This window comes from Enhydra lutris, unplaced genomic scaffold (genome assembly GCF_002288905.1).
Source record: "Enhydra lutris kenyoni isolate GAN:26980312 unplaced genomic scaffold, ASM228890v2 scaffoldscaffold17, whole genome shotgun sequence".
Lineage (NCBI taxonomy): Eukaryota > Metazoa > Chordata > Mammalia > Carnivora > Mustelidae > Enhydra > Enhydra lutris.
In genome coordinates, this window is record NW_019154101.1 from 46,298,045 (window position 1) to 46,370,133 (window position 72,089).

Here is a 72,089-nt window from a genome sequence, read left to right on the forward strand (position 1 = left end):
GACGCCTGGGTGGCTCAGTTGGTTGAGCCGCTGCCTTCGGCTAGGGTCGTGATCCCAGAGTCCTGGGATTTAGTCCAGCATTGGGCTCCTTGCTCGGTGGGGAGCCTGCTTCTCTCTCTTGCCTCTGCCTGCCGCTCTACCTGCTTGTGTTCTCCCGTGCTCTCTCTCTCTGACGAATAAATAAATAAAATCTTAAAAAAAAAAAAAAAAAAAGCAAGTGCTCCAAGATGGTTAGTATCTGTGCAAGAAATTAACCAAAGAGCTAGAGGCTTCATTATCTAATTTCTTTCTTTCTAGAACTATTAATTAACATTGTTCCCAGAACTCTGCTAAACTCCCCTGCTGAAACGCAGAAAGTAAATACAGTAACTGCAGAGAAAACTGGTTCATTTCCACCAAACTGTGAGAGGCTTGGGCTTTTGTGAAACAGAAAACTCTTGCTAAATAACTATTCCTAAACTATTAGCAACTACATAAAAGCTTTTTATTTAACAGCATCCTCCTGGGAGATTGCGCTTGGAATGTGCATCGGTTCTGAAAAAAGCCCAGATCTGGCTCCGTTGTAAATATAAGGGGCACAGAGGCGAAGCCATTGTGTAGGGCAGCGGGTGGGGCGGGTGGGGTCCTGATGCCCAACGTTGATAGGAGGATTCTAATTTCGCTTGGTATTTATTTTTTCTACTACAATTACAGTTTTGCAAAGAAAAATAAAATATTGGTTGTGCTCTCAGCTGGCTTCTAATTTGAAGTGTTTACAGAAGAAGGAGACGTCTCATTTAACTAGAAGAATCACCTTTCTGCAATCTCGAGAGCCGCTGGGAGCAGACAGGAGCGCCCAGCCCCACAGCACCTACCACCGCCCCTTGCTGAGAGCCCCACCCCGCCCCACCCTCCCGCCGCAGGTTCGGGCTTGCCCCGCACGCTAGCGGCCTCAAGACCGCAGGTCTCGGAGGGTCGATCCCTCCTGTCGGCGTTTCTGGGTGGGGATGCTCCAAATCAGTAAACCACAACATACAACCCAAGGTTGGACTCTGAACCAAACCCTCTTGCCTAGTTTTCTTTTTCTCGGTCTCGCCGGGATCCTCGCTACCCCTTGTCACAGCGTCTGCCTAGCCTCTCCCCTCCAACCACCTGCGCGGGTAAGCGATTATCACGCAGTAAGGTGGGGCTGGAAAGACCTCAGTCCACTAGGCACTCCAGACAGAGAACGAAACTACAACTCCCATCACGCCCCGCAGCCTGTTCCCTCCTCCTTCTCCCCTCCCCCTCCTCCCTCGGCCAGCGGCCGCGAAGCTCTGGGCTTTTATCTGCTGACCCGCGGGAGGGAGTTAGGTCCCTGCGATCTTCCCCCACCCGAGCGCTCTGCCGGGCGGCGGCGGCGGCGGCGGCGGCGGCGGCTCTTAGCTGAGTTTTGCCTCCGCGTCCCCGCCAGCCCTGAGCCCGCGGGGGCAGACTGCCCGTCCCGGCGTGCGAGAGGATGGTGATCCGCGTGTTCATCGCCTCCTCCTCGGGTTTCGTGGCGGTGAGCACTGCGGGGGCTGGCAGCGGGCCGGGATCGGGTCTCCGGGGGTCGCGGGCACCAGGCGCGGGTCCTGCGGGAGGCGCGCCCCGCTCGCCCCTGCGCGTCTCGGTGCGCAGCGCGTCCGGACGCGGGAACCCGCACCGGGCAGGTGATCCATCACACTTGCACAACAATGAAAAGGGCGGGGAGCAAAGGTGGGTGGGGGACCCCAGCTCATCCACAGACTCTGAGAGGGAGACAGCGCTGCGGGAAAATGGAGTCCGCGGGCAGCCCCCAGCTCCAGTAGTGTGGCTCGGGAATTTGGGGAAGGGGGAGTCTGAGAGCCCCGGGGGTCCCGTTTCCCTTAGTGTTAGTTCTTCCCGATTTGGGACGTTCAGCCTGGTTATATTTTGTATAAACAGCTTTTATCTAGGCTGCTTAGCTACCTAGCTCCTGAATGAAACAAGTTTAAGTAGTAATTGCTCTCCCCCATCCCTTCCTCGCCACCCAGTACATTTCTTTAGTTTTATACCTGCGCAAATAGAACTGTGGACGGGGTTTGTCCTGTCGTGCTAGGATTTTGTTTTGTCCTTTTTTTTTTTTTTTCCTGCCTTGGATGCTATGAATATTTTTACATCTTTATGTAAATGTGTGTGTTTGGTTTCTTTACCCTTGTAGTGCCATGGTCAGTTTCATCTTGAGGATGTATAAATTGTGGTCTCTCTAATTATTTTAAGCTGTTTTGCTTAGTCGATATTGTTGATTTTTTTTTTTTCTTTGAAGGAGTGAAGTTAAATAGCGAGGTGTCCGACTGTAAGGAAAAAATCAGTAATATACTTGATAGCCCACAGAGGAAGACATGTTTTACATGATTATTAAGACTTGGTTTCCTTAGTAAGAGTTAAACTATAGATTTAAGGGGTTCCTTGGTGAGATACATAATCAAATACATCAAAAGTGCCATATTGATTGTTTAAATTTGATCTGGTTAGTTGTCTGCCCAGCAACAACCAGATTGTCCCCAAATTTGTTTCTGAAGCAAGTGGGATGGAGGATGGAATAAAATATTATTTGTAAATCCTTAAAAACCACTTTTTATTTAAAAAGAAGAGACTTTTTATTTAAAAAGAAGTCAACACTGTAGTACAAAAAAGACCTCTTTTTCATTAGGAACAATAGATGGGAAACTCCACCTTATCTTTATATGCAGGCATGTGGTGTCCCCATACTCCTGATAGTTTTGGTATTTCTGGTTATTTGTGGTTGCTTAGTCATACCTTCCTTTACAGATTTCTCCATTGAACTACACTTCATGTGTCAGGAAACCCATATTACTTTGTGGATTTTTTTCAAATGCACTTCTTCATAGGAATGCTCCAAAGCTTTTGGTTTCACCACCAACTTGTACGCTTCAATAATTGTTGTAATAGCATTTTATTGATTATGGAAGGGCTGATCTGTAGTATTAAGAAGCCTAGGTTATGATGGACAAGTCAAAGTCAAAACTTTAGGTAATTACTTGGCTTATCCTGTGAGCAGGTAATATACCAAGATAGTTCTGGAATTGTGGATCTCTATTTCCTCAAATCCATTAACAAGTGTTTATTGTCTGCCTATGACCTTTTTTAATTTTTAAATTTACCGTTACGTGTTTTGCACATGAATCTGGACTTCAGAGACCTAAGTTTGGAGAAGGGGCTCCATCCCTGCCTGAGTTTCTCTTCTGTAGAATGAAGGGTTATGATGTAAAACTCAGAATTACATTCTAGCTTTAACCTGTTCTGATTTCATCAGTTGCGTAAATGTGGATAAATCCTTGTAACAGCGTTTGTTTTTGTTTTTTTTTTTCCACTTTAAATGTATTCATATTAGCCTCAAAATCAGTTTATTCTTTGGTGTTTTACTGTGATGTCTCAGCTTCCCTCACTGCCCTGCCTGGTAGTGTGTGTTCTGACAGGGTTTGATTTGAGCTGGAAGACATAATTTGTTCTGTCCATAAATAGTAATTGTCTATTTTAATGGACCTCACTTTTTTAGTTCTCAATCCTCTGTCAGTAAGTCCCTCCAATTACAATATTACCTCTTACCTTAATACATAGTTTTTCTGTAATGGTGTAATGTTGATACTTTTGGTGGTGATAAGTATATCTTGTATGCAAAAGTAATGCTTTCTAAGAGATAATGAAGTTGTTTAGGTTAAGTGTTGGCCTGGGGACGTTGATGGGGCTTATAGAATTAAGCTACATTAAGCTTTGATGGCATAGCCATAATGTTTTCCCTCCAGCAGAGTTGTGTTGACCATTGGTGCTGTTTTATTTGGTGAGCAACTGTGACTAGCAAGTGCATGGGAGAACAAATAATTTGATTTCCAAATCAGTTTGGTTCTAGCTGAAGTTTATTAAACCACAAGGAAGGAACATAACTAGAAATTGACTTTGCTAAGTGAGTCGATGGTATTTCCAAAAAGGTGTTCTGCCCCAATCAGCAGGAGATTTAAACAACGTATTTAGAGAAAAATCCTCATGTCTTGTCTGACTTCCCTGAATTTTCCAGCTTCAACATATAACAGTGATATTTGGAATAATTAACACCAAGGGATTATTCCCCCCCGCCACTCCAGGTAAAATCTGCTTTTACTAGGAAATAAAAGACATGCCACATTATTATGCTATGGATACCTAAAAAACAGATTTCTTATACAGCTGATAATGTTGCTCTCGTTCATATTGTAGTGAAGGACATTTATTTCAGTCCTCAGAAAATAGTATATTTCTAAAGTGCCATTTTAAAATTTTATTTATTCTGTAGTTGCGGTTGTATACCCGGAAAGGGGTGTCCTGGTAACTTTATTCAGGAAGTATATTAATAGGACTTTAAATTTGAAAAATTGAAGTCCATCAATGATTTCATTCATTCATTATTTTATTTATGCAACAGGTATTTTCTAGGGATCTGCTGCTTGCGCAGCTCTGTCCTTGTTCTTGTGGGGAACTGGAGCAGAATAGAGGATGTGGCCTCTGCCCTCAAGAAATTTAGGTGAGGACCGAGTGGGGAGATAAGATAGGAAAGCCAAAACCACCAGTAATAAAGTACACCTCAAGGACACTTGCCTCTTTCAGAACACATTATCAGAAATAGAAATAATATAGGGGCAGAGGGATATATTGCAGGATGTTAGATAAGGAGGAAATGTGCCAGAAATCATAAAATATGCATGTGGGAGCCTTAAGCAGATGGCAGAGAAAGGACTTGAGTTAGATTTGGAGCCCGGAAGCGAGTGCAGGGCCCACCTTGTTCAGGCTGGAAAGGGAGGAGTTTTGGGTAGAAGAGGGCTGGCCACCAATGTCCCTGTGGACCTCATTTGAGGACAGGGTAGACCTTCAGTTCCTGCAAGAAGCCCATGATAACAAACTCTGCAGTGCTCAGCATCTCAGAGATGTCTTCAGTATCTGCAGCCTGTATGCTGTCTGGAGCCTTTTTTTTTTTTTTTAATAAAGATTTTTATTTATTTATTTGACAGAGAGAGATCACAAGTAGGCAGAGAGGCAGGCAGAGAGAGAGGAAGGGAAACAGGCTCCCCGCTGAGCAGAGAACCCGATGTGGGGCTCAATCCCAGGACCCCGGGATCATGACCTGAGCCGAAGGCAGAGGCTTAACCCACTGAGCCACCCAGGCGCCCCTGTCTGGAGCCTTTTGTCCCCAGGTAACAAGGGACTCTCTGGCAGGGAGGGATCCCTGGTATGTGATTTTAGAAAAATCTTTACCCCTGTGCTTGCCTTGACTAAAATGTCTCAGAAAAAGAAATAACAATCTTTCACTCTTTGTTAAAGTTTCTGCGCTCAGTTGAGCTGGAAGAAAACCTAAGGTGGTTTTCTTGCGACATCCAACCACCTAAAAATCACAGAGATGGAAATCGGCATAGAGATCAAGTGGCTTACCCTGGAGTCATTTATGTCAGTCGCTGCAGAGCTAAGGAAGGGTTAAATGGACACCAGACCTCCTGACTCCTGAACGTATTCATTCCTCTGTTCGTTCAGCAATGCATTCATTCATCCCCTGATTGACTCTTGTACTCATCAGTCACTGAAAACCTGCTACGTACCAGGCTCTGTGTTAGGTGCTATCAGGTGGTAGGTGTATGTAAGGGCTGGGGAAAGACTTAAACGCCGGCCTTTTGGAACAAATCAGTGCTAACTCGCTACAGATCAAAGACCTGGGACACAAACCATTTAAAAAGGAGAATGAAGGGCTGATATGAGCTTGGGCAGTGTTAACATGGAGCACGGTGAAATGAATGGTATATCCTTGGTTATTAGAGAGGGACCATCACTGGGAGGAAAAGATACAAAGAAATTGGAAGCAAAGTTGGAAAACGTAGAGCTTTGCCCAGGGCTGCTGCTCTATTTTCAAGTGGGGATGAGAGTAGCCGGTGGAACTAATAGAGACTATGCCCAAAGTTGTCTGGATCTTTGCAGCTGTAGAAGGCATACCCTACTGGTTGGCATGACGCAACTATTTTAAACATGTAATAACCAGTGAAGCTGTTGCAGCTTCACAGAATGTACTCAGTGAAGCTTCGCTGTGTGAGGAGGCCCTGGCAAGGAGTTCCACGGCAGCTAAAGTCAGGATATGACCATGTAGAATGGAGTAATAGGCAGTAATTCCCTACGTGATTCTAATGCCAGAAGAAGCTGGTGAGGGTAAGCCTGCATCATCAGCTTGTTTATTTATTTATTAAGATTGTATTTATTTGAGAGAGTGCACAGGCATGTGCATGAGTCAGCAAGCATGAGCCAAGGGGAGGGGCAGAGGGCAAGGGAGCCGGACAAGCAGACTTGCTACTGAGCACAGCCTGGGCTCCATCCCAGGACACCAAGATCATGACCTAAGCCGGCATTTAATGAGCCACCTAGGCGCACCTGCTTAGCCTCTTTAACTCACTGAAGCTTCAGAGTCACAGGGCAAGGTGGTTATTTGTTCCCATTTTACAGATGGAGAAGCTGAAGTTAACTGCCCTGTAGAGATCAGACACAGTAGATGGTGGGAGACTGAGTCAGACTCCAGCTGGCAGATTCCAGAGCAGTTCTCCTCTGTGGGCACCGTGATACCCTGGGGGAATGAGAGTACCAGGGATGCTTGACATCCTGTAGTGTGCTGGACAGTCCCCCATGAGAATGGCGGAGGTACCCTTGATGAGAAACGATGCTGAAGAGCATTGGCGAGTGAGGGTGTGGAGTGAGGTTTAGGGAGGTGAGAGCATATAAGAAATCACCAGGAGAAGCAAGAGTAAGTTGGGGGTGTAAGAACAAGGATATCACATCCTTACATCCATAAGGGAAGGCAAGTGCATTAATTTCCTAAGGCTGCATTAACAAAGTTCCAAAATTGGGGGGTTAACTGGAATTTGTCTCACAGTTCTGGAAGCTAGATCAGGGTGTTGGCAGGGTTGCCTCCTCCTTAGGGCTGGGAGGGAGACTGTTCTATGCCTCCTACCTTCTGATAGTTTGGTGACAAGCTTTGACATTCCTTGCCATGTAGATACATCATTTTTGACATCTACCTTTATGTTCACATGGTGTTCTCCTTGGGTCTGTGTCTATCACAGTGCACAGATTTCTCCTTTTTATAAGGACACAGTCCTGTTGAAAAGAGCCTACCCTAATGACTTCATCTTGATTGATCATCTGCAAAGATCCTATTTCCAAATAAAGTCACATTCATAGGTACTGGGGATTAGGATTTCAACATTTTGGGGGACGCACAATTCAACTCATAACAACACGGAATATGAGGGTTGAAATAGAAACACTAATTAATGGAAATTCCCCCTTTAATTGGAAAGACTGCAGGAACATTTTTTGAATCTCAAAGTTAGCTCCTGGATATGGAATTGTATGGAATTGCTGTTAATGTGTGAGTTCTGTTGTTAGGAAGGGAGATTTAGCAATATCCCAACTGAAGACCTGACCTCAGTTTTTCTAGTTCATTTTATTATTTCCCAAATTTGATATTTTCTCATTCTACCATAATATTTTAAACTTAAAAATATTAATCAAGGGCATGGACTCTTAAAAAACTAGGGGCTTTTTATCCATTTGTATTGGGATACTTTTAGTAAACATTTCTGTTGATTTGAGAAAATGAAATTTTGGTAAGTATTTATAATATGGAATATAATGTGGTTTCCACATTGCGGGAATTTAAGACTATTTGAATCTCGTCTTTTTTTGTGTTTTTCATTTTTTTTTGTCAAAACAAAAGGAAAACAACTATAGTGAAGAAAAAAAAAACCCAGCTTAATACGCAGCAGTATGAGATACCAAATTAAATAATACTTCTTTAGATTTTTTCATGATTTATTTATTTATTTAAGATTTTAATTTATTTGAGAGAGATTGCACAGGAGTGGGGGAGGGAAAAAAGGAGAGGGAGCAGCGGACTCCTTGTTCAGCAGGGAGCCACATGGGGCTCTATTCCAGGACAAGGGCCAGAGGCAGGCAACTAACCCTAACCAACTGAGCCACCTAGGTGCCCTTTTGTGTTTAATTTATAAAAAATTCTAAAATGAATTGTGGTTGGTTGGTTGTTTTCTCAGTGAAGTTAGAAGTAGATGACAGGATAGAAAAAGTCTAGCTTCTTAGTGTTTCACTTTTAAAATGTTTCATTTTTAATGTTTTACTTTAAAATGTTTCACTTATGGGGCGCCTGGGTGGCTCAGTGGGTTAAGCCGCTGCCTTCGACTCAGGTCATCATCTCGGGGTCCTGGGATCGAGTCCCGCATCGGGCTCTCTGCTCAGCGGGGAGACTGCTTCCCTTCCTCTCTGTCTGCCTGCCTCTCTGCCTACTTGTGATCTCTGTCTGTCAAATAAATAAATAAAATCTTCAAAAAAAAAAAAAAGTTTCACTTTTAAAAATAAAAATTAGTGTGAATTATGGTCATTATACATGAAAGTTTAAAATACTTTATTTTGAAATGCAGATTTAGGGGCGCCTGGGTGGCTCAGTGGGTTAAAGCCTCTGCCTTCGGCTCAGGTCATAATCTCAGGGTCCTGAGATCGAGCCCTGCATCGGGCTCTCTGCTCGGCGGAGAGCCTGCTTCCCTCTCTCTCTCTCTCTGCCTGCCTCTCTGCCTACTTGTGATCTCTGTCTGTCAAATAAATAAATAAATAAAATCTTAAAAAAAAAAAAAAAAAGAAATGCAGATTTAAAAAATGGGATTGAGAAGTTATTACTTTAATTGCTAATTCAGTTTTTTTAAAAGTCACCCTCTAAACTCTAACTTCAAAAGGAGACCCTTTCAGGTTTCAGCAAATTTTCAGTAGGAATTGCTTTAATGGGGGCTACGGTAGCTGCATAGTTAGCTAGCAACAGGTTATTCTGATTCAAATTACATTCCTATATACTTTCTTTTTCTGTGATTAGCTTTCTTTACGCTGTCTAATTCAGTATGTGAAAAAGGACCTTAGCTTTCCAAATTAGAAACTTAGTGAAAAGAACTTTTTTCCCTATGAAATAGGGACGTGGCAAATGCTTATTAATATTTCATGGAAAAGATCCACTTCTGATTATATACAATTGTTTTTTGGTGGTCCTTTTTCTAGTTGTTTAAAACCATGTCACCGAGGAGCACCTGAATGGCTCAGCTGGCTAAGTGTGGGACCGATTTCCTCTCAGTGTTCAGCAGGGTCTACTTGAGATTCTCTCACTCTCTGTCAAATAAATAAAATCTAAAAAAAAAAAAAAAAGAAAGAAAGAAAGCATGTCATTGAGCCTTTCTGTTGAGTGATTGTTGAGCCCAGTAGCAATCAATATTGCTTGGAATGGGGGGTGGTTGTGGGGCCGGGAGAAGTAGGTTTGGAGATCAGAAGTCAACAAGCAGCTGCAGCCCAGCAATGTCGTTTGAGGCCCTGCAGCCTCCCTTTTATCTGTCCTCTTTTAAAAATAGGCTTATCTGAGTTTATCTGCCAGCACTGACTAATTACTGAGGAACTGAAATACGGTGACAAAGTGTTGTTATTTGATTTACGTTTGATTATTTTTTTCTGAACTGTAAAGAAAATCAACCTAGGAAAGTGCCTTCTGGTCTCTTGACGCAGCTTTGTGGTAGGACTGATAGCTGAACTAGATGCTGGCAGGTAGGCGGCCCCCTACCAACAAGCCCAGGTCCTTTCAGGCTGGGGCAGCCCCTGGAGACTAGAACAACGTGGTTGGTCCCCTGGGTCTGGTTCCCTCTGTTACCACTGACAGTTTATTTATTCCTGAAGGGATTGAACTCTTCTGGGCTGTTCAGTACCTGGAAAAACCCCAAAGGGTGTTTCCTGGAACTGACCCCTGAAAGTGGAAGGGCAGGGTGTGGTGTGCATCAGGGTGTGTCTGCCTCCTTGCCGGACCTTCGTGGGCTCTCTGCCAACAGGGCTTCAGAGCTCCTGAAGCCGGAAATGAAATGCTGGCTGTGACTGAGGGCAAAGGGTTTTCGGTACTTCAAGATGTGTTTTCTGTTTCCTACCAGCAATGGCTCGGATCTGGAATTGGCATTTTGTCAGCTTGGGCCTAGTGGATTTGGGAGTAGAAGGCTGAGAAGAAGAGAGACCCAATTAAGTGACTTGCTTAACAGGTCAGTGGGTGGTATTTGGTAAATGCAAGTATAGTTAAAGTCAGCAACTATTACTGCATACCAATCCTATGTTGAAAACAAAACCAAACAAAACAGAAAACCCAAAGCAACACAACCAATGTAAGCTCTTGAGTTCTTTTGTTTTCCTTTTGGTGCTACAAAAGGAGTGGGAGTATGGTCTTCTTCATTCATGACATTCCCATGTGATTTGAAGCTTACTAGTTCTCTGCTTTAGTAATTACATTCATTAGGATAGTTCTTTGAATGGGAATTGGCCACTTCCACAAGCCTGGATCCCCTATTGACGGGAGTTTTGGGTTGCACTGACCTTTTATGATAAATAAACTACTTAGAAGCCAAAGTATTTGGGTTGAACATTTGCTGGTTTATTTAATTCTGGAGTTAGCTTATGTTGAAGCCAAGCACATACTTTTGCCCCATCCGCAGATTATTTCTCATTGGAAGGCAGTATAGTCTCACATTTAAGGGAGGGGCTGTCCAGATTTTAGCTTTGCCCCTGCTGAAGGACATGGCCTTAGGCAAGTAACCTGAGACTCTTCATTTGTAAAAATGGGATGGGAACAGTACCTTCTGTATGTGACTGCTTTGAGAACTGAATGAATAGGTCTTCCATAGGAGTGCCAGGTACATAGTAAGAACTCAGTGCATATTACCTGTTGTTTCTGATATATCCTTATCAACAGCAGCAAGTAGTAATAACAGTAAAAAAAAAAAATTATGTATAGTATATAGTACTTCCTAAGCCAAGGAAGCATGCTGACATAATTTTCAAATTTTTAGTAAATTTAAGGATAAAGAATTTTTTTTTTACTGAAGTTTGAAATTTGAATTGAATAAATAATAAGAGCATTACAATTAGAGGTCATTCACCCAAACACATCACTTAGAGCTCTGTAACTCTAATTAATTAATTAATTATAATTAATTTTTGAACCTTTTATAGGTACACAGCATGTCATGCACGAGGCCCTAAGCCATATTTATTCATTACGTACAGAATGCTTACTACTGTGCAGTTAAATTGGTCACTATTCTTTGCTGTACCTAGTACATGAATTTAGAGTCCTGGTTTGATTTCAGGCTTCCTATGCTTAGCAAGTAGATTTCATCCCAAATGACAGTTTTGACTGATGGATGGTGAAGCTGGGAGAGGGGTTTTGGAGCTCTGGCTGGGATGAGCTGGGAAACAAACAGTGTGATTGACTGTTGATGTCTGACCTGGCTCCAGAGCAGGGAGGACCAGGGTTTATGCCATGTATTTGCCAGCCCTGTCGTAGACTCTTTCAGAGTTGCATAACTGAACATAGAGTATTTTGAGTCCGGGAGCAAAAGGGAAAAGAAATGGGAGACACCAAGTTGAATTAATGGGTGGACAGTATCCTCTGCAAACATCTCACCCCAGATCTAGGGGGAGGGCGGTAGAGAAGGGACAGGATCTCTGTGTTTAACAAAGGTGAGTGAAGAAAGTGATTATTGTGACTGTGAAGCTGAACACTGAATTTTGATGCTTGCTAAACATTTGTGGGAAGCTTTCCTAGGTGGCAGCTGGGCAGGCGGATGGTGGCAAAAGAGGTTGGGGCTTTGTGGGAGAAGTTGGTAGAAAGAGAAGGGGAGAAAGACGCTGGGGTAGGTGGACTGTCAGGTATGACTGTCTGCCTTGCTGAGCCTTGAGCCTTGAGCCTGTCTACCTTGAGCCTTGCTCAGCCTTGCTGAGCCTTAGAGCCCTGGAAGGTCAGGTGAACAGTTAGTGTTTTGCTGTGCCCAGAATGTGGTAGGGTTTTTCCTACAAGTTATTAATCATAAGGAAGCCTCTACAAACTGTTTATTATATCCATTTTTCAGATGAGAATATTGAGGTACAGGGTGATTGAGTACCATGCCTAGGATCATTCAATTCAAAGACTCCAGATTTGAACTCCTCCCTGTCTTACTTAAAATTTTGTGTCCAGTACTTTTATCTCATGTTACTCACAAGAAAAGCCCCTGCTCGGAGGCCAGCGAGAAGCTGGGTCTTGCAGACTCAGAAACAGGCTTGGATAACAGGGTGTGAGCTCAAGTGAAGGAGAGAGGAGCAGTTCCAGGGGTCCCCACTCAGCTGTTGAGCAGGTGACTGTAGCTGCAGTGTCCTTGGCATGTGAAAGCAATGACTTTGCTCCTGCAGAGACTGGTAAGAGATATAAGAAATACGGGTTGAAATGGAAAGCTAATATTTCATAAGGATTATGACAGTAATGGAAACGACAACTCTCATTCACACCGTGTGCAGGACATACTCAAGGCTTTATGTTTGTTTTTTGTATTCCTCAAAGGAACTTGGCTTGGTAGCCATTCATATTCATTCCTACCCTCCTTTACTCTCTCTAGCAGAATAGGAAAATGAAACTCAGAAATTTCAAATACCTTGCCTTGTCATAGAATCCAGAAGGTATAGACACTACATCTGTGTCATCCATTTTTCCCAATGGCCATGTCCCAGAAGGATTCAGAGGTTAGAGAGAAATGGAGACGGTCTTTGAAGACACTGTCAAATGTTTTGTTGGGTGTCCTGAAACCAAATGTATGATTTACCTCAAATGCAGTTGTCTTGGTTTGTGTGATAGAGTAGAACTGACTTGATGTGTTGAGCTAGAGGGAGCAGGATGGGATGGGAAATTCATGGGGTAATATGGGAGAAGGAAAGGTTGGCCGGGATGAGGTCCAGGACAGATATTTAATCCCTTGGGATCTTTTGGTCAGCATGAGATCTACTGGGACAAATGGTGGTGGTAGTGGTAGAAGTGTGTTCTCTCATTCTTTCCATCTGGGATCCTCTGTTCTTGGGAGACATTTTCTCCACAGGCTCATCATTCCCTGTTTTCTACCCTGTAAAGAATGTGTCCTTTTGGGTGGGAAGAGTTTATCAGTATATTGCAGCCTACCGTGGGAGTTCAGTGCAAGAGTGGGTAGAAAGTGGGAGACCAGAGGCAGGGCTGTTAGTGGTTGTAGGGGAGGGACGGAGGGCCTGTAGTAGGAGTGCAGACTTCCACTGTGTGTAGAGGGAAAGATGCAGTCAACGTGCACAGGAAGGCAGGAGGGGCCCATAGAAGTAGGAGGACATTCATTCACCTCATCTGCCCTGTTTAATAATTGTAATTTTTGTGCTTTCCATATTGTCAGCCATCTCTCTCTCTAAGATCAGATTCTTTACATGTAATTTACTGAGAGAGCCTTGTAGCTATGCTTTGTAGAAGACATTTATGTGATATGAATAAGATGATAAGTGGAAAGAAGGTGAACTTTAGGAATATAATGACCTGGGTTCAAATTATGGCTCTGGTGTTTTCAGTGGCAAGATGGCATAGCAAGTCTTTGAACTTCTCTGGATCTCAGTATCCCCATTTGTAAAGTTGTTGGAACTTAATGACAAGGCAGCCATTAATAGTATTATGAATTTCATTTATATTTAAGCCTCTACTAATTCTCTGATCTTTGTGAATTTTCAACTCTAAATAAGCTATTCAGATTTAATTAAGGAAAAAAAATTATTGTTCTAGTCAGAGAATGGGTCCCAAGTTAAATGGAACACATTTGTGTTTATTAGGGTCCGTGTAGGCTAGAGGTCATAGTCTAGTTGCAGAGGCTAGAACCCCTTCTTTTTTGAGTTAACACAGTGTTTTAAAATGTTTTGAGCAAAGATTTTAAATCCTGGGGAATGTTTTTCTCACACATATACAATCTAGAATTCCTCCTCTTCTTGAGACATCTGTAAATCTCTTTGACTCCAGTGCCTTACTCCATCATGGCCTGGCTGCATCAGAGTCGATTAGTGGTGGTCCCTTCACCAGGGCATGCGCTCTTGGGGGTCTCCATACCCCCTACCATTCCCGCTGTCTTCCCATCTCTGAGCTTCTTGTTACTGAGCTTGTGCGTTCTTTTTCCTATAGTACGAAGTATTTCTTCGCATGTATGTTTATCAAAAGTGGGAAACTACAAGATTATATTGAGAGGATTCTATGTGTTTCATGAAGAATGGAAGCCAGTGAAAGTTTCTTTGTGGAAAGGTGGAAATAATAGTCCTAAATAGTTATTTGGTGATTTTTTGCTTCATTACTTTTTGTTAACTATCTGACTCCTACGGGCATTTGAATGATTCTGTGGAAACTAATTATTATGGGAAGTAAAAAGTGTCTATTTCCTTTCTGTGCTTGGTTCTGGCCTCTCAGTCACTCTGATATCTGACCGCAGCTTGGAGTCATTATACTCCAGGACAGAACTTCCTGGAAAACCTTAAAAATGAACTTGATCTTACCCTAAGCGAGGTTGCATCAGCAGCATCACTAGTCAATTTGGTGTGGATAAATCTTTATTGTGGGGTTGTCCTGTGCATTGCAGACGCTGAGCACTATGCCTGGTCTCTACTCACTGGGTGTTTGTAGTACGCCCTGCCCGCAGCTGTGGCAATGAAAAATGTCTCCAGATATTCCCAGATGTCTCTTAGGGGCCAAAATCGCACCTGGTTGGGAACCCCTGGTTGGGAATCTATAGTAGCAGAGAGGAAATGCTCACAAAGATTGCCTTAAAACCGGAAGGAACTAAAGAGATCATTTGATTCATCTTTCCCTTCTGATGAGGTGTGAGCTGTTAAATTACTAGTTCAAGTCTGCACTGACTGCCCTTGTATTTCTAGAACAGTGCATTGTGGACCTAGAATATTGCACTGGGAGTTGGGAGACTGAGTCTGGTTCTGGTGATGACATTTTTTTTCTTTTTTGTTAATTCTGTGCCTGACATGGGGTTTGAACTCATAACCCAGAGATGAAGGGTCATATGCTCTACCGACTGAGCCAGCCAGGTGCTCTCCCCCCACCCTTTTTGCTGCCATTTAATCAGCTTTCTGTTTTTAGACAAGAAACTAAGCTTTTCTGGGCTCCAGGTTTCTCCTCAGGCTATTATTGTTGTTTTTAATTGAGATATAATTCACGTACCATAAAATTCATCCCTTCCGGTTGTACCTTTCATTGGGTTCTAATATACTTCCTCTGTTATCACCATATCTAATTCCAGAACCTTACCTCACTTCAAAAAGCTTATGTCCATTAGCAGTCACCCTCCATTCCCTCCTTCCCTCAGCCCCTGGCAACCACTGATCTCCTTTCTCTATGGATTTGCCTGTTCTGGACTTCTCACGTAAATGGAATCCCACAATATATAGCTTTTTGTGTCTGGCTTCTTTTATTTAGCATAATGTTTTCAGAGTCCGTGTGTTATTGTATGTATCAGTACTTCATTTCTTTTTATGGTTGAATAATATTCCATTGCATCAATATACCACATTTTGTTCACTCATTCATCAGTTGATGGACTTTTAGATTGTGCCGACTTTGGGTCTATTATGAATAATGCTACTGTGAACATTAGTGTGATCATGTTTTCAATTCCCTGGGATATAGACCAGGAGAAGAATTGGTGGTTCATATGGTAACTCTGTGTCTAACTTTGTAAAGAATTGCCAAGCTGTCTTCCTGAATGGTTGTTCCATTTCTATAACAAAATGGTTCTTCCATTTTGTTAGCAGACCCATTTTGTTAGCAAGGTTTGAGGGTTCCAGTTCCTCCACATCCCCACCAACACTTGTGATTGTCTGTCTTCTCGTTTCTAGGCATTTTAGTAGGTGTGAGGTGGTATTTCCGTGTAGCTTTGCTTTGCATCTCCCTAATGACTGATGTTGATGCTTTTTAAGAACCAGTTGAGAGCCATCCTTTGAAGAGCTCTTCTAGCTTTGAGTTTTTAAGTTTTTTCTTCTAATCTACATATGAACCAATATGATTAACACAGAATTGGGTCTTTAGGGATATCTATTTTGGAAATTGATCGGGTTAATCTGTTTTCCCATGTTTATGAGTACTTTTTATTTCACAGTGTTTAGCCATATTCAGGATGCAGAATGGGTACATGGCATGATCCTTTCCCCTCCCACACAACTCCTATTCTGAGGAGAAACGGTAAACATGGAAAACAGAGGATAATACAGAGTCCCATGGAATGTAATGCTAAAATGATCTATCTCGTAGGTAAGTCTCAGGGGCAGATGTGTTTATTTGAATGAGGACAAAGTCATACCAGAGCTAGATGGAAAAATAGCATCCTCTTGGGAAGGTGGCTGTTCTAGAAAATTTCACTAAAATACAAGTGGCCAGTGGAAGAGAGTTTATTTTTTTCCCCAAAATATTTTATATGAGCTTGTGGCCTGGAATAGATGTCACCCGTCCTGTTATTTTTCATCAAAAGAATGAATTTGCTTTGTATGTCTGTGCTGCCCTTTGTTTTAGACTAGATGACTCCTTTTCTACAGATACGTAGTTCCCATAGTGTGAGAGCTAGACAAATGGAGGCTCTCTAGTTAGTTCCATGGGGCCGTTTTAATAGCGAGCTTGGTTTTTAAGAGATAATTAACAGGGAGGAGATGATTAATAATTGACTTTTTGAATTCCTTTTCTATTAAAGGGGAGAAAAAGGCTTCATCCTTTTAACAAGATTAAGTCTGTGTGTTCGGTTCGGGGAGCTTAGAAGAACTTCCTTGGCTCCTAACGCTTACAGCTTCAAGGCCTAACTTTTTGGCCTGGCATTTGGGGCCCTCTGTGATCTGAATCTGACCTACCTTTGCAGTTTTCTCTCTTTCTGTTCCTTTGACTACTATATAAATACACCAGGCTTTTTTTTTTTTTACCTTCTGCCTTCTATGCCTTTTCTCCTAACATCCCCTCTGCCTGTGCTCACCCTACATTGTGACCAGATTCCCCTCCTTTCTTTGAAGCCTGTACCATTTCCCAGTGAAGTCTTCCCCACGGCCCTCCCTTTCTCCTCCTCCCTCCAAACTGGGAGGACTCTGCTTCTCCAGGCCAACATGGTGCAGCCAATGGAACTGCTATCCTGGGGCCTCCACACGTTCCATCCTTGGTTTTAATTATTTTGTACCCAGGTTGTTTGAACTGCAAGTTCTAAGTTCTTTGAGGTTACAGCTGTTGCATTCATCTTTCTATACCTCCACATTTCCTTTAAAGAACTTGGCATGTAGCATTTGCTGAATGAATGAAAAAGAGATACTGTTTCTACAGCTTCCACATCACAAATATTGAGCTTATCAAGAGTTCAGGACCATGCCAGAGTGGGACCGGCGTGGAGCCCATACACGGAAGTCTGCCCTGGAAAGCATAAAAGGCTGTGAGGGACATGATTTATTGGTTTCCCCTGCTACCCAGAAGTAGAACATTCCTATGAAACTTTTCATTAGCCAAAATGCCATCAAGCAAAGAAGCAATTACCGTTCATTTATATGAAAACAATGTTGAGTGTTCCCAAACCCAAGAAGATAACCTCTCTTAGGCTTTTTTGATACCTGAAGACACATCTTGCTAACAGATGCCTACAATGAATAGAGATAAAGCACAGATGCTCAGAGACACAGTTCAAAGCTACGGAGGCTTGAAGCTGAGCTGCTGAGTGTAGTTCCGGGGAAGGAGCTTGGGGGCGCCACTCCCGCTGCTGGGGAGCGCTCTACTTCCATTAAGGCTTGCTGCCAAACAAATGCTGAATGCTATTTTTGCTTTTTGCCTTTTACATCAAGGTGAAAATCCTCTTTGGATTTTTTTCAGTTAGTGAAAATAGGTACTAATGTAGGCCTTTTATATAAAAGTGAAGCGGCATACTGTGAACTTTGAAAAAGCGGCAATACCTGTATTTTCCTGCTTCTTAAATAAGTGGCATGAAGAATGCATGTTATGAGAGGTGATTGTATTATACTATTCCTTCTCTTGCGCAGATATAAGAATTCTAGAACGCCTGTGTGGAATGACGCTGGAGACCTGGAAGGAAGCAGAGGGGCCTCTGAGGGGCAGTTGGCTATTCCACGTACTGGGGGGCTGGGCGGGGGGCTGGCTTCAGAGCCTTACCTCAGACAGCTGAGTGAAACCGGCCACAGCCGTCTTCTGCTCCACTGAGGGCAAAGGGAAGCTCTGAGAAGTACCAGCTTTCTCCTGGAGGCAGAACGAGAGACTTCCAGAAGCCAGTTTGAGGCTGTAGTTGGTATAGGGTAAAACAGCAGACTTTTACACATAAGTGACTCTGAGAATGCCAGTGCACCACATCAAAGTACAAAAATGGATTATAATGATGATTCTTCATCCAGAACAGATTGAATCAGGTTGGGCATGTTTTGCTCTGATGTGCTCTGCTGAACAATGCAGGAACACATGGAGTGCATTTTAGAAAGATTTCTAAACTAAAATTAGTTTAGAATAAAGTAAAAATAAATTTGTGTTTGAAGGGTTGTGCTTCAGTTATACAGAAAACCACAATCTCCAGTTCCAGGAGAAGGTAACTTACTTGCTCCTACCTCTGTCCGCCTTGTTACAACTCCTCTTTTGCCTTCCATCTTCTTTCTCCCTACCTTAAGGTATAATACCTACCTGTAGGCGCCTTTCCCCCATTATCCTCAGAGCTGTTTGATTTATTATATTCCTTCTTTTTATATTTCTGGCACTGTGCTTTTGTTCTTTGCTTACACGTCCCTGAGCTTCATAGCCCCCCCTCCTCCCACACTTCCCCACAGAATCCTGCCCAGCCCTATAGGCACCCCTCTGTGACTGCCAGTTTCATATGGAAGTTCATGGTTGGCAAGCCCTGTCTTTCTCCCCCCTACCCCAGCCCCGTTAGACTATGCACTGCATCAAATTAGAGGCCTTGTTTTGTCACCTGTGTTCCTGTAGTTCCTAGGACAGCCTAGCACATTGCAAGGTCTCCACAAGGTCTCATAAAAACCTGTGAGTAAACAATTACTCCTTGACCTTTTAAAGAGACTTTAATTTTTCTTTGTGCTGGCTCCCAGTGTATTCTCTCTCTCTCTCTCTCTCTCCTTTGTTAATTTCTCCACTTAACTCTTGAATCTAGATGGAATGGAGAATTATATGGCTGAAAATACAGAGAGATTTGAGGTGGAAGCACCAGAAGTTGGAGGTATTCCTCAAGGTTTCATTTTATCTGACAGTTGTGTGAGACCCAAACAGAACCAAGTGTCTAGCTGAAGCTGGGTGAGAGTTTTTAGCAGACAAGGCACGCAGATTTGCTCAGAAGCCCAAGGTCGGAAGATTAAGCTGATGATGTGGCCAGTCCAAGACAGAATGGGTCCATAGAATGCTGGTAAGGGCATCCAGACTTTCAGGGGCACCTGGTGGCTCACTCGGTTATGTGTTTGCCGTCGGCTCAGGTCATGACCCCCGGGCCCTGGAATTGAGCCTCCACATCAGGCTCCTTGCAGGTAGTCTGCTTTCCCTCTGCCTGCCGCTCCCCCTACTTGTGCTCAATCTCTCTGACAGATAAATGAATGAATGGATGAATGAATGAAATCTTAAAAAAAAAAAATAATAAAAGAGCATCCATACTTTCTCTTAGAGATATCAGTTTGTGCCTACAAAGGAAATGTGTACTAATTATATGATGCCTCATAAAATATAATTGTGAAAATGATCTGCTGTCCCTCAAATTACTTTTCAAATGTAAGTAGAAGTAGTTTCCAGATCATCTCTTAGGATCACTTTCCACACAATTGAGGATTAACTGATGCAGAAATGGGAACAACATATTCAAAAACACACTATGTACAGAGTAGCATCTCAAGCCATTGATAAAGGCATGGCCTTTGGATGAAGGCCAGTAATTCTTGCCTGTGGAAAATACTGTCCTCAGCAGGATTTTCTCCTTACTGCAGAGGATTTTGACTATTACAGCAAGTTTTGCCAGACCAGCTTTTCTGCAAAGTATTATCTCATTAACAGGCGGCACGTGTATGAGCCATTGTGTAAAACTTTCATTTATAGTCTTGTAAAATCGTGGCATCCTAAATTCATATTTTATACTTGACTGACTTTTTTCTTTAAGGAAGTAAACATGTAGTCTTGACAAAAAAATGTAAAAACAATAAAATCAAATCAACCACATCTTTCATTCCATTTGCTAATGTTTTATTATGGCCTCACATTGGTAGGTAATACAAGTTGTTGTTGTTTTTTAAATTAATTAATTAGTTGATTAATTTTTAAAGTAAGCTCTATGCCCAACGTGGGGCTTGAACTCATGACCCTGAGATCAAGAATTGCATGTGTATTGGCTGAAGCAATCAGCTGCTCCTGTTCTTTTTTTGTTGTTGTTTTTAATGCAAACAAGTTTTTTTTAAATGCAGACGAAAAGTAGTTTAATACTTGTGTTGGTGGTGAAAAGAGCCGTTTACTTTGCATCAAGCAGGTGGGGAAGGAGACAGATAAGCTGACAGGTATGTGATGAGCAGCTCCTCAGAAGAGACCCTACCAAATCCCACTGGGAATGCAGATGTGATGCTCTCTCACGGGTCTTCAGCCTTCAGAGGAATTATGGTTGCGTTGGGGAACATGGCGGATACATGCAACTGTTACGAAACCGTGCCAGGCTGTGTGTCCTTCTTTGCTGGGTTGGCAGTGACTAGGAGTATGGTGGGACTCTGATGAAGGAGATGCTCTGGGAAGGCAGTGGTTGGTGCAGGTCAGGCTTGCTCAGCCTTGATACTGTTGACTGTTGCGGACGGCTTTCTGTGCCTTGTAGGATGATTCACAGCATCTCTGGCCACTGTCCACTAAATGCCGGTAATACCATCCGGTGGTGAGAACCAAAAATGTCTGTAGACATTAACGAATGTCCCTGATGGGAGACAAAGTTATTCCCCCTTGAGAACCACTGGGTAGGCATGGTTGAGCACAGTGTGCATTTGGGGCTAGGCTGTGAAGAATAAATAGAACTTGTATAGGAAGTGTGGATAGTGTGGGAGTGGAGGAAGTGTTTACATAAAGACCCAGTCAGTTTCTACAAATGCCAGTCTTGGAGTAGAGCTACTCAGAGTATGACTTATGGACCAAACTTTGTTGCTGATATTAGCGCTGCAATTGAAGGTAAACATTTAGGAACTTTTATAGTAAGTTTACACAGTAATTTATGAGTTTCGGTTTTTTTTTTTATGTTATAGTAATAAAAACTTTAGGCTTCTCTCTCTTTTTTCTTTTTTTAAAGTAAACTCTACACCCAGTCTGGGGCTTGAACTCATGACCCCTAGATCAAGAGTCCCATGTTCTACTGAGTGAGGCAGCCAGGCACCCCTAACCTTCTCTTTCTATGTCTTTGTTAATTTGTTTCTCTAGAAATTTATTTTCTGCAAGTATCAGTCTGTGACAGATTGGAACATTAACATGAGAACAACAGCAAACTGATCCTTTACCACTGATGCTTGAAGAAGCACCAAGGCTGTGATCAGACTGAATTTAGTGTGCGTGGTGGGGAAGTAGATGGACTAGGCATGGTTCAGATGGAATGTGAAGGCAGACTGGTTTGTGAGATCTTGCAGGGAGTCTGACACATCTTGGACCTCATTGTCAAATCTTTTCACGATGCATGCATGAATGAAAGTCTCCAGGTAGAGCAGAATGGACCGGGAAGTCAGGAGAGGAGAGGCGGTCCAGTGGATATTTTTGAGATGGGAGCAACTTTCAGAAGGAGGTGTTAATGTCATTTAGCTTGTTTCTGTACTTTTTGTCTTTCAGTTGCCTGTTTATCTCCAGTTAGAAACCTTTTCTAGTTACTTGCCCTTGAGCCATGATTTTGAACTGGTTAATTACCCCTTTGAAACTTTAATTTAATGTATACATTTTAAACCTCGTGTGTCAGATTGTGGGTGTCCTTTCCTTTTGGGATTTGTAAACACTTCAGTGTTTTTGGCCCAAAGTAGCTTTTGTGATAATCAGGCAGTGCCTATACCTGTACCTGAAGGAAAGGAAGGAGAGTACATATGGTCCCTTTGCATTTTCTGTGAGTGGAAAAGGTCTGTCCCCTTTGTGGTTTTGTCCTGGTGTTGGTGACCTTATAATATGGAGTCTTATTTGGACTTTGGACAGCATTGATGTGTGGTTATGGAGGCTGACTCATGTCCTCTCTAGAAGCCTTGGAAAGTGTTAGTTGGCTGAGACTCCCATCTGCCACTAACTTTTCTTTTATTGGACTTACTAAATATACTTATTTTATAATTTATATCTGATGATTTCGATATCTGAAGTGTTCATGGGTTTTTTTTTCCCCCTTTTGTTTTTGTAGCTCTGGTTCATGATTGTATTGTGTTTCTTGGTATGCTTAATTCTTGAATTTTAGCTGTTTCCTTGCTAATACCTTAAAACTAATTGCTGGAAATAATATGTAGAGCTTAAAGCTTTGTAATTTCACTCAGGATGATATAATGGGACAAGAGTTCTTGGTGTCTCAAATCCTAAATGTCGGTCATTTAGCAGAATGGAGAAGTGGGTGGTGAGCTGCTCGTTGGGAAATCCGGGTTCCAGCCCTGACTTGTGCTACTTACATAGTGAATTATTTTGGGTTAGTTACTTAACTGACTTCTCTGTGGCCAGTTTTACCATTTTGCAAAAGACTAGATTGACAGGCCATTGAATGATTGTAGGACAAATGACTGATTCCAGGATCATGGTCCAGGCATCGGCAATTTCACATCGTTGTTTCTACAACTTCATCGTTTGCTGACATAGTATGCAAGGTCCTTGAACGTCAAAGAGGTGTAGCGTATGTTCCCTGCCCTCCAGAATTTAAAATTATGTCTAAAATTCTTGTCTACTCGACTAGGCAAACAAAATCCACTAGCTCTTAGAAACAGAAGGCATTTGAGTAGCATGTTCTCCCCAAGTTCAGAGGAAGTGGAAGATACTCCGGACGTGGGATGGGACTGTGAGTGGTGGGCTCTAAGTTGGGCCTTGTTAGGAAGAGTAGGACTTACATGTTTTTTGTTGTTCTTGAGTTTTTTGTTTGTTTGTTTAGGACTTAAATGTTGAGAAGGCAAGAGGACATTCCTGGTGAGGGAAACAGGTTCGGTCGCTGTGGGGAGGAAGTAAATGTAGGCAAAGGAGAGGTGGGAGATGGCATGAGGAAGTTGGGACCTCAGATGCCAATCCCATATACCTTAGCCCTTCCCCGTGCCTCCTGCCCACCTCACTCCAGCAGTAGGCACCCACTTGTACTTTCTGTCTATAGAATGGCCCGTTCTAGACATTTTATATAAAGGGAATCAGGTAGTATATGCTCCTTTATGACTAGCTTCTTTCACTGAACATGTTTTCAAGGTTGGGCCATGTTGTGGCCTGTATCAGTACTCAATTCATATTTATGGCCGTATAATGCTCAATTTTATGGATATATAATGCAAATTCTTGAGCCCCACCCAAGCCTTACTGACTGAGAAACTTTGAGGTTGACCTCCTTTTTCAACAGTCTGTTTGGATTAGCCCTCTAGGTGATCTGGCTGTATTGTGGGTGGAGAGCCATTGCTTCAGGGTGAGTGGGGGAGGGGCAGGAGGCTGGGCAAGGATTTTTTTTCTTTTATCTCAAGGATAATGGGAAGTTACTGAGAGGTTTGTTTGTTTGTTTTTTTTGAAGAGAGGTTTTTAAACAGACATATGAAGCCATTAGATTTATGCTTTAATAGAAATATTTTAGCTGCTCAGTGAAAAGCAGTTTGGGGGAATCTGGTTAGAAGAAGACACAGAAAAACTGTAGACGAGAGACAATGGCTTGGCAAAGGCTAATGGGAGTGAAAATGGAGAAATGTGGATGGGTTTAAGAAAAATTTGAAAAGCAGAAAGGCCATGACTTGATTAATTGTACCATCTGGGAGAGTCAAAAAGATGAAGCCCAGGTTTCTGGGTTGGGCAAGTAAGCGGGTGGTAGTACCATTTCGAAGATCTTCTGAATTTTCTGGTTTTCTTATATGTGACTAAAATTTTTTTAAAAAGATTTTATTTATTAGAGAGGGAGAAAGACTGCATGTGCACATGCACAAGGGAGTGAGGGGTAGGGGGAGGGAGAAGCAGACTCCCTGCTGAGCAGGGAACACCATATGGGGCTGGATCTCAGGATCCTGGGACCATTACCTGAACCGGGCAGACACTTAACCTACTAAGCCACCCAAGTGCTGAAGTCTTAGAATATAAGTGAGGTTCGGTGGGGTGAGGTCCGGAGCCGATGACCAAGAAAGAATTCTTGAGACATCTTTGGTGCAAAATGGTGGTTTATTAAAGCACGGGGACAGGACCGGTAGGCAGAAAGAGTTGCTGCCCCGGGGCTGTGAGGCGTGGTCAATTATATACTTGCAAGTTGCTGAGGGGGTTAGGGATCGCTTAAGTCTCTAAGGAATTTTGGAAGCAAGGTTTCCAGGACTTTGAGGGGCTTGTTGTTGGGAAAAAGGTTATTCATTACCAGTAATAAGACCTTTTCTTAAGACCTTTTCTTGAGATGTGTATCAGTGGGCCATATGTTTAGGAATGATTGTCAACCTGTATCTTGGAGGGTTTAGAGATAGAGTTTCCAAAGGAATTGTTAAAATAGACTTAAGGATGGTTTGGTAGGGGTCCGTCAGGCTAGGATTGCCCTTTGCCCTTTGCCCTTAGCAAAGACTCCAGGTGGAGGTAATTGAGTCCCTAGAGGAATGTCACTCTGCCTGTTTTAAGGGCTTTTCAGTGGGTAAGGAAATTTAATAATTTTTTTCTGCTTCTGTTTCCCACATCACAAGTGCCCCATGTGTGAGTAAATCTTAAGCACTCATTCCTCTTCCAAGAATCTGTACTTTCTGACAAACTCCAGAGACAACAATGTGAGTATATACTATCTGGAAAATTCTCTTGGGATATGTGCCACATACATCTAGAACCCTAAGTGACATTAATATGTACCAATACTGTGTAAGCTCTACAAAAAATATAAAATGTCAGGGAATGTAAGTAAATAAAGATGTAATCAAGGTGTTTGGGCTCCGGTGTGTGTAGAAGTCTAGCCAAACAAGGTAAATTTGCATAATTTAGAGAAAAGAGATGATGGGGTGTTCTGTTGAGAGGAGAGATGAGATTTTAAGCCTCATTCAGTTCTCAACAGGCCTAGGGTGTGAGCTGAGGTGCTCTGGCTGGATGGCGATGTATGTGACAGTGTACATCAGGATTCCACAATTCCGGAAATCTAAGAACATGAGACCATGTAGCTGTCTTTCTATGATGTTTATGAAGAGTCAACGAGAAGTTGTAAAATTCTGAAAAGATCGTGATGTGTGCTTGAGAAGAACATTCTTGTCTGCCTTTAGAAGGGAGTGGGCAGGACAGTAAATTTCTGAGAGGTATGGCCAGCAGCACAATAGGGACTTTAGAAATGGGGAGAAATGGACAAGAGAGGAGAAGTAGCAGTTTCAGGACTTGGCAGCTGAAGGAAAGAAAGGAGGAGATGACCTCATGGTTACTAGGAAACTGGAGGAAGATCTGGCTGTTGGAACCCCTGATGGAGCAGTTGGGAGAGAGGGGGCTGCTGGGAGAGATGCTGGCCTTAGGTTTTCACATGAACAAGGAATCATGTGGGATCAAACATGTAAGTGTGGTTTTGAAAAATATAGTTACTAAGCTTGAGGGGGCAGATTTTAGAGATTCCTCCATCTTTTAAATTTTAATTCAGTTCTGGTACTGTCCTACTTAGTTATCTTTTAAAATTATGCCAAGAATTAGAAACAAATAATGTCTCACTAACCTATGATCTGGAATGTGAAAGGAGTTGACTAAGCTGCTCTGAAAATACTTGTTTCCAGTCAGGAAGTACATACAGGTAGCATTTTCATTAATGGTGGTTAGATCTGAGTTCATGGGAAGAATTGTTGGGCCAGTGGTGGGGCAGTAGCACCCTCTCTCTGATTGGTTCTGAATTATTTCTTTAAGCTCAAGAGCAATAGACCATAAACTCGGACACCTGCCTGAGTTTCAGTTAGGGAGCTAAATGAACTGACTGGACCTAATTACATATAAAGCGTCTTGGTCTTAATCTGTATTTCCAAAAGAGAGACAGCTGTGACTCACAATAACAAAGGTGTTTAAATCGACATTGGCTCTGGGTGTTAAAATAAATACACCAGTAGTGACGTTAAGTCTGAGGGCATAGCATGGGGACATTTGTTAATTCCTCTTTTCCTTGACTGAAATCCCTTGTTCTCCCTGTTCCACTTTCTGGTTTTAACCTTTGCATTCCTTTTCTCAGTTCCTGTATGCGGCAGAGAATGGAGAGTCGAAAGGTTATTCTTGTGAACACACAGCAAGGACTAGTGTCTGTTTGCCCAACCCCGTTCTGCTCTGGACAAGCCTCGGTTCAGAGGTCGGCTCTGCTCGCTCTCCAGCTGCTTCAGCCCGATGCCCTGGGAAGACGGGAGCATGTGCGGGAGCACGAGCCTAGGTGCAGAGTAACCCCTCAGGGAATAATATGTGCTCCTAGTGAGAAAGGGTTATGGTAGTATTTAAAGGGAAACTCAGTCTTACTAAAATGTACAGTCCCAAAAAGAGTGGGTCCTACGTTTAAGTCAAGTAGTAAAGTCTGGGCGCTGTCCGTGCTTGAATATTGGCTCCCCGTAACTCACTGCTCACTTGGGAAGTGAGCTGAAGTAAGGCAGAGGCAAGCGTTTACCCCTCTGCTGGGTACAGTGCCTGACACCTGCGAGACCTTCAGAATGTCCTGGCGGAATGAATGAATGAGTGAATCAAGGAGTGAATGGAGAAAGAGAAGCCAGGTGACTGGAATTGTACCGGGTCCGGGTATCCCCAGTGACCAGCAGAATACGCTTGCTAAAGAAAAGAGCAGAGGATGAGGTTAGCGGCCTTAGGATAAAAATTATAGGGAGGTTCCTGGATGGCTTAGTCGGTTAAGCATCTGCCTTCAGCTCAAGTCATGTTTCCGGGGTCCTGGGATTGAGCCCCATGTTGGGCTGCCTGCCCAGCGGGGAGCCTGCTTCTCCCTCTTCCTTGCCTGCCACTCCCCCTGCTTATGCCTGTGCTCTCGCACTCTTTTTCCCTCTGTCAAATAAATAAATAAAATCTTAAAAAAATACAATAAAATCAAAATTATAATAATAGTAAACGTGTATTGAGTTCTTTCATTGGGCCAGGTACAACTCTGGGAGCATTATGTCATTTAATTTTCATCACTGCCCTCTGAGCTGAATTATGATTTATAAATTCTCACAGATGGAGACACTGAGGCTTTGATGGAATAAGGAACTTGTCTGGGGTGATCCTGCTCTTTCTGCCTGGCCAGGACTAGAACATGACTCAGAGTTATGTGGCCCATATGAGGATCAGGCCATTGCCCCTGGCATCATGGCCAGTGTTCCAGCCAGCACGAGCAAAGTGCCACATGAACCAGGGCCCTGCACAGACCTCAAGGCCAGGCTTGCTGTGGTCAGGTTTACCTCCCCACCTTCTTTATTCTTTATACTGCCCCTGTTTTTAGTGCTCCCAAGCTGAGTATGAGAGGCGCCCTTCATCTAGTTTAATCACAAGTGTGTGGTTTTCATTTAGGTATTATCTTTGTAACAATGGTAAGTTTTGGACTTGTAGGTGGTTCTCTTGTCATACTGGATCATCAACAAAGTTGTATTTTGTTAATAGAAACAGGAAAGTTAGGGGAAGGAAGTGGATTGGTGGATTGACATTGTGACAGCATTGTTTTTGTTGTTTTGTTTTAGCTGCCAAGTTTGAGGTGATGTTGGGACATTCAAGCATAAATTTCCAGAAAGGCTTTGGAACTGTGGGATTGACCCTGTGCAAAAGGCCAGCTTTGAAATGCAGATTTTTAGATATCTTTTCATAGAGGTGATAGTTGAAGCTGTGGAAGTGTGTCTAATAAGAAGAGAAAACATTATAAAAGATGTTGCCCAGACCTTAAGATGTCTCTATTTTGCCAGATTCAGGTGCTGTAAGTGTATGCTAATATTCCTGTCTTTTCTGACTCTAGTTTTAGTACTATGTCTCATTTATGTTAACCCACAGAAAATATATTAGCAGTATAACATGCTGCTATATTTACAGTGAAGCAAGATTAGATTTTTAGGATCTCTTTATCAGTCTGGTGGTAACTTTTCCACTCCCAGGCATGCTAGAATGCTTCTAGGCAAAGGATGTTAAGATTTAACCCATAGTTTTAGAAAATATGGTGGATTTTGTTCCCTCCATTTTTGCTGGTTTTGAAGGATAGGAATTTGCAAACTTAACTTTTAAAATCTAGTATAAGAAAAAAGGTACTGAAAATTAGATTAATAGAATTTAATGTTTCTCATGTTTGGAGTAGAGATCTGCCTTCTGACTTGAAAATTATTTAGACTCAAGCATTATAAAGACTTAAACATTATAATCTTGTGTGCATGCACACACGTGTTTCCTCTGGTCCCCATGGCTTTTTTAGTGTAGTCATCTCTGGAGTTTTTTGATCACATACCCTAATCCTAATAATAATTAAAAAATTCCTTGAGCACATATCCCCAATATGTGTATGCTTTAAATAAGTGCAGTCTATATACTACCATGCTAATAAAAGGTGTGCATCATAAAGTGTCCACAGAATAGCAGTAAAAGTCATGGGATGCAGTTCAAACAATATTGTTGATTGTGTTTTTTAATGATCAAAATTTTCTCTCATCAAAAACAGTTTTCTTAGTGAGAATAGTGTAAGCTAACAATCAATACTACAATTTGAAGGTTGGCTTTAACAGTTGTCATTGTTGAAAGGGTAATTCCCCAAGAATCCATAGATTTAGATGGAGGATGAACATCATTAAAGAACAGGGTAATCATTTGTCTGATCCCATTCATTAGTCATGCAAAAGCTGTTAAATTTTGATAGCTGAAATTATACTGTCTTCCCTGATGTCAGTAAGTTCCTGAAAACCAGTTGAAGAATTTTACATTTTTACACTGAGAAATTTAAAAATTCTTGTGAAATTTTCCATTTGAAACACTTTAAATTAGAAAGTTATATTTATAGGTTTTCATACTGACAGTTTTTATAGATGACAAGCATCGTTTTCAGTAACAAAATAATAATATCAAAATAATAATATCAAACATTTCCTCAAATCCATTCTGTAAAATAGTTACTTGATAAAGTATATTTACCTTGAATGGATGAGTCAAGAAAGAAGAGGGTGTGTGTCTGTATGTGTGAGAAAGGGTCTGATATATGTTAGTATGTTAGGTAGCTTACTGCTGATACACTTGTCATCATGAAAAAGCACATTTGGAAGAGTTTTCTTTTTTAATTAAAAAAAAATAATCCTTAGAACATACTTAAGTTTCTAAGGGTAGAATAAAGTTCTAAACATTAGTACTTAATAGAATTCATGCATGCAATAAGATAACTCTGAAGATTATAAAAACAAAATAATTTTTGATACAACCAAAATAATCCTACCTCAAATGTGTATGTTATGACAACTGTATTAAATATGTTTCTAAATCTAGTATCCTTGGAAGATAGTATAAAATCTTGTATCCTTGGAAGAGAGTATAAAAAATACTTGCTTCAGGCTGAAATCATGGGAGTTATTTAAAATAAAAAATTATTAAATTGCGAAGATGACTTACAAAAATGGAAAAAAGAAACCAATGCAAATTGTTTAAGAAAACAGGACCAAAAATGTGGACTGATTCAAAAGAAAACATTAAAAGTATTTATTCAAACTGAGTAATATTTATACGGTTAACAGAAACATATTGAGTGCCTGTTAAATAGTAGGGACCATGCTAATAAAACAGATGAAAAAGCACAATTTTTTCCATTATTAAAATTTTATTGCTTTAATTTATACCATATAATACTGGCTGTTTCAGAAATCGTCATGTATTTCATAATCCATCTCTATCTGACACTCTGATTCCTTAAAACTCAAGTTTCAATCTCTTGCTAGACAGCCTCTCTCATTGTTATCTTTGACTTGGTAGCCTGGTATTTGCTTTCTGGTAAGATAACGTGCAACAGACACCAGACACATTGAACTTGGTGTGTGACCTCATGTTTAGTTAAACAGTGTGAGAACGGTGACTGCCGATGGCTTCTAGGGGTTTAGTCTCCAGCCTGCCCTACTCCCCAGCAATGAAGCTTATTGGTGAGTGTCCGAGTGAGGAGTGTGTTCACCTGGCGCTAAGGGAGAACCTGGCTAACGTGAGCTTAAAAGAACGGAAGTGTTGGTCTCTCTCTAAGTCTGCAGACTGATTTGTTCAGGGCCTGTGTTTTTAGGATTCTCTTGGTCTTTTCCTGATGTTTACTGGCTTAGGGTGGAAAAGTTGCCTCCATACCTCTCGCCCTCACATTGAGGTTCCAAGCAGGAGGGAGGAGGAAGGGCGGGGATGAAGGGCCTGGCATCTGAATCCCTCTGCTTGATCAGGAGAGCAAAGCCTTGTTCAGAAGCTCAGCAGACGTGGGGTCACCTCAGGGGCCAGAGCTGGGTCACAGGGTTACCCAGGTGCCAGGGTGCCCGGGCAAACTGGAACTTTGGTTTTCCAGTCTTCACAGACTGAAAGAAGGTAACTAGTCTAGTGTCTGCCACTACTTCTGCCGTCTGCATCCTTTTTCTGACAGTATAGTGCCTAGTGAGTCCACCAGAGAGGTATTAGTTAAAGAATTTGCCATGTGGGGTGCCTGGGTGGCTCAGTCAGTTAAGCATCTGACTTTGGCTCAGGCCATGATTCCCCAGTCCTGGGATCAAGTCCCATGTTGCTCTCTGCTCAGCGGGGAGTCTGCTTTGCCGGCTCCCTTGGCCAGAAGCTTTTGCCTGCTTGTTCTCTCTGTCAAATAAACAAAATCTTCAGAAAAAAATAATTTGCCATGAAATTATGTTTCTTCGAGATACTTTGCTCAATTGCTGGGAAGTTCCCAGGGCCTTTGACAAGGGAAAGATCACGGGTCCTTTCCTCCCTTTGTGGTGGAAAGTTGTCTTAGGGCCCTCTCCTTCTCCTTAGTTCAGTCCAGCCCCTCCATGGTAAGTTTTGTCAAGTTACTAGAAAATACATACTTTCTGTTTTCTTTCCTCTGCCTTTCACTTTTTCCATGGGAGGTATATAAAAGGTCTTAATCAGTTCTACATCTACCTCAAGTCAGAAAAAAGAAAACTGTATTTGAAGTGTGAAAGTAAGTGAAATAAAGAACTGTTACATCAAATACCTAAAGCCTTTGAAAGTACCCAGAAGGCACTTTGTATATATTTTTGCAGAGGGTCCCATCTAGGGCAAAGAAAGGAAAATTCATGCTTTTGAAGGAATGAGACAGTTGAGCAAGACCCTGGTATTGCTCAGCTCTTTTTGTATTTAATCCTCTCAATGAATCTATGAAAAAAAAAAAAAATGGGTCCATTTCACACAAAAGTGGCAACCAATGTTGAGAGAGAAGCTTTGTAATTGCCCCAAGGCTACCCAGGTGACAGGGCCAGGATTACACTCAGAGAGTCTCACTCAAAAATACACACTCCCCGTCTTCCCTGCAGTTTTCCTTGTTGTCTTCCATCATTTCTCTTTAAACTTGCTCTCCCACAATTATGCACATTAAATCTCTATTAAAAAAACAACAACAACTATCTTATTTAAATTATTTCTCTTTATTTGCTAGTGGCTCCCAAGGTCCAGAGGTACAGCATCAGCTGTGTGTACCCTGGAGTTGACACATGACTAGACATGTCTAGAAGCCTATGGGAGGATTCTAGCGGGGGCTCCTTAATTACCTAACATAACCGTCAGCCTTCTGGGAAAGAACTAATCCGAGGAGAAGAGAGAGTGGAGGAGTGCAAGTTTACTTAAAAGTGCCTCCGAGTAGGGGTTAATCTGACTCAAGTGCAGTGTAATTTATTTAGCCGGTCCTCTCATCCAATCCCGAGGGACTCCTGGAGCCAGGAGGTTGCCCAGTGAAAGAGCTACAGACATCTTCACTGCGATTTTCACGGGTCGTTGAGTGTTCATGCCAGGTCAGCCCATTCAGCAGCACCAGCCCAGACAGTTTATCGCCCAGGCGCCGGTGGGGGTGGGTCACCAGGGCTTGGGTAGGTCTTGCTTGACAGGGTATGGAGTTGTAAGGGTAAAAATTCTTTGTCTTTGGGCTGTGATAACAAAATTGGGTATCTTAGAAACAGTATAAATGTATTTCGTACAGTTTGAAGGCTGGACATTCAAGATCAGGGTGCCAGCATGGTTGGGTTCTGGAAAAAGCCCTTTGCTGCTTGCAGACAGCTGACTCCTGGCTGTGTCCTCACATGGTGGAAGGGGGCAGGGATGCTCTTAGGTCTCTTTCATAAGGACACTAATCCCATTCACAAGGGTTCTGTCCTCATAAAATAATCACCTTCCATAGGCCCCCACCTTCTAAGATCACCACCTTGGGGGTTAGGTTTCAACATACGAATTTTGAGGGGAATACAGATCATTTATTGATACAGGGCCTCTTAAAAGCTTGGCTCAGAGCTTTGGAAATACTGGGGGAATGGATGGGAGTGTGAGAACCCCATGGTAGCTGTTGGAAGCGGAGACAGGGAAATATTGGTATATTTATTTGCTTCTTTTGCAATTTCCATCAATTTGCAGATATACCAACAATTAAAACATTTGGGCCAAACAAAATACGACATTATACACTTGCAGTTTTTAAAATTAACTGACAATAGCATTTATTCAAATATACAGTCACATACAACTTTCTTCTTCAGTATCATTGTCAATGTTAAAAGCAAAGCCTTTTTCACATTCAGGGTCTACAGACCGTTCTGAATTATTTAGGTAATTTACAGTTAAATGTAGCGTCCTAGACACACTGCTTTTAAAAATCATACAGCTTTAGCATTAATTGAGAAATATTGACGTTTGATCTATATTCCTTTTTGGCTAAACTTCAGTTACATTTGTTCCTAAATTAAATTACCAACTCCGTTTGATTTCTAGAACATCACCTGGAAATCTTTGATGTTCAGGGCTGGAGTGATAATTCTTTAATCATCCGTTCAGTTAATATTTACTGAGGGCCTCCTGCTTTTTTTTTTTTTGTCAGCATAGTGTCTGTGCTGACAGAAGTGATGTTGTGGAGAGAGGTGAGCCTAAAGTCAAGTACAGAGGCTAATAAATAAAATTTTAATAAATTTAGACAATAGATCTTGAGCAAAGGTGGTTAGGGAGGACTCTCCGTGGTAGAGCATCCTAAAGGACAAGAGAACCAACACTGCTGAGAGTCAGGATGAAGCCTTTCTGTCACCTTGGCCCTTCCATGTGTGAAAATCCTGTCTGTTCGTTAACAACCATGTAGTGAGTGTTTGCCACATGCCAGACATGCTTCGAGGCCCTGGGGGTACAGCAGTGAACAAAACAGGAGACAAAATCCCTGGCCTGGTGGAATTTATATTCTATTAGGGGAGATAGGGAAATAAATATGGAAAACGTACAGTATGTCAGATGCTAAGTGCTGTGGTAACAAATGGAGCCTTGAAGGAAGTAGGGAGTTGGGGGGTGGGGTGCTGGAAAAATGTAAAACCTGGTTGTCAGGGAGGCCTCATTAAGAGATTGAACTTTGAGCCAGAAATGGGAATCTTTGGTCTAGTTCAGGGCTGGCAAACTTTGTAAAGGACAGACATTTTCTTCAGGTTTTGGGAGCCCTGTGCCTCCGTTGCAGCCCTCAGCTTTGCCACAGATAGTATGGAAATGAGTGGTTGCAGCCATCTTCCAATACAACTTTATTTATGGACACTGAAATTTGTATCTCATATGATTTTTACGTGTCATCAAGTACTATTTTTTTTTTGACCCCATTAAAAATTATCCCATTTTTGACCGTGGGCTATCCAAAAACTGTTATGAGCTAAATTTAGCCTGTGGGCCATAGTTTGCCTTCTCATAATCTAGTTTAAGAGATTTTGGATTATCTGTGCCTTTTAATTGCTGTGGATGATGTGTAATGGTGTATGTTTGAATAATAAAATCTAAATCTCATGCTTTTCTTTCTTTTTCTGTTTGGGGTCCAACACCTTTTTTTTTTTTTTTTATCCTTTTTTGGCAGTCATTTTGTGAAAATAATGAAAATTCATCTGTTCATTCAGTGACATATTCATTTCACTTAAATTTATGTCTTACGGCTTTTATTTTTAGGCTCTGCTATGCAGTAATAGCTTTTATTTTCAATCCATCATACTTGTATTTCTGAAGACATTTTAAGTAGCAGTTAAGAATTTTCTTCCGATAAAGCTATGGAAAAACTGGACAGAGTGGCTTAAGCAATTCAGGGTTAATTTGTCTAATACAGAAAGGTTTAGAGCTGGCTGCACAGCATCAAGGACCCAAGATCCTGTCTTTCTGCTTGGCCATTCTTAGCATATGGTGTTTGTTTTCACAGTTGCAGAATGGTTTCTGCACCTCCAGGCACCACTTCTGTATTCCTTCAAGAGAGGAGGGAGAAGGACATAATGGACTTCGTGTTTCCATTAATTAAGTGAAGCCCTCCGGAGAACGTCTGCCTTGTCTCTCTCATTGGCCAGAACTGTGTCATATGACGACCCTGTGGTTCCAGAGGAGTCTGGGTAAAACAGGGTTTTGTAGTGGAGCGCATTGCTTTTCCAAACAAAACCAGGCTTCTGGTACTAAGAAAGGAAGGGAGATGGGCTCCTGGGTAAAAACTAGCATTATCTGCCGAGGCTTCTTAGTGTGTTAAAAACAAAACAACAACAACAAAAAAAAAACCCGAGTTATGTAGGTCCTTGATCACAGCTGAATTTTCATGCGTGACAGCGACGGTAATTCCACTGTTGCCCCACAGTTTACTTCTCTTCCACTTTCACTTCATGTGTCTTTTGATATTGATTGTTACATCAATATCATTTACATTTTGTACATTTTGTTTCAGGATAGTTGAAATGGGAGGATAAAGCTCCTTGGGACAGGGAGGTACCAAGGTGGTATATGTTGGTGTTATTTGAATTCTGGGTTTATGCCAGCACATGCAGCGCCGTGGGCAGCTTCCTGTTGCCACGTGGGAATCCTTTCTATTACCTGGGGCCCCACCCAGCAAGCCGTCCCTTCTTCCAAGTCCCCGCTGCCCAAGCTGGCCTGTCCCCCTGCCACATAAGCCTGGGCTTCCGCAGTTCCAGGCCCCATTCACCCCAGCAGGTCTTAAAAATAGCCAGTAGTGGCGGCTTGTGACTCATCTTCCTTCCTGATGCTAATGTCACAGATATCCACTCCAAAACTTCCTGCTCTGGGTTAAATTTCTGCCCTTTGTTTATTTGAATGATTTGCTGTAGTATTAATTTTCTGTGGCCTTAGCTCTTTCTTAAGAAAAATTGATTTTTATTTTATTATTTTTTAAAGATTTTATTTATTTATTTGACAGAGACAGACACAGTGAGAGAGGGAACACAAGTAGGGGGAATGGAAGAGGGTGAAGCAGGACCCTGGGATCATGACCCCAGCCAAAGGCAGACACTTAACGACTGAGTCACCCAGGCACCCCCAAGAAAAATTTCTTTTTAATCATCTGGCTTTTCTTAGAAGTTTGAATAAACATGGAGGCCAGTGAGAACAACATGCTCTGACTCCTGGGGCTTCATGTCCTGTTGGAAAACCCGATTTATATAAAACACCGCATCTTGGGACGCCTGGAAGGCTCAGTTGGTTAAGCCACCGCCTTCGGCTCAGGTCATGAACCCAGAGTCCCTGAATCGAGTCCCGCATCAGCTCCCAGCTCTGTCGGGGAGTCTGTTTTTCCCTCTGACCTTCTCCCGTCTCATGCTCTCTCTTTCTCTCAAATAAATAAATAAAATCTTTAAAAAACAAAAACAAAAACAACCAACCCCACAAAAAAACACCACCACATCTCTATGGCTATATACTACTGTTCCCTTCTATATGAAGCTCTCTTTCTCAACATAACTTTCTTCTCTTTTTATCTTTTGGATATTGACATATTCACACTGTTCAAAAACGTTTAAAGTTCTCACTCGTACTTTGTTCCTGTCGCCCAGTTCCCAGCCCCCTAGCCTCTAGACATCTATTTCTGTTAGTTTTTTATATAACTCTCAAGAATTCATTTTTTAATTTATTTTTTATTTTTTTAAAATTTCTTTTCAGTGTACCAGAATTCATTGTTTATGCATCACACCCGGTGCTCCATGCAATACGTGCCCTCCATAATACCCACCACTAGGCTCACCCAACCTTCCACCCCCCGCCCTTTCAAAACCCTCAGATTGTTTTTCAGAGTCCATAGTCTCTCATGGTTCGTCTCCTCCTCCAATTTCCCCCAACTCCCTTCTTCTCTCCTTCTCCCCATGTCCTCTGTGTTATTTCTTATGCTCCACAAATAAGTGAAACCATGTGATAATTGACTCTCTCTGCTTGACTTATTTCACTCAGCATAATCTCTTCCAGTCCCGTCCATGTTGCTACAAAAGTTGGGTATTCATCCTTTCTGATGGAGGCATAATACTCAATAGTGTATAAAGATCACATCTTCCTTATCCATTTGTCCGTCAAAGGGCATCGTGGTTCTTTCCACAGTTTGTAGACTGTGGCCATTGCTGCTATGATCATTGGGGTACAGATAGCCCTTCTTTTGACTACATCTGTATCTTTGGGGTAAATACCCAGTAGTGCAATGGCAGGGTCATAGGGAAGCTCTATTTTTAATTTCTTAAGGAATCTCCACACTGTTTTCCAAAGTGGCTGCACCAGCTTGCATTCCCACCAACAGTGTAGGAGAGTTCCCCTCTCTCCACATCCTCTCCAACACATGTTGTTTACTATCTTGTTAATTGTGGCGGTTCTAATGGTTTTGATTTGAATCTCCCTGATGGCTAGTGATGATGAACATTTTTTCATGTGTCTGATAGCCATTTGTATGTCATTGTATGACACAGAAGTGTCTGTTCATGTCATCCGCCCATTTTTTGGACATGATTATCTGTTTTTGTGTGTGTTGAGTTTAAGAAGTTCTTTATAGATCTAGATATCAGCCTTTTGTCTGTACTGTCATTTGTGAATATCTTCTCCCATTCCGTGGGTTGCCTCTTTGTTTTGTTGATTGTTTCCTTTGCTGTGCAGAAGCTTTTGATCTTGATGAAGTCCCAAAAATTCGTTTTCGCTTTTGTTTCCTTTGCCTTTGGAGACATATCTTGAAAGAAGTTGCTGTGGCTGATGTTGAAGAGGTTACTGCCTATGTACTCCTATAGGATTCTGATGGATTCCTGCCTCACCATACACAAAGATAAACTCAAGAGTTCATTTTTAACATAAATAAAAGCAAATACAAATGTGTTCCTTTATTTTTTCTATTTTTAAAAAGTGTTCCTAGTCTATGCACAGTTCTCTTCCTTGTTTTTTCTACCCCCCCCCCCCACTTTCTAATGTCCTCTGGAGATCTTTCATGGCAGTGTTAACGGTACATACAGAGCTTCTCCTTTTTTGTTTTTTAGTTGTGCAGTATTAAGTGATCTCTTTGAAACACAAACCTACTCCTGCCTTCTCTGCTTTCCTCTTTTAAACCAGAGATATAATTATTTACATTTTACTCCCTGTACTACGGTCAGTTATCACCTTTGTTAGTAACTATCCTTTGCTTCTTGAGCATTGTTAGTGTGTAATGATGCGTTTGAATTTCTTTTATTTTTTTTAAAGTTTTATTTATTTATTTGACAGAGAGAGAGATCACAAGTAGGCAGAGAGGCAGTCAGAGAGAGAGGAGGAAGCAGGCTCCCTGCTGAGCAGAGAGCCTGATGCGGGCCTCCATCCCAGGACCCTGGGACCATGACCTGAGCTGAAGGCAGAGGCTTTAACCCACTGAGCCACCCAGGCGCCCTGAATTTCTTTCTTTTTTTTTTTTTTTTAAAGATTTTTATTTATTTATTTGACAGAGATCACAAGTAGGCAGAGTGGCAGGCAAAAAGAGAGGAGGAAGTAGGCTCCCGAAAGAGAGGAGGAAGTAGGCTACCCGCTGAGCAGGGAGCCTGATGCGGGCCTCCATCCCAGGACCCTGGGATCATGACCTGAGCCGAAGGCAGAGGCTTTAACCCACTGAGCCACCCAGGTGCCCCCTGAATTTCTTTTTTAAACAGCGGCCAGTTTGTTCCTTTCCCTCAGTTTTATTACAATATGACTGACATATAATATTGCGTAAGTGTAAGGTATACAACACAATGATTTGATATATGTATATATTGTGAAATGATTACCACAGTTAACACATCCATCACTCACATCATTTGAACTTTAATATTGTGTGATACATCTTTCAAATATTGGCTGTAAGGAGCGAGGGGTGTTGAGCCATGAACCCTTTCACACATTGCTAATGGGAACATATATTGACATGGACTTTTTGAAAAGCAGTTTAGCATGTGTTCATCAGGAGCCTGAAAAATGTCTCTACCCTTTGATTTGAGTTTCATTCATAGGGCTTTGTCACTAAAACAGTGTTGAAAGTTACAGTCAAAGATTTCTAAATAAAGATGTTCACTACATGATACTTCTAGTGGTGGAAGTTACAAGTATTCTAAATACCAATAATTGAAAATAAGTTAACATGGGGCGCCTGGGTGGCTCAGTGGGTTAAAGCCTCTGCTTTCGGCTCAGGTCATGATCCCAGGGTCCTGGGATCGAGCCCCGCATCGGGCTCTCTGCTCCGCGGGGAGCCTGCTTCCTCCTCTCTCTCTGCCTGCCTCTCTGCCTACTTGTGATCTCTGTCTGTCAAATAAATAAAATCTTTAAAATAAAAAAAAAAGAAAAAAAAATAAGTTAACAAAAAACATGTACATGATGGATTGCTAAGCACATATTTCATGCTTTTGAAAAATTTTTAATGACAGGACAGTACACAGGGTGTACTTTTGAGTTAAAGGGGCAAGATGCACTATTTTTGTTGAGGGTGATCCTGTGAAAGGAACGGCCAGTTGAGATATAGGGGATTATAGTCCACTAATAAATGTGTGTATGTGGTGGGGGGAGCTAGGGAACTGGGTATTAAAGAAGCTATGTATGTATCTTTGATATATCCTAGTATTGAGAGTATCTGAGTTTTTAGGCACTCACATTTTGGGGAAGATGTAGAGGTGGGATGGATATTATGTTGTATATACATTATATGGAAAACTCAAGTGTGACTGTGTGTCAGTTTCATTTTTGATCACTCATGAACATTTGAAATGTATTGCATATGTAAAGCTCTACATATGGACGTTAAATCCAAACCCCTTCCTCCAATTAGATTTTGAGAGGATTGCAGGTAACTTCTTGTTAGGTTGTTTTACAATTTCTAAACTTATAAAAATGCAAATACATTGCTTTCATAGTCAAAGGAACTGGATCATGAAGGACATTGTGCTATGCTAAGAAATGCGTGTGTTCTTCCAAGGGCAATGGGGACCCACTAAATAAACAGGACAACGACATGATTGTCTTAACAAGAACACATATAAGACCTTGATCAAAATAGGTGACCACGGGGTGCCTGGGTGGCTCAGTGGGTTAAATCCTCTCCCTACGGCTTAGGTCATGATCCCAGAGTCCTGGGATTGAGCTCCGCATTGGGCTCTCTGCTCGGCGGGGGACCTACTTCTCTCTCTCTCTGCCTGCCTGTCTTCCTACTTGTGATCTCTGTCAAATAAATAAATAAAAATCTTAAAAAAAAAATAGGTGACCACTTTGACCTCAGCGTCAGCCTTGTTTATTTTAAGCCTTATAGGGCTATAAAGGGAAATGAAGCAGGATAAAAAATACTTTGTTTTGCAAGCCAAAGTTTCAGAATAATACAACTACATTTCTGAAATTGTGTACCAGTGAGGGGAAAAAAGGTAACTTTTTCAGAAATTAGAAAGAGCTTAATTCAAGAAACTAAGATAATACATCAAACTACCATACGTAGTTCCCTTGTTTTCTGATACCACTGAGTGTAAAGATTCCTATTTGGCTAGCGTTGTATTTCTGTCCATACTAACTGTGCAATCTTGTTAGTTATTCATAGGCTTCAACTCAGTGATCAAAAACTGTGTGCTCATGGCATACAACAGATTTCCATCTCAGAAGCACATGTTATTGAGGCTTTTGGGGGGAAGGTGGAGGAAATTGGTAGGGCAATCAGTATATGAATGTTTGTTCTTCAGACATTCTGTTTTTTGGATGAGAGGTCTTTCTGGTGACTTGATCTCTCAAAAAGATTTTTTTCTATGGCCATTATAAAATTACTTCACTGCTTAAGTTTGTTCTCCATGTACATTTCCCAGATTCACTTTAGAAAAAGCAAGCCTCTTGAATCATGTTCTACATGCTGTGTTTAAGATACTAACTATTGTCACCCTGTCTGAATTATTTAATATGTGCCCTTAAATAAGAAGATTGATAAGATTTTGAAAACCTACAGATGTGTTTGCTGCTCTTCAAGAGCATACCTGACTCCTGGTGACTGAAGAAGGAAACATGAAGATGAGAGGAACAAAAAGGGTTAAGTTCAAAGTAAGATGATGCTTGTTTATTTTCACCTTCGAGGCAGAGAACATTTTTCTCTTGTGAACTGATGAAAAGATGCTTTCATGACAGTGGCTACAGCTGTGGAATATCTGAAAGAGACTGCTGAAGGGGAATAAAAATGTTGCTGCTCCCGGGAATCGGTGAAATGTTGACATCTCAGATGGGCTATACGTGGTTTTCAAATGGTTTTGGCAGAGGGAGCTTTCGTGATTGTAAATGTCAACTTCTGTAAGTGGGAGGGAGAATGGTTATGGCCTGCTGAGAACTGAGTCCCCTCACCTCATACATAATCTGATCCTTCCAGGTTGTGCCCCAGAGTTCTGGGGCGTCTAGGTGAAGAAATCATCATGTCAGGATTTGCCTAGACTTCTGCTGGATATCCAGTGAGAGGATGGTGCTTGGTGCCTACGGATATTGCCTTTTTTTTTTTTAATTTTTTTTTTTTTTATCAGTGATCTCTGACAATAAGAAATCAAATCTAGTTCAATTTGGAAATCTTTACATATTGTTTCAGATGAGCCTGTCTCCTTATTTGTTTGTCTTCCCTCTTTAGATAAAGAAGAAGCAGCAGGATGTGGTTAGATTTCTGGAAGCCAACAAGATAGAGTTTGAGGAGGTGGATATCACGATGTCAGAAGAACAAAGACAATGGATGTACAAAAACATCCCCCCAGAAAAGAAGCCTGCTCAGGGCAACCCTCTGCCACCTCAGATATTTAATGGTGACCGATACTGTGGAGTAAGTAGCAGATTGTTATCACACTGTTATTCGGGTGATTCGAAACACGTTACCTAGAGTGAAATCAGGTTTTTTCAGGGAGGACTGTGACCTCTTCACCCTGTACCATTCAGGTTCACAGTGTAAAAGAGGGTATATGAGTCCCAGGACACAGACGATGTGTGAATGTGAGTGCATGCTTGTCTGTCTTCCTGTCTCTCTGCTTGAGGAAAGTGGTGGGAAGGGAAGGGGAGTGTTTGTGTTTAATGTGTTGTAAATTTTAAAGCAGATTTTTTGATTAATACATTTTGGGGGCAGAATGGAAGGGATAGTTCTTGAACCTTTACTTCTCTATGTTATAAAAAACTGCTAATAGCCAATTATAAACCAGAATTGTTTTTTGTTCATTTTTTTTTATGGTAGTGAGTCAGATGGGTCATTATGAACACCTGAGATACATTAGGTGCCTTCTTTCTGTATGTAGCATATGAGAAGATGAAGTCACATTTGTCTAATTATCTATTTTCCTTCTCCCTGGGTTAAGGAAAAAAAAACCAAGCAACTTCTTCCTAATGAGTAGTTAGGATTTGCCCTTGTCATACTCCAAGTGTATAATTGTTTATTTTAGAACCTGTACTACAGTTCTTTAAGGGTGGCCTGGAGAAGGGGAAGGGGCTCTAGTACTGAGGTGCTTAAGGTAAGTAGCTGGGTTATATTGGAGTGGAGAAAATGGATAATGATGCTTTAGATACCTTGAAAGGAAACAGTTTCCCTATGCATAAGAGAGAAAGAGATGTTGAAACGTAAAGCCATAAAGATTGTGCACAGACTTCTTGAATTCATGTCAGGTTAAAATCCTGAACATGGCGCTAGATTTAGATAGTTCTTGTATAACTTTATGTTTGTGTTGACACCTTTGGGAAGTCATTTCCCTTAAAGTATCAGTTTTCTCATCTTTAAGCAAAGGATGATAATACCTGTCTTACTTCCCCAGGATATTTTGTGACTATAAAGTACTTTTTAAGAATAAAGCTTATTGTTTTAACTGTGGAATTTTTTACATTGTGATCTCGTATTTTGTTAGGGGAGTATGTGGTAATTGAAGGTATATCCCATTCATGATTACAAACCCTAGAAAATGAACTCTCATGTCTGCAAACTGAAATGAGGTAGAGCTGAAACTGTATATAAACTGTACAGTTCAAAACAAAGCAAAACTCTTAGTCAAATAGTGCTATAAGACTTTAAAATCTAGCCGTTTTCTGTCCCTCAGAGTTCTCAGGTATGCGAATTCCTTTGTTCTGGTTTTGTAGTTGAGTCATAATTCTGCTGGGTATAGAATTCTAGGTTGGGAAGAGTGTTGGTGGTTTTGCTTCATTATCATCTGGTGCCTAGTGCTGCAGTGGAGAAGTTTAATGCCCTTTTCCTTGATCTTTTGTATGTTTTTACCAGTTTCTTCTTCCCAGGTTTTTAATGTCTCTTATTCATAAGTGTATCCTGAAATTTTTTGGTGAATTACCATAATGTAATCTATGTTATATGTACACTGTGTTACTCAGTTCACTGTGCTGTGTGTTCAGTAGGTCCCTATTATCCAAGAATTACATGATTATTAAATATGTTTTTATATTATTTTCTTTGAAAAATTTCTCCCTGCTTTTTCCCCGTTCTTTTTATCTAGAATACGTATAAATTTACATGTGAACTTCTTACACTGATTTTCTTATATTCTTATCCTTTTATTTTGTATTGTCCTCTTTAACTTTTTGTTCTACTTTGTGGAAGATTTCTTTAACTTAATCTCTGAATTTTTTCATTGAACTTTTATGTCATCTTTTTTTTTCCTTTCTTACATCCTGATTTTTTCTTTTTAATAATGTGCTTTTATAAGATGAGTATAAGATCTTAGCTCAGTGTAGATGTTAAATATGATTTCTTTAGGTTTTCTTCTCTTAGTAGTACTGTTCTTGTTCTACTAATTCACTTTTTTTTCACATGCTTATTTTGGTCTTTTCTATCCTCAGATATCTGGTGATCCTTGTCTTTTGTTTAAGAGTTGAGGCACTAGAAAGCTAATTAGAAGCTGTGTATGTGCTCATATATATGTGTGGGGGCTTGTTTTGTACCAGACTTCTCTGTAGTTTGACTGGGTAGCCTGTTATATTCTTGTGGTAGATACGGATAATAAAATCTGCAGGTCTTTTTTCAGTGATGATTTAATTTTTCTGGAGAATGGCTCTTCGGTCTCTTGCTTTGGGGATATCAGCCAGGCTACTGGAGTTCTGGACCTATAGGCTGAGAGAGCTGGAGGGTTTTGCTCACTGCTATTCACCTTCACATCACTGTTTTCACCCCCCTACCCTTCCATGTTGCTTGTTTGTAAGTTTATTGCTTCCCAGAAGCCATATTTATGAATAGTATACCTTCTAGTTCCTTTGGAGAGAGTGAGGTACCCTCGAAATCTAACTGCTGTGTATGTAGATTTTCAGTCTCCCTGTTTTCTGCCTTTGCCCACTCACCACACCTTCACAATAGCTAATGCCTCCATTCCTGACGTCTCAGGCGGGGGGGGGGGGGGGGGGGCGCCCCCTGCAGCTTGTTCAGACACTGAGGTTTGATCTCTTCTGCTCTCTCATGCCCCTCACCATTTCTCTCCTCACTGCCTGCATAGGTGGTGGTTCAGAGCTATAGCAGTCTCCTAGTTTTATTTTTTTTAAATGGTATTTCTGGTTTTTTTAAAAAAAATTCTTGTTTTGTTGATTTTTCAAGATAAAGGAGGAAGAGACATCTTTGTCTGTCATCATGAAAATAGAAGTCTATTTTTCAGAGCCCTTTTAATACAGGAATGTATTGAATGAATAAAAGAATATAATGTGAAAGAAAGTTAATTCCTTACCCTTGCTTTATGACTTTCTTTTTCCTTTACCCTTCTTTATGACTTTCTAAATTTCTGTGTATCTTTGGCTTACAGAGTCTATGGACATTTTTTTCAGATGGACTGTCTGGGAGCTGGCTAGAGGCTTACCCATTGATTAAACTGTGCTGGATAAATGGCATCCTCTCTGACTAAGCAGTGTTAGTCCCGTGGGGATGGTGACAGCAGCACTTTACACACTCTGTCTTTATAGTTTGTGCTGGCGGAGTTTGGAAGACAGTGTCTGCTCTTATCACCATCAAGTCAATTCAACTTTGACAGAAGCAAAAGCATTAGAGGGCAACTAGCTATGGTCTCATTCATCCTGCCTGCTCCTGTATGCCTTGCTTTACCTAGTGACAGTTTAGGAGTGGTCTTATCTGGTTGGGTAGCTTGTGGAAACCTGCTGCCTTGCAAGGGACAGAATCCAGTGAACGTGAAGATTCTCCTGTTCCCCAGAATTGGCTGGAAACTTACTACTTTATTTTAAACTGGGTGAGCTAGCCATGGGAGACATAAATAGCTGCTAAGCTACTTGGTAATCAGTGTAGACCATTTCCTTCTCTCTGCCCTTTAGTATTTGAATAATCTGCCTGTAGGGAAGAATTCCGCCACTGAATGGGAGCTCATTGGCATGTTCAGTCACTTCTCACCCCAGATTTTGAACATTGAGGGGATAGGGCAGCAACACAGGAGCGGTTGGACAGGGGTCTTGGGGTCAGGAATAGCCATGGCAGGTGTCCTAATGGGGCAAATCCCTGGTGTGGCCGGGGTGTGTTCTTGGCCACCCAGACATAGAAGTTCATCTTATAAATTGGTTCTCCAGCTTTAATGTGGATTCACAACTTCCTGCTCTACTGCCATAAGTTCCTGTCCTGTTAAGTTGCTAATGTCCATTTTAGTTGTTTGTAGTCAAGAACCCAAATTGCACAGACTGGTTGTTCTTGCTATTTCCTGGGAGTATCCCTACCATGAGCAAGATTCTTCTCTGGCAATGGGTAACCTAAAGGTAAACCATTTCTAGACTTTTCTGATGGGTTTTACAGTATCTGATTTGGTTTTTGGAAAGCCCATGGTCCTCATGTTCAAGGTTTAAGCTTTGTCCTCTCTGTGTGTGGAACTGGCATGTGTGGAGTGCACCAGAAGTGAAAATGGCACACATCTGCACTAAAGGAAAGTATCTTCTCCCTTTTCATTTCTTTTCTCCCTCCCTATTCGGTGGAGGGTGGGGAAGATTTGGATTTTTAAAAATACATTTAAATTAAATTAAATAAATATTAAAAATATTTGATTAAAATCATACATTGTAAAAGTTACTATCTTACTTTTGGGTGTACAGTTTAGTAGTGTTAAGTATATTCATTGCTGTACTACAGATACCCGGAGCTTTTTCTTCTTGCAGAACTGAAACTCTATACCCATTAAACAACTCCCATTTGTCCTCTCCCCTGAGACCTTGATAATAGTCGTTCTGCTTTCTACCTATGAATTTGACTATGTTAGATACCTCATAGAAGTGAAATCATGCAATGTTTGTCCTTTTGTGACTAGTTTATTTCACTTAGCATAATGTCCTCAAGGTTCATCCATGTTGTTGAATGTCTTAGTCCCTCAAGACTGCTGTAACAAAATGCCACAGACTGGGTATCTTGCAAACAACAGATTCTTACAGTTCTGGAAGCTGGAAGTCTAAGATCAGGGTGATAGTTGGGTTCTGATGAAGATGCTGTTCTGGATTGTAGACTTCCAACTTCTGGAAATGTCCTTACATGGTGGAAGGGGACAGGGGACCTCTTTTATAAGGGTTTTAATCCTATCCTTGATTAGGATACCCTCTACCCTCATGGCCTGATCACCTCCTAAAGGCGTTTAAGCATCAGGATTTCAGCATGAATTTCGGGGGATACAAACATTTAGCCTATAGCATTGAAGCAGGTGACAAGATTTCAGTTCTTTTTAAGGCTTCTGTTGTGTGTATATATCCATTTTTTTAATCCATTCATTCATTGACGGATTGGGCTGCTTCCACCTCCTTGCTGTTGTGAATGGTACTGCTTTGAACATGGGTTTGCAAATATCTCTTTGAGATTTTACTTTCAGTTGTTTTAGATATATACATAGAAGTGGGATTGTTGCATCACATGGTAGTTCTATTTTTAATTTTATGAAGAACCATCATACGGTTTTCCATAATGGTTGTGCCATTTTACAGTCCCATCAGCAGTACCCAAGGATTCCAACTGCTCCACATCCCCATGCATACTTGTTTTCTTTTTTCAGTTTCATCTTGTTTTGAGAGCAGCCATTCTAATAGGTGTGAGGTGGTATCTCATTGTGATTTTGATTTGCATTTCTCTGATGATTAGTGACATTGAGCATTCCATACACTTAATGGTACAATTGTATATCATTTTTGAAACAATGTCTATTCAAGTCCATTGCCCATTTTTAAATCAGGTTATTTGATTTTTTGTTGTTGAGTCTTAAGAGTTCTTGGTATATTCTGGATATTAACCCCTTACCACGTATCTGATTTGCAAATATCTTCCCCCATTCTTAGGTTGACTTTTACACTGTTGATTGTATTCTTTGATAAACAAAGTTTTAAAATTTGATGTAGTCCCATTTGTCTATTTTTGCTTTCATTGACTGTGCTTTTGGAGTCATACCTACGATCATTACTTGCCAAATAGTTTCAGGTTTTATATTTAGTCTTCAATTCATTTTTTAGTTAATTTTTATATATGGTATAAGATAAGGGTTCAACTTCATTCATTTGCATGTGCATTTGTTTTCCTAGCACTGTGTGTTGAAGAAACTGTCCTATCCCCATTGAGAGTGGTCTTGGGGCACCTTTGTTGAAGATCATTTGATCATATAAACGTGGGTTTATTTTTTGGACTCCCATCAGTAACAGTGGTCCATGTGTCTGTCTTTATGCCAGTACTACACTGTTTTGATTACTGTAGCTTTGTAATATGTTTTGAAATCAGGAAATGCAAGTCCTCCAACTTGGTCCATTTAATTGGAGCCTAGAAGTAGACTAGAGATGGGTTAGAATAATCTCAAGGAGGTGCAGAAAGGCTGAATGACCCGGAGTGGTTCCTCGTGGCCTCTCCTCTCCTATTCTTTCTTTCCCATCAAGGGAGACAAGGAGATATGTTAGTGTCTTCTAACCATTGGTGGAGGCTCAGAAGCACAGCACAGAACACCTAAATGTATGTAGTTGTATTGTTTCTACATTTTAAGTGTGTTTGGGCATCTTTTTGAAGCATGCAGAACCAACTCCCTTAATGATCAGTTTTAAAATCCCTGATTCATGCATATGATTTTATTTTCTAAAAATCGTATATTTGAATTTGAATATATTGAATTTGAACATATAAATATATATCTCCACACATAAATGTAAGAAATGATTTTCAGCTAGAAATCTTGTAAGAAGTTGTTGGAAAGAGATATTTAAAGAGATTTTCTTATTGAATTGGTTATCCAACATTATTATTGTTGTTACTTTTTTCTCCCAGCACTAAAATGAATATGGAAGTAGAGAATATTTGAAAAACGAGAATAAGAAAGGGGGAACAATAAATACTACCTTTCAAATACAACTGCAAACATTTGGCCTATACATGTTCTCTTTTTTTTACCAGTTGATTTAAATTTTTAAAGTCACATTTTTTGATCATACTGTGTATACCATTTTGTGCCCTGCTTTGTTCTCTAACAGAAGTAGTTTCCATGTCATTATAAGCTTGTTTTTTAGAGGTTGCATCTTATTCCCTTGGGTGGATTATTATAATTAACTTAATCATTCCCTCTCTGGGGGCTATTTAGTTTGTTTCTAGTCATTTGAGATAATAGTTTGCAACTGGCAAGCTCTTTTGAAGAATGCATTAAATTGAATGTTATTTTGTAAAGTACATTCTCATTCAAGCTATTCTACTGTTTTTCTTTTCCTTAGAGTCATTTTTCCTTCTTTCTTCAGGAGTCTTCTGTCAAACAACAAAAATATTTTGGGATGTACTGTTATCAAGAAATGAAGGGTTATTGTTGGTGGCCCTAGAATCTGGGTTCAAGGTGAAGAAGAAATCACTTGGCAAAATGAAAACTAGTAAAAGTTAAAACAAGTTGAGTCTCTCAGGGCTCAGGGGTGCCCAAAGTCATAGAATAAAGACTGCCTGTCTGCCCAAAACAGCATTTCGCTTGAGTATTTTGAGTACGTTACAACACATATTTTTTAATGGCAAAAGAAACACAGATACGTTATGGGGCAGGATGCCTGATTTCCATGGATTTTTAAGATTGAACAAGGCTTCAAAAGAAATTTCACTTTTATAGGGGCTGCCTCCAAATATATCCTCCAGTATTCTAGATCAAGGGTTGGGCCAACTGATAAATTAGTCTTTTCAGACCACCAATTCTCTGCTATATCTTCTTTTTCATTTGGTTTTCTTTGTCTTATTTTCTAGTCATTTAAAAATGTCAAACCATGCTTAGCTCAGAGGAGGGGCCGTCTAGAAGGTCTGTTGTTTCTTCTGCCTCCTGGGGTTCTTTAGAGGCCACATTTGAGAAACACAGGATTAGCTGTTTCCAAGTCTCCTCTGAAAATGAAGTATATCGTCTGGCAGAATGGAGTAGAATGTAGCGATAGAATTTTGACCCAGGCTGAATTACTGGCAGTAATTGTGTGTTACTGCAACTCTGATTGTTGGAGTCAATAAGGAAAAGTAAAAAAGGAAAGCTGAAGTTTAAAATTTTCGTTATTCATGGGAGATTGTGCTCTGTCTCTAAAATATAGATGTTATTTACATAGGCTTAATGACTACATCATCTACATGGTATGTAAGGCAAAGCCCTGACAGTTATCCCAGACTCATTTTCCTTACCTCAATCCCACTTCGTTACCAAATCCTGTAATTTTTATCTCCTATGGAATTCCACCCTCTTTTCTCTCCCAGCAAACCTGTGCCTCATTCCTGTTAGGATCTTTATCTCAGAATTTTTTGTCATGTAGTTCCATTCAGCCAGTCCGTGAGGTTCCTTGTGTTCACTTCAGCAGGCTCTGTGGCATATTTACCTTAGTATCTGCATTATGCTAGGAATCCAGAACATACTTAACCAAAAATTGGTTGTGTGAATGGGTGAATAGCTACACATATGTTTTCAGCTGAGCAGGTAGCTAACCTGTTCTGTTGGGTCCCGCCTTGTCAAAGTTCTGAGCATTCGCATTCCCATTTTATTAAATACAGTCAAGTCTCAAGAGGAAGCTCACTGAGGTATCTTCTAAATTTTACAATTAAATCTATTTAGAAAATCACCTCTGTTGGACACTCGCCTCTCCTACAGGTAGAATTTTCTCAAGAAACTTAATCTGAATTAAATTCAAATTAAAGGTAACTTATCGAATCAAGAAAGATCTTCAGATGTTTTACTGTAAATAATCTTATTTGACATCCTCACAGATACTAGGAAAGGGAAAAGTCGGGTGGTGGGGAAGGGGTGATAGAAATTCCTATCTCTTGCTGATCAGCTGTATGCCCAGAAGCATAACAATTTAATTAGATATTTTTTGCGCTTTTATCTCTTATATAACCGTAGTTTTTATTCTTCTATCTATAAATGTTTAATCTCCCACTTTCACCTCAGTGAGATGTTTGCTGCAGTATTCTACAGTGATGAATCCCTGGGACGTGTCTTTCATGAAAACGATGGTTTATGCCGTGAATATTGAAAACCTTCATCCAGACAGGTTCTGGCTGCCCCAGCTGCATGTTTAACGGTGTATCTTAAATAGGATCACGTTGGAGGTTTTCTTTTGGTTAAAATGTTTCTCTTTCTGAGCCTCATGCAGTTAGAGTTAATGAAAAGAAAACAAAACTGTTAAAGACACGAAGGCCTTGTTAATACTATCAACGTGAAGACAATAAAGGAGGGTCAGAAGTGAAAAGTCAGTTTTCCTCTGCCCTGCTTCGTAGGTGCCCCCCACCCCGAACTCCGAAGAGATAGCCTCTCCTGTGAGGTTCGGCTTTGCAGTTTTCTTGGTTATCACCATTCTGTGCCTGTATTCCTTGATATAAAACTTTAGAGGGCACATTTTTCTTTGAAAGATGAAGAGAAATCTGCATTCTTAATAGCTTCTCTCATTTCTCCCCCACGTTGATTCCCCCCGACACACGTGCACAGCATTGCTAAAGCTTATACGTCACATTCTCCTCTCTGACTGGAATAACTATTCTAAAATATAATATAAAAACATATTTAATATTTATTTTGGTATGAACCTATAAATGCTAATCTCTGTAGAGCTGTTGTGTCCACAGTCATAGAGGAGGGTATATTATCCTACTTTATGAAATCCCTGTGGCTTAAAGGAGAATGACATAAATGTCATTATCCAAGAGATTCTCTTAATTAATTTTAGCCTTTTCACTTAACTCCTCTGGGTATTTCTTAAAATGTTATTGCTGGTTCCTTTTCCTATGTTTAACACACAAATTTTTTTTTCCATTCAGTTTCAGTTAGTGCTTGGGTCGCTATATTTGTTCGCTCTGCCATCTTGTACCAGCATGGTCAGAAATGTTAAACATGAATTAGGAATTTAAAATCCTCATCTTTGGGCTTACCCATATTTTTGGTGTTTGGCATAGAAATTGCTGAATGAAGCTGTTTCAGACAAATACATCTTACATACCCTACCAGGATTGGAACTGTCTACTATTTTTTCCTTCTATATGAAGATTTTATAAAATACAACATAGCATTCATAGTCCTTAACCACTAAATCAAGATATTCTGCTCAGAGGCTACCCTCAGGCTTGAAAAATTTTAAGAAGGAGCCTCTGCTCATTTTCAGCTGCAGCAGCAATAACGTTGGTTGTCTTAGAATTTAAAATTTTTTTTTTCTTCTTTTGGGTAAACCAAATTTGCTTTGGTGACTGCTGCCACCATTTCCTTATAAGCCATGTAGTTTTTATTCCGCACAGCCTCCTGTTTGGATATGCCCTTGGCATGTGGAAATAATATGGGTCTGTCACTTAATTGTCATTGAGCTAGCATGGGAAGCGATACAGCCTGGCAGTGTGGCTGCTGTGGGTTTTCCTCACTGTTCTCCTAGGGAACACTAAAAGGGCAAAGAACTTTAAGGTCTTTGTCTCAAATGCTTGTCTAGTTCTTAATAGTCTAATCGTGGTGTACAGATAATGTACTTAAGTGAGCTCTGTGGAAGAAGGAGGCTGTTGTGCACTCTACCTGTTGTAGATTTTATCATGAGCTTATAAATTTTCTGACATTGGTTTTCACTTGAATGCAAACAGAAGTTTAGGTGACAGAAGGTTTTCCCCCCTTCTTAACAGCTGTTTTGCCTTCTTTATTTTTCTTAAAATTGCAGCATTTAGATAGATGTTCCATTAGTAATAGTGCTCAGTTATGTTGATACCTGTATAGTCCAGAAATTTCTCTTTTCTTGCACTAGAAACAAAGTGAGTTTTCTTCTTTTGTCTTACGTGTAATGAAAATATACTAGCTTCTGAAACTGGGCAATTTTATCTTGAATATGCTTTGTATATTTGTACCCTTCTCCAAAGGTAATATTAACTGATCGTTATACTGTACAGTTCCAGAAGGTTGGTTTTGCTGAAATATATAACTTGTAGATGTGTATTTATAGACATTTCAGAAAGTGTCTTTGACTATATGGAATTCAGCAAGTCTACTTTGAGACTTTATAGTGAGTTTTTAAAATACAGTGCTTTTAAGTTTTGCAGTACAAACCTTAATACATCTTTTTTTTTTTTTTTAAGATTTTATTTATTTATTTGACCGAGAGAGATCACAAGTAGACAGAGAGGCAGGCAGAGAGAGAGAGAGGGAAGCAGGCTCCCTGCTGAGCAGAGAGCCCGATGTGGGACTCGATCCCAGGACCCTGAGATCATGACCTGAGCTGAAGGCAGCGGCTTAACCCACTGAGCCACCCAGGCGCCCTAACCTTAATACATCTTTAAAAGTAGAAGCCTGATAAATGAGATGAATCTGATAAGAAAGCAGAACTTTCTCTTTTATTGGGGAATGCCTAAGGCCATAAGAACTTACGTCTTAATAGGAGGTGATTTAAAATTTTCTAATACTATTTTACTCTTAATAAATTAAACAGTATGACTGAAATAATTTATCTCTAAAAGGAGGTATTAACTAGTAAGAAATCCTAGATTTTAAATTATCAACCACCTATCTGCCTAAATATGACAAAAAAAAAAAAGCTGAAAACCTTTTACATTTTGAGATTCATCAGACTTTTAAATATCAGAAAATAAATTTTTTACATAATTTTTAAGAACCCATAGTAGGGTAGGATTTACTCCAATTATGTTACTAGCATAAGATTACCTAAAACATGACCCATCAGTCATTAATTAGCAAACACAACTCATTCATCCACTTGACAAATACTAGTAACCTGGTGTGTATCAGGTACTATTCTAACACGTGCTTTTAAGAATTACTGCCCTTAAATTAATCTGCTTTTAAAGTTAATTACCAAATCTTATATTTGTCGCTTTGAAAGGAGTTAATTACCTAAAGTGACAATTTCTAAGCTATTGGGAGGATCCAATTCAATATTCAGGTAAGAAGCCCCCTAGCCATAGTGATGTTAAAGTCAGAGAAAGTACGCATTGAACAGGATTTGCACTCAGATCAGTAAAATGGTATTCAACTATTTGGAAATACCTTTGTTACAAAGAATATTTTTAACAATATTTTCAGTTCATGGGATTTTGCCTAAGTTCTGTTAGACCTGTATTATTTGTGACATAGTTTTCCTTATAAAAATAATTAAATTTTCCATGAACTACGAAATCTGTAATGTCCTAGAGTCACTAGAAACCTCCAGCTGCCTAGCTGATATCTTCTTCACTTGGATGTCCCATACAGTTGCTCAAACTGAACATTTTGAAACCACTTCAGCCTTATTCTCACATCTGCTTTTTCTCTGGTCTTTTCTGTCAAATCACAAAGGTCAGAGCTGCGTTAAGTCTTAATTCTCTCTAACCCCCTCCCCCGCAGTTCTACAGGTGAGTATGGTCAGTTCTTCCTCCAAAATCTATCTCCAGTCTGTCCACTTTTCTCTCCATTATCGTTGGTTGGGTTCAGGCTGCCACCTTCTTACCTGATTACCACAGTACTCCCTTGACTTTTCTCCCTGCTTTCCTTCTTGTAGGCCTGTCTCTGAGCCATTCTCCACACAGTGGACTTAAAGATTTCATCTCCATTTATTTAGAGTATGCATGCGAGCGGGGAGAGGCACAGAGGGCAAGAGAGAGAATCTCCAGCAGACTCCCCACTGGGTACGGTGCAGTGTGGGGCTGATCCCAGTACTCTGAGATCATGACCTGAGCCGACATCAAGAGTCAGGTGCTTGACGGACTGAGCCACCCAGGGGCCCCTAACTTAGCTACTTTCTTAAAGGAAACTAAATCATTCTGCTCCTTGCCCAGAACCCATACATGATTTCCTTTTGTACGTAAGATAAAATTGAAAATCTTTTTCTTGGTGTTACACAGTCTGGCATATGCTCCTCTCTGTCAGACTTGCCAGCTTCACTCTTCACCAGTGCTGTTCCCTGTCCCAACACTTCACTTGGTCAGCTCTTCTCCTCCTTCATATTTCAGCTTAAAATGCCACTTATTTATTTATTTATTTATGTATGTATGTATGTATGTATGTATGTATTTGACAGAGAGATCACAAGTAGGCAGAGAGGCAGGCAGAGAGAGAGAGGGGAAGCAGGCTCCACGCCGAGGAGAGGGCACATCGGGCTCGATCCCAGGACCCTGGGATCACGACCTGAGCCAAAGGCAGAGGCTTAACCCACTGAGCCACCCAGGTGCCCCTTAAAATGCCACTTTTGACGTAGGTTTTTTTTTGCTGAGCCTCCCTTTTTAGATATATTGCTCCTTGTCAGGTTAAGGAAGGCTCTCTTCGGCGGTGCACTGTACTAGGCCTGTTCCTAACTTGCAGGGGGAGCTACCACCTGAAGATCTACGGAAGGAAGAGCGAGTGGAGGGCCTGAGGCTGAGAGGATCGTGAATTCAAATCAAGCTGCCTTCAAAACCACATGACACTCAACTTGCTAAAGCATTTGAACAAGGGAGTCTCTACACAGAGTGAAATAATTCAAAGATTTTTTTCATCATTGAGGCATCCTTTGCAGGAAGCAAATCTCCATTCTCCAAGTGATGGACTCTCATTCAGATTCCTAGACGGGTTTCAGAAATACTTGTGATGCCATTGGCTCGGCTCAGCAGCGAATTCATTAGGACTCAGTGACTGAAATACAGGGTGGCCCCATACCTGGTTTCCTTTTGTCCAGGAAGCATCAAAGTCCAAAAAGCATTGATTTTAACATCAGTGAGAATTGGCCCCAAATCTCAGCTCTTTCACGGATTGCCTGTCAAACTTGGGCAGAATATTTCTTGACTCTGAGCCAGTCTCCAACCTGGTGGTCTGTGGTGGGGATTAAATGAAGTACTGATTTTAAAGTCCCCGGCACAGAGCAAATGACTCCAGTGATTCTGATCACTGTCTGCTTACATTGAACCTTTGGAAAAAGTTATCCAAGGAACTTCTACTGAATTTTGAGACTGCTTTACCTGGACTTAGAAACCATATAGTTACATCTGTGCAAACGTTTGAAAAGAAACAATTGATGAACACATTGACCAGAATTCCTTCTTAGTTTCTCTTGTAAAAGTAGGAAGAGAAAAATGATTCTGTGTTTGAGGCAGAGATAAATGTTACAGAGGATATAGTTTCCTCTAGGTTTTATTTGATCTTTTTATTCTCTCTGAAGACACAGTCTGAAAGAATGTGGAAAACTTCAAAAGCAGAGTAGAAGCACTTGCACTGACACATGGAGACCTTTATGGCTTTCTGTTTACTCGGTGATTTTTTTTTTTTTTTTTAAAGCCCTAGATAACAAAATTTAAGAATGGAATTGGGAAAAGGGAGTCAGCCTTTCATATTGAAGCACCCGAAGTAAAATCTTTTATCAGAGTGATTTCACACAAATAAATGTTAGTTTGGCACAAGAGGGAGAGGGAACGTGTTCTGATTTCACTTGTCAGTGTTTTACATTTTAATCCTGTCACAGGCCTTGTGTTAAAAACATGGTACACCCATCGTCATACTCAGAGAAATTTTTATGCTCAAGCAGAGCCAATCCAGTAGATTTATGTAGGCCTTCCCTGGCCTGCATGAAGCAGTGGTGCATTTTTCGTTTCCATAAAGAATTTTTTAGAAGCACCAAATACTGATATTGTTTGCTTTTTTTTTTCTTTTCTATTCCTCTTTTTTCTAGGATTATGACAGTTTTTTTGAAGCAAAGGAAAGCAACACGGTCTATTCATTTTTAGGCCTGAAACCACGGTTGGCATCAAAGGTAGGGAAATCTTTTCTTGTTTTAAAATTATCTTTTTTGAATTGTCTCTAGGGGTTGAGATTGAAGGTATTAAAGGAATGCGTGTGTAGTCTCCTAAATTTTTAAATTTTGCTTGCTCAAGTGCATGGTCAGGGACTACCTGGTGTAAAAACACAAAGAAGTCCAGCTTTTTTCCCTCCAATTTTCAATTGTTGTATATTAGAGTTTAATTTTATCTATCATTTATTTATAATCTATATCCTCTTCTTCCAAGAAGAATTTAGGTAGTAAGTGCTTTCTATTTTAAAGTGCAAGTTTACATTATTTTACATTTTTTTTGAAATAGCAGAATCAAAGCCATATTTTAACATTTTTTGCACATTTAACTCCTGTACTTTGGAAGGGAGATGGTCTGTAATAATAAATGATCAACTTTGAAAAAAACACTAAAATTCCTAAACTAAATCAGAAAGCTTTTTGAAGCTACTTTATTACATCATATGTCTTTGAAGGAATATAAAAGGCTCAAGCTTTTCTAGTAGTAAGACCAGAAGTTAGATATATTATTAAAGTTTGTGAAATGTATAGATTCACTTCCAAAATAAAAAAGAGGGTTTCTTTATTAAATAAGGTAATATTTTATTTCCCCCTTTAAAAAATACCATTTTCTTCTGATTATGAAAGTAGCCTCATTTAGGAAAGGTTCATTTAAGAAAATACAAAAGTATAGAGTAGAAAATAAAAATCACCTATTATCCCACCACCCAGAGATAAGCATGTTAACTTTTTTGGGTGTATTTCCTTGCAGTCTTTTTATACAAACCAGTTGAGGTTTTGATTCTATTTCAAATTGAGACTGAATTCTAAAGTATCTATTTTTAACACTAAATTGAAATGAAAGTGCAGTACTGGGTACTTTGATGTCTGCAAGCAATAGGTCTCTTGAGGCTACCCAGGATCTGTACCATTTCTGGAACACCTATGGGAGGAAAGCAGAAATTATCAATAATATAAATTTTATACCAACACCTACAGTTCATAGCCGATGTGAAATCTTGCTTTGTTTTTACATTACTAAGTCCACAGATGGTTGTGGGTGGTTTCCATGCATATGTTTTAAACAGTGGCAAAACCCACACATATAATATTTAAAGGTTCTTAAAACTATTTTTATAAAGATGGAACATTGGAATACTTGTTAGGAAAATTATAGTGTTTTTACAACATATTTCATCCAAAAATATTAAACAATCCAGATTTATCTTCAAAGACCTGGAAAAAACACGGGTGGGAGTAATCTAAAGGATGTATAAATCTAGTGGACATCATTATCTCTGCAAAAAAAACCTTAAAAAAAAATACCATGTGCCTGCCATCTTTGTTCTCATTTTTCCCTGAAGAGGTAGATTCCTTAGAGACTCTGAAGACTGACTTTTTTTACTCTTTAAAAATATTTATTTTCATAAATTTCCCAGGAAGTCTATACTCTGTAAGTATGCATTTTCACATGACCTGTGGTCACAGTATTAAAGTTGGTCTTCCGATGCCATTGACAACTGCTTGATTTCCGTCGACCATTCCAAAGGCATTAAAGGCCCTGGGCAACCCCACCCATTCAGCCCACCACATTCCAGCCCCACAGTGGGTCATATGAGCAGGAGCACATGGAACCAACGTGCAAGTCCATGGTGCAGTGTTTGTGCAGTCTTCTCTCGTGAATCATTCAGGGCCTTAAGGGCTAATGGCAACTCACACTTGGCATAGGAGAGAGGTGAAAATATGTTTAAGAGCAATTCAGCTTTTACCGCCTTCCTACTCACATATTTTTTTTACTGTGGTAGTAAAACACACTCAATCCACAATCCGCACTCAAAGGCCTAGACAGAGCATTCATGGGTATAATGTACTAAAAGATGGATGCCCCCTTTTCTCCTTTCCTTTCCCTCCCTCTCTGCAGTATATGTACATAAACAATAGGGCTATCTATGTACTATATACATATATGCCGAGGAACACATAAAAAACACCACTAGCATCTGTAATTGCTCTTACACAGTGAGGAGAGAATAGAGAGATGGTAGGAAGAAAACGTTCACAAGCCCAACAGACCCAGGTATAAGGTAGACTCTGGGCAGTTCTTAGAAATGGACAGGGCAGAGAAAGGTGAGAGGTCACAAAATGGTGGCCTGTAGGACACACTGGGTCTGGATGCATCTGTCCTGCACAGAACTTTGAAAAGAATTTAAATGTGTTGCTCATATTTAAAATACAGGTTTCTCACTTCTCTTCTTTCAAAAAATTGAAAGGACAGAAACCCTAGGGGAGCCCACTTCCTCTTTGGCTAGTTGGAGCCAGTAGAAGCCAACCCATCCTGGGTACCTACCTAAGAGAAAAGGAGGCCTTTTCGCCAATAATTTTCAGGTGGAAAACCATCAGGTTTGTTGTTTAATCAGACCTAAAGCAGAGCCTGGAGTAGAAGTTTCTGCTTTGGGATCCCTGCCATTCAGAGGTGATATTCAAAATACATAACAGCTAGTAAATCATGGTCAGTCAGTGCAGTCATTGGAAACAGGTGGCTTCCTTTCTCCTTTCATACTTGGCAGGTCAGGTGGGTACGACTGCAGTCTATGCTGATCCCGAAACCTAGGATTTGCTTTCATCAGTCACATGGGGGTGATTTCTTATGATTTCCAACATCCCCATTCCTGACATCATTAAAAATCATTGCTGGGGTGAATTTTCTTATGAACCCAATGCAACAAGTGACCTTTCTTTCTTTTTTTAAATAAATAGGCAGAACCTTAGAGAAGACGAGTGGAAGATAACGGAGATGCATTTTGGAGCGCCCCCTGGTACTCAGCACACACCTGCTTACCTAATGCATCACTGTGACTAAAGCCACGTGCATCATCAGTAACTTTGCTTGCCACGGAAAAGGTGTTTTTAGAAGACATGGGTATAATGGGGTTGCATGATTGCTTAGAACCAAATCAGGACTGTGGTGGTTTTTCCCTTATTTTCAAAATTGCCTGCAGTTGCCTCATTCACCTGGAGGTACTCTAACCTGTTACAGGTGTGCTTCCTTAATGACTGAAAGATAAAGTGGGTGGCACCATTGGAGAGAAGATGTTGGATCTGCCCTAGGTTGTAGTTGATGCCAGTATTGCTCAGACCCGCCTCTCTTTAAGCAGCCTGGATCATATCCTTGATATTTGGTAGAATCTTTTGATCAAAGAGGAACAAAGCAATGCTGGCTGACAAAGGGCTGCAGATTTTTGCTGCAAAAGTAACAACTGTCACTAGTCCTGGGCTTCATAATAGCACCTATAGATAAAGATGTTCTAGCCTCCTTTGGTAATGGACACTCTTATTTCCATAAATCCTCCAAACTCCTACAGATGTTTCCAGAAATCACTGTCGCAACAATGTGTGATCAGGACCAAGTTACAGGGATAAAAATAGTTGGTATTTTGGAAAATATAGGCTTCTTCATCTCCTGCAAGGGAAAAGTTTTATTTAAATGTAAAAGACAGCTTAGAAAAGATATATTTTAGGAGGTGTCCTAATTAGATAGTAAATTTATAGGGAAATGATCTGACTCCTATCTGAAGGGATTTTCAGCTCTAGCAACTTCTTCATGCACAAGTAACATTTTTAAATGCAGCTTCCCTAACTAACAGCTGCTTATTCTATTTTGTGAATGGATTATATTTTTTTTGAGAAAGGAAGATCTTGGCTAGATATATTTTGTGAGCCTTTAATGAGGCATACTAAAAGATACTAATATTGGGGTACAATTTCATTTTTTTTCCTCGGTTGCTTTTCACCAGACCTTTAACTGCTTGCTACTATTTCTGGCCAGTGTACAGTCCCAGATTTTTCAGGGTAATGTAGATACGTGTTCTCATTCCGTGTGTGGATACCAGTGAGCTTTCAGAGAAAGGGGCTGTCAGAGAATAGCTCTGAATTGTAGTGGGCATGTAGAATCTCTCTACTCCCTTCGGAATGGATGCTGAACATGTCTGCTTCCTTCAGGCAAAGGTTCCTTTTCTCCATCCTTGTCCCTGCTTATGGTCTTCAGAGTTTTTGGTTGCCAAACATAAACAGCCTCGGATTGGATAAATTCTTAGAGGGTTGCCTAAAATATTCTGCTTTCCTCAGCATCGTGATGTTGGACCTGTCATTCAGATTCTGAGCAGGATGTAAGAAATTCAAAGTACATAAGAACGAAAGCCCTGTCACCTGTGTTCTCTCACCCTCCAACTAACTAAATGTGGACCACTCCAAAGGACCTGAATGCTGACACGGAAACCCCAGCCTGAGATCTGCAGCCCAGGACTACGTTTACGACCCAAAGAAGAGCATGACCGTAGATTTTGACTTGACTGGAACAAATACACGATCCACAATTTTCTCTCCAAGGAAAGCTGTTGTGAAATCATGGGTATTACTGCTTAGGTGGCATTAAAGAAGATCCACGTCACATTCCATCTGATAAATCCCAGGGACTATCCAGGAATCTTTTATTTTGAACTGGATATTGTGTTTGAGTCATTGCGTCTTCTGACAAGGCTTAGAATTTCATTTGCAGATACAACAGTTTTAAAAAGCTTGATGCCACAGTGGTCTAACTTCATTTAGTCTGCTCTTGCCAATGAGCGCCAAGAACCAACTTGGTAAGATCCAGGCCTTGCAAGTTAGATTCTGGGGTTGTGGGATCAAGAGACTTGCTAGACAAAGACAGCTCCTCAGATCTATTCATCTTAAAACTTTTGCTTTACTGTGGTTATGGCAGGACCCAAATGGGTCTCCTAAACAGATTAGTTGGATGGCATTGCTAAATTGTTACCGGTCGCACATCGTCTTCTCCTCACCTCATTATTTTAATAATAATTATTATTATTTTAAAATCAGCATAGAAATAAGAGAGCCCAGCCCTGGCTGGTGCTGTACTTGTTACGAGGGAGGTGGAAGCACCTTGTGTGGCATTTGCCGCAATACCCAGGCTCCGCCGGGCACTGCCCTCTGGGACCACGTTGTGTTCAGAGAAGCTTGTCTCTTTCCTTGTACTGTTTTACCAGCTAAATTCCAAACATGTAATGATTTCCTGTTCCCTTCTTTAACTAGCTGCCTTTAGATTTGAATAGTCACACACTTAAAAACCTAGGAAAGAACTAGGTGGGAGTTGCAGACGTAGATGTAATATCAAAGGCATTTCAGAATTTTTATTTCCTGGAGTAGGCTCATTGGGACAAAGGAAATGTGCTGCTAAAAATAAAATTATGACAGTTTAAAATTAGATAAAATACAGAGTGCCATCCTGCTAGGTATATGCAGACCAAAAGAAAATTTAGTTGGGGAAATACTGATTTTTTCCAAATTCCAGTGTTCTGGTAAAATCAAAGAGAAGAAAAGGAAAAAATTTTTTTCTCTATCAGATCCTGATATATTTTAGATTTGTTTCTGTTTTATAGATTGCTTTAAATACCTAACTGTTTTGTATTCCATGAATTTAAAAATGAACTAAACTTGTTTTTGTCTTCTGTTATTGAAAGGTACCAAAGCCTCTTTCTGTTTTGCTTTGTTTTTTTAATTTGATTTTGCTATATAGGGTTTTGCTTTTTCTAGAAATACTTTTCATTTAACAGCGTTTCTTAAGTGTCAGGGCCTTCTTTGATCTGCATAATTATTATTTTTAGGTTTCAGTGTGTATGCGTTTGTCTTTAAGGGCCCTGGTAAAACCTCAGATTTTATATTCAGCATTAAAGAGAAATAAATTCCAGAAAACACATATTCTGAAAATGGAGTGTTTGTCCCCTACCATTTCTTATATATACCTTTTCTAATGTCAGTTCTGTGTTTGCTTGAAACCTTCCTGCTCAGTTGGGATATTATACTTCTACTCCTGTTCCTGAATCTCATACCTGAATGCTGCAGATTTGTTGTAAAAATGCAGACAGAGCATTTGATCATTGGAGGAGACCAACACGATGTGGTTCTGTGTGTATGTGTGATGGGAAGTGATCACAGAATCCTCTCAGTGACCAGGACCAAGGATGCATTAGATCTCTTGTTCCCTTGGTTGGTTCCAGTAGATGATAGTGCTTTCCTGCAGACACTGAAGCCACAGGCTGGTGGATTTGTTCCCTTAACTGGGTGCAAAAAACCAAGTACAGTGTAGCCGCCACCCTTAAATAGCCAGGCCTCCCTTGAGGCAGGCCTCTCCGAAAGTGGGAGAAAACATTTCTGAAGGCAGAGTCTGAGGCTGATCTCATCACTGAACTATCTCAGACCTTAACCACCGAGACAGAAGGAGGGTGAAGGAGGAGAGAAAAGAGAACAGACTAAGCTTGAAGGAAATGTGCCAAATCGTGAAGCCAAATAAGCCAGGTCATTACTGCCCACTTATACCCCAGATTTTCAGTGTTCCTAGTTCTTCTAGAAGTGCGGGTCATCCTTTCAGTCAGCATGTGTTGAGCCCCTGGACTGGAGTGGGTACTGTCTGAGCAGGGCAGGAGTCTCCACCGTGAAGGAGAACACAGTCAAGGGCGGCCATTACTGCCGAGTGATGAACAATAGGGTCGAGGTCAGCTCCTGGCACTCCGTTTGTCGTGAAATGTTATGTGTAATCTCCTTTGCCTGTTACAGCCCTTCCAGGTTTTAAGATTATTTCTTGCAATGGAATGTATACACGTACATACACACACACTCAAATATAAAGAGAACAAGCGCCTGTGTGCCTGCCACCAGCTCAGTGCCTTTCCTTTGAGGCACTGTGTGCTCTTCTCGGGCCCTATCCCATCCCTGTTTGAGAGTGGGAGCCCCTCTCCTGAAGTCTGCAGATCATAGCCTTTCTCCCCTTTACCGTTTTACCTCCTTTATCCTCTGTACCTTTAAGTAACAATAAATGGCATTAAACTGTATTCTTCTGTCACTTTACGTTCTTTGCAATTGGGCGTTATCATTTTGCAACAAGTATCCTGGTTTCTTTTCACTGCTAGGTACTACTTCATTGTATGACTGTATCACAGTTTTTCCCTTCTGTTGCGGGATATTGAACTGCATCTTTCTTTGAAATAGAAAAAGGCAGTGTTGCTACGAACATTCTTTTATATGACTTTCAGTGCACATAGCCAAGACTGGATGTATACCTTGAATAGAATTGCTGTATGGTACAGTAAAGCACATTATCAATAGATATGTTCTCCAAATTGTTCTCCAAAGTCATGGTACCAGCTCACACTTTCACTGGTATCCTAGAATTTTCAGTACTCTAGATCCTGCCCACATTCGGGATCATTGGAAATGAAATGGAGTTTTTGCCAAGCCGAAAAATATAACATGGTATCTCATTGCGGTTTCATTTTGCACATATTTGATTACTAATAGGTTGAATGTGTTTTATTATGGTAATTCCTAAGTAGGAATTTGGAAATTCTTCTTTGTGTCTCCTACCTTTTTTCCTACCGTGTTCTGTTTTTTAATTATCAATTTGTAAAAGTTCTTTATAACTTAACCTTTTATCAGTTAATGCTTATTTAACTATTTAAAGAGAAATTATATTTAGAGTAGAAAAATATTCTGAAGCAATTACCAGAAGTATGAAAAGCATGTGAAGCTTTCTTCTATTTGGAGAAAATAAAGTTAAGTGCATATATTGTGTGTTTTTATTGTGTGCTAATTTTCAGCTTGTCCGCATATTCGCCCAGGCAGAGAAGCCCCTCTGTGCTCTAGCAGGGTTCTTTCTTTGAAGCTTATCGTAAGGCTCATCAATTCTAGTTATTTGGCAGGAAATTAATATCATTTGGTTTTCTGCTACAAAATTTTATTGAAAGGAAATCTTTATATAGACTGCATATTTATATATGAACATTTCCTTAGTTTACCAAAATGTAAGATTACGCTAGGCCAAAATGATACTATACTTAAAAGGACATCAAAAAAGTTACTTTAAGTCATAGATTGTTTTGAACCTATACTCATAGTTAAATAATCCTTAAGCTGAATGAGATAGATCTGTAGCCTATGAATATAACCCAGTGTGTTGTGCTCATAGCATGTTTTCATGTGTGTGAACTGACTGGTGGGTATAAGAATGAGAAATACCATGCAGCCTTATCTTCTGAGGCTCTTGCTGCCCAGGGACAGCATTTTTAATAGATTTTTAATAGGATCCTGGCATACTAGAAGATGTAGTATGAAGGAAAGAATGTAAAATAACTTACTGATAATTCTTATATTGACTGCATTTTTAAATGATCATATTTGGGGCATATTGGGTTAAATTAAATATTAAAATTAATTTCACTTTTTTAAAGGTAGCCACTATGAAATGTTAAATTACATGTATAGCTTGTGTTATAGTCCTCTTGGATGGTACTATTCTGTACCAACCTCTGCCTGAATTTACAATAGAATTTACAAAACCTTTAAAGGGTTTTTGGGGTTTTTGGCATAATGCTGCTTCTTTCATTTGTAAAATGAAAGTGTGAACATCTTTTGGAATATAATTTTCTAATACTGCCAAGAAAGATGTTTTTCTCATTTTGCTTTTTTGTCCTTATAGCTTGAAGCACTTTTGTAGTGAAGAGGGAGGTTCTTTTTTTTCCTGGGATAAAGAGTAATCTGTGTGTGTGTGGTAATATGGGGCATCTCTCTGTGTATCTAACCTCTTGTTCCTTTATTGCCTTACAAAGTGGTGTCTCCTCTCTAATTGGTCCACATCTGTGAACAGTCATGGTAGTGTGTGTGTGTGTGTGTGTGTGTGTTTTCTTTCTTTTTTTTTCCTTTTTAAGATTTTTATTTATTTGACAGACAGAGATCACAAGTAGGCAGAGAGGCAAGCAGAGAGAGAGGAAGGGAAGCAGGCTCCCTGCCGAGCGGAGAGCCTGATGTGGGACTTGATCCCAGAACCCTGGGATCATGACCTGAGCGGAAGGCAGAGGCTTTAACCCACTGAGCCACCCAATCGCCCCCTCTTTTTAAAGAGGGAATTTAATGAACCATACAGATGCATCTATAATCTGCAAAACAGTGATAAATATCAATAGGATTTTATCCTAGATTTCTTAAAATGTTGTATCTGTATCTGTAAAACTCATTTGAGCTCCTAGGAATATATGGATAATCTACTTTTTACATATTTCTCTCTGGTCTCATTGCCAAAGATTAAAACAGAATGTGAGTATTAAGGGAAAATATCTTCCCTTTTTTGCTCAGGGTTTTAAGCCATTTTCTTGTTGCTACTCTCAGCGAAACGGTTTTGGGGGAAAACCTATATTTTGTCATTAAAAAAAATGGACGGCGACAGTAGTTAAGTAGGAGAATGGGTTTTGTTTTGTTTCTTAAAATTTTTATTTATTTACTTGTCAGAGAGAGCAGCAGCAGGCAGAAGGAGAAGCAGGCTCCCCACTGAGCAAGGAGCCCAATCGGGACTGAATCCCAGGACCCTGGGATCATGACCTGAGCCGAAGGCAGATGTGTAACTGATTGAGCCACCCAGGTGCCCTGGGTTTTGTTGTTGTTGTTGTTGTTTGACTTTTTTGTTGTTGTTGTTTACTTATTTTGTTTGGGACCCTTCCCTGAAATGAGAGTGATTGTATTATAGTCCTCGTACGCCAACAGATGCCAATTATCTGTGTTTCACATAGCTGTTTTGTATGTTGCTTTGGGGCTCATTATTTGTCATTCTCATGAACTGCCATAGGTATGTAGGATTTATCTTTTCAGAATGGATCGAATAACCCCACAGAATCTGTCTGAGATAAATTATAGATGAACATTTTTCATGTTCATTTGATGTAGCTTACTGATATTATCCCAATGGGGTAGTATTTTTCTTCATATCAATCCATTTCATGCCACATATTAATAACATCCCTAGACTGAAATACAGATTCTGGGCTCTGGATTCAAAGCCAGATTCAAAGATGACTCAGATCAATAGTTGGGGCAAAAAGACCCGTAATTTGGCATTGACTCTGTTATCCTAGACCGGATTTACCTTCTCTGTCTTTACCTGATTTACCTGCCTGTCTTTACTGGTAAACCACTCCTAAACAATCTGCTCCTAGCCACATCCTACCCAACTAGTACAGGCAGTAGAAGTGACGACAGCAGTGATATTTTTACTTTCCAGATTGGCAGGCAGAAGGAATGCCTCCAGCTGCAGCTTCCCTTGCTCTACCATTTCACATGCCTAGTAAGTATTTATTATTACACCATCAGAATCAAAATGAGAAACTGAATCTTGACAAGTTTCCCATTCTAGTCATGAGGTGACCGGGCAAACAGAATTTTAGCAGTTACATATCTGGCAGGTGAAATGATGACGACATTCAGACTTGCGGGTGGCTTCCGAATGACAGCAGGAAACCTGTTCCCTATCATTGACTCATTTAGAGACCAGGCTGCCTCAGACAATTCCAGAGGGGTTCTGTCCTCTAGAACCCCAGCACATAAACCGGTACATCTGCAGTAAGGGTGGACAGACCTACTGCTGGAATCAGACGGATATGCAGGCAAAATGACAGGTTGTGATAGGGGAATTTGGGTGGGAGTGGTGTCTACCTCAAGAGATGGCCATCTTCCTGAAAATGGGTAATTTCAGGAGAGAACAGAGTTTAGATGATGGTTAAGATCTGTTTTCTCCAGTGTTTTCACCATTACTGAAAACATTATTGCATTTTCATTGCAAATAGCTCTTTATTGAATAGTATTTTCAATAGAGTTAAAATATACATTCTAATTTTTTGCTGATTGGAAGAGCATCCTTCTCATAATTTGTGGTAGAACTAAGAGTCACCAAATAAGCTGTCCAGCCAAAGCCCAAGAACTCTGTGCTAGTAAGTCATACGTTTTTTTCTTTGTATCTCAGCTTATATATATATTTTTTTAACCTGGTAAACATCTGAGAAAGAGAATAGCATTTTCCCATTTTAGTGAGGGTATAACCACCGGTCACCAGTTAAACCCAAATTTGTTGTTACAAAAACCAGAACCATTATCTCTTCTGTATTAAGACCATTATGTGAGTTTGTTGACACCCAGTGTTGATATTATGTTTGTATGATGTTGGTGAAAGTGTAGTACTCTTTGTAATTTACCTGTGAGCATAAATGTTCACTGCTTAGTATCTCAGAAGCTAACTTCTGGTGTGTTTTTTTATTTTATACCATTTGTTTGGGTCAGCTTTATATTAAGAGAGACGAATTACTAGTACGTCCTTTTTTAACTTGCATACGATAAATTTCTTACATAAAAGCTGACCCTACAGTCAAATAAAATACATGGATTATTAGTATGTGTTCAACAGTCTAATTGATAATTAAAAGTATGGCCATGAACTGAGAAGTCTGGTTTTTTTCTTACTGTATCACTAGTAACGCCTATTCCTTGGGTTCTTTCTGCTGACAATTACCAGTTGCTAAGTGAAGTGTGTTTTTATCAGTCTGTAACCAAGCAAGAGGTAAACACCACATGGTTATTTGCACAGGAAATTAAATATAAAGAATTCCCAAGCACTGAGAAAGGAGTGACTATCAGATGTAAGAACACTATGTTTTACTGCAGGGGTAAGGGAGAATACCCAAGGAGGGACAAACTTGGGAGGGAAGTGGAGCTTCAGAGCTCCTGGTGGGGGATGGGTGTCAAGGTTGCAGCTAATTGGATGATGGCACCGAGGTTAGCTGGCTGGTCTCCAGTCACGTGCAACAGCAAGCAACCTCAAGTGCGGTCAGGGGCCCGGGAGTTCTGGCCAGGCATGTAGGCTTGCAGAGGGAGTCAAAATGCAGGACAGACAGGAGACTAGAAGCGTGTGTCCATGTCAAGGGGGCTGAGGGAGGTTATCGCTGGGCCAGAGCTCCAGGTCTCTGTGGGACCCTATGCTCTGTGACACACCCCCCACCACCACCACAAGAGAGGGCAGCACCATCAGACCCACACGACTGACCCACTGTGCTCTCACACAGGAGAGCCTCCAGCTGAGGAAGCTTAACATCAGACTCATGTGAGGGAGACATGCTTAAAGGGATTCTGTCCACGATTACAGAATGTTTGAGGGTTAATTTGGAGCTAAGACATGATAAACCAATAGCTGGCATGTATCATAAATGAATTTCCTTAGTGATTTCTCTTAGGGAATTAGGCATGTTTATTAAGAGCAAAAGGATTTTCAGTGTTTTGTGAAGTTTAGGCAGTTTAAGTGAAAATTTGTATTACAAGCAACACTGATGCCTTGCTGTCAAGTATCCAAAACTTCATTGTATGAAGTTGGAAACTCAGTCGTCACCTAAGCTGGTGAGCTTCATGTCACAAACACAAACATTACAGAAAGATGCAAATCTTAGGATGTGACATGGCTTCATGACTTCTACCTTACTTTGTGGTTCTCAGTTTCACGTTGAAAACGAAGTATTATTTAAATGAAAAAGCATGATGCTGAAGTATATGTTTAAAGCTTCTAGAAAGGACTCTTCATGTAATCAGTTATCAGAGGATACACACCAACCTATTTTTAAAACATTGGTCTTAGCCTTGCACTAGAATCTCTAATTCCTCAACAATAAATACCAAGAACCCAGTACTTCCATGAAGGACATAGCTATTGGCTCTTAAATCTTCTTGTTTTTAATTTACTCCTATGGCAAACAGAAAATTGAAAAACTTCTCTGTAAAGTCTGACCTATCCACTCACCCTAAAAGATTTTACCTCTAATGGAAGACAAGGAAGAAGGTTATTAGGAAATAGAATGTGCCAGATCCAATTAAATCCAATGATTATGTGCATTCCCAGACTCTCAGTTCATGGTGGCTAGTGATTAAGCGAGTGGGTAGATGGAGAGATAGATGATCCTGCCAGATATTCTTCCTTTTATTAACTTTTAAGTGAACCTGAAGTGAAAGAGAAATTAATTTTGCTGAGAAAGTAATTGGCTTCCAAGGACCACTCCAGAACAGTCTGTTTCTTACCTGTGGCTCTCTCTAGCCTTGCTACTGGAATGCTTGCTGCGCCCGTTTTCTGTTTTGATTTTTCTCACCGGTACTTGAGGCTTTGTGTGACACTGAGACACGTTTACTAAATCAAGAGTAACAAATAGATATTCAGAATACCAACACCGTTCTGGACTTGATTGGGAATATAAAAATAGCTTCTAGGGGCACCTGGGTGGCTCAGTGGGTTAAAGCCTCTGCCTTGGGCTCAGGTCATGACCCCAGGGTCCTGGATCGAGTCCCGCATCGGGCTCTCTGCTCTGCAGGGAGCCTACTTCCCTTCCTCTCTCTCTGCCTGCCTCTCTGCCTACTTGTGATCTCTGTCAAATAAATAAATAAAAATTTTAAAGAAACTTAAAAAGAAAATAGCTTCTAGTATTACCTCCGTCATAGGATCTCCCATTGTTGATGTGATGGTGGTGCCGCCAAGCCCACCTGTAAAAAGGATTTCTGCAGTGGTGGGTGAGGAGCCTCACTAGAGACACTCTGCACCATTTTAATTCTTGGGCTCTATGATATGGATTTTACAGGTGTCTATAAATCAGTAGTAACATTAATCTTGGTTCCAGGAATGAATTACTCTTACTCCACAAACCCAGAGTTTGCCATCTAATAACACACAGGCCAGGGAGGTATTATTTTACAGAACGATTAGCTCACAAAACATTCTACTTTCTCTAATAGGCAAATGGAAGGGTCACTGCTGGCTTAAAATAAAAAGAGACCAAAATCTGATATTAACTTTTATTATATAACTGCCCATTTTTTCAATGTGATTGATAGTCTTTAATATGTACTCTCTCTCTCTCTCTCTCTCTTTTTTTTTTTAACCCTTAACTAACACAGCAAATTCAGTCACTAACATAACCTTTGGGTTTTTTCTCTGTTTAAGGAAAACCCCTGGCCTTCCTGGGCTCCTTATTAATTTTAGCCCTAAAGTCAGAAATCAATACGAATCGCTTTTAGAAGCCCGACAGAAGTCTGCCAGTTTAGCAGTAACTAGATATAGCCCTTAAAATGAGCTAACTGCTGTTCAGTATTTTTCTTGGGGAGAGCAAGTGGGTGGATGATAAAAACAGCATGTTCTCTTGTCTTACAATAACCTTCATTATAGTCAAAGTTCTTTGCCTAACAGTAGCTTTGGTTATATTGAAAGCTTTCAGAAAATGACTGTATAAATATTAAATGCAAGATTTGGAAAGTTCTCATTTTCTTTATGTGTGTGTGTGTGTGTGTGTGTGTGTGTGTGTGTGTGTGGTTTTGTGTGTGTACACCTAGGTCTGCTAAATCTTAGTTTAAAGAAAAACGAGGCAAGAAGTATCTTTCAACAGAAAGTTCTTCCCAGTTATTCAATGTAAATCTTGCCATAGCCTACAAAATGTGACCTATAGCAGCCATCAGAATCAAGCTGCTGTGATTACAAGGTCAGGGACAAGAATTGCAGGGAGAGGATGAAAGCAGAATAGCAGAAGGTGGGGGCAGAGCCACAGCACAAACAAGGACACATGAATAGAGGAGGCCGTTCTAGCGTAAGGAGAGAAAGGGAAGCAATGGAACTGATTTTTGTAGTCTGTCACACATTTTGAAGTTAAAGCAGACAACTCTTCTGGATTTGGCAAGGTGGAGAAAAAGGATGAAATCAGAAAGGAGCAGCCCCGGAGGGCAGGGTCTTCATCTTTAGGAGCCCTTCTGAATTCTCCCATCCAGATTTTGAAATACCATGTATTTCCATGTATTTATTTATTTTTAAAGATTTTATTTATTTTTGAGAGACAGAGAAAGAGCAGGGGGAGTGGCAGAGGGAGAAGCAGACTCCCCACTGAGCTGGGAGCCTGATGTGGGACTGGATCCCAGGACCTTGAGATCATGACCCGAGCCGAAGGCAGACGTTCAACTGACTGAGCCACCCAGGAGCCCCATATATTTACATTTATAAGTTGTAAAATTTCAAAATGGGGAAGAACCGAGTATTAGTGACTAGTGAACTTCAGAGTATTTCCAATACTCTGTATTGGAATATATATATATATATATATATATATATATAGTATTTCCATTTCTAAATGTATCCACTCTTCAATGTTTGCTGCTTTCCACCTGGTTTGAAAATCAAATCAACTCTGTAGCCTCCAAAACTGTATGCAGATCTAAAGGAAGGGAAAATATTAAAATGGTATTATACAAGAAAAACAATTTTTTGTGAATTTATGGAACTGAGTGCCTCTTTAATGAATATTCTGAGAGCCCAACAAAATCCCCCATGTTCCAGTGCTGATGTGGAAAATAAAACAAAAGAATAAAATTAAAAAGTCACTACATCTATCATTTATTCTCTTAGTTTGAATTTTGCACAGCAAACTAGAGCTAGAATGGAATATATAAACATATATGTAACAGAGGAAAACCATATTTTTTTTCTTTTTTTTTTCCTGGATAATTTGAAAAAAACTACATGCTCTGCCTGTATATATGGGGCTAGACACCCTTCAACAGGACTTGGCAGGTGGCGACACCTAGAGGCCTGGCAGCTTAGCACAGTCAAAGAGCTGTTGGCATTTCACTTGTCACCATAGTGTTTAAAAAGCCCTGTGAGGATAATGGTGAAAAGGAAATTTACCTTTTAAAAAGTCTTTTTCAGTACACATTTATGTATGTTAAACTGGAAATGAAGGTCTGGGGAAAGGAAAACTGCACTATTTCAGAAAATTACCTAAGTGGGTCAGGAAACACGTGTTCTCAAAGGAGGTGGGCATTCCAGCACCTCTGGGGCAGGCAGGGAACAAGGGGGTTGGGGGGAGGGGGAGGCTGGGGGCAGGGCGCAGGGGCTGATCGCCAGGTTTGAATTTACTGTAATGCAGTGCTTATTCTCAAATAATCTCAAAGAGTTCTAGGGAATTCAAAAGTTAACTATAGACCAAATAAGTTTTCCCACAGCACCAACCGCAGGATCTTGCACCAAGAGGTGATAGAAAATATTTAATGAAGTGTGACTTTGTGTTTTGGTGGAGTGATGTAGTGGGAAGCCCCCCACCTCCCTGCACAGCCCTGACCTAGCTGGACCAAGCAGATCTCCTAGAGCCATTGCCTGCAGCTTCCCTCACAGCTCAGGGAGAAAGAGCAGATAGAACAGGAGGACAGAGAAGATGACCCTGAGGCATTTTTTTAATTCAGGCGTTCTGTAAAAGAACATTAATTGAGCACCATATTAGTTTCCTACTGCTGCTGTTGCTGCAGATTACCCAAATTTAGCGTCTTGAAACAATGTACCTTGTGGTTCGTGATGTCAAAATGGGTTCTTATAAGCTAAAACCAAGTTGTTGGCAGGGATGCGTTCTTTTCTGCTGGTTCTAGGAGAAAACCATTTCCTTGCCTTTTCCAGCTTCTGGAAGCTACCTGCCTGCCTTAGCTCAGGACTGCATCCCTTGGCCTCTCTTTTCACTTGACATCTCCTTTGATTCTGGCTCTTCTTCCATCTCAATAGGATCCACGTGATGACATTGGGCTCACTCATGATAATCCAGGATAAACTCTCCAT

The 72,089-nt window shown here is 40.6% G+C and overlaps 1 protein-coding gene across 1 annotated transcript; it reads left to right on the forward strand.

Annotated features, from left to right (window-relative positions):
- The first annotated feature begins 1,310 nt into the window (after window positions 1-1,310).
- On the forward strand, window positions 1,311-58,968 carry LOC111147684 (SH3 domain binding glutamate rich protein like 2). The gene is made up of 4 exons (XM_022503904.1): window positions 1,311-1,522; window positions 41,070-41,255; window positions 55,505-55,585; window positions 58,358-58,968. The coding sequence occupies exons 1-4, from the start codon at window positions 1,478-1,480 to the stop codon at window positions 58,367-58,369; spliced, it is 324 nt and encodes a 107-aa protein (XP_022359612.1). The 5' UTR covers window positions 1,311-1,477; the 3' UTR covers window positions 58,370-58,968.
- Window positions 58,969-72,089: the final 13,121 nt, after the last annotated feature.

What these genes read in the sequence shown, in the direction of transcription:
- LOC111147684 (XM_022503904.1), top strand. Translation starts at nt 1,478, where the DNA reads ATGGTGATCCGCGTGTTCATCGCCTCCTCCTCGGGTTTCGTGGCG. An exon ending in CCTCCTCGGGTTTCGTGGCG is followed by an intron (nt 1,523 to 41,069) that starts GTGAGCACTGCG and finishes TTCCCTCTTTAG; the next exon opens with ATAAAGAAGAAGCAGCAGGA. An exon ending in ATGGTGACCGATACTGTGGA is followed by an intron (nt 41,256 to 55,504) that starts GTAAGTAGCAGA and finishes TCTTTTTTCTAG; the next exon opens with GATTATGACAGTTTTTTTGA.